The sequence below is a fragment of the Elephas maximus genome, chromosome 20, assembly GCF_024166365.1.
Source record: "Elephas maximus indicus isolate mEleMax1 chromosome 20, mEleMax1 primary haplotype, whole genome shotgun sequence".
In the NCBI taxonomy this organism is placed as follows: Eukaryota; Metazoa; Chordata; class Mammalia; order Proboscidea; family Elephantidae; genus Elephas; species Elephas maximus.
Genome location: NC_064838.1, coordinates 29,396,550 through 29,460,256, shown reverse-complemented (window position 1 = coordinate 29,460,256; position 63,707 = coordinate 29,396,550). Strand labels below are relative to the sequence as shown.

Below are 63,707 nucleotides of genomic sequence, written 5' to 3'. Positions count from 1 at the left end.
GCAAGGCAGGAGGAAACAGAAGAGCTGGTAATAGGGAACCTAGGGTTGAGAAGGAAGAGTGTTGACATGTCATGGGGTTGTTAACCAATGTCATACAACAATGTGTACTAACTGATGAGAAACCAGTTTGTTCTGTAAACCTTCATCTGAAGTTAAATTAAAAAAAAATTCCCTTCCCATCCGTTCAAACTACTAAGCCACTAAACCAAACGTAGTAATTATCCACCAAAAGCTGATGCTTGCTATTCATGTTCCATGCCCCAACCCTTAGGTTACTAACTTGATGCTTCCAGACACAGTAGGAATTTTATAAATTCTTAAACCTTCTTCGAATGATGAGAACTAGTGTTTTCATAGTTAGTGGTGTGCCAAATAATTGTTTTTGCTTAGAAAATGATACAGATAGGAAAAAAAAAAAGTTACGTAACTCACATACCAGATGACAGCTGATAAAAATGACGGGCTCCCTTAAAATGTAGAAAGAAGCTAGCACATTGCGTGAGACAGGTTGTACGATACTGAGGACAGGCCAAAATTGTAGATTTTCAAAGAGTTGCCTGAGGGAGGTGCTATAATTAAAACCAAACCAGTTGATTCCAATGCATGGTAACCCCATGTGTGTCAGAGGAGACCTGTGCTCCATAGGGTTTGCTTTTTTTTTTTTAAGCATGGTTTATTATTTGCTTTTTGTTTCATCCTCAACAAACAGCTGAGACCCTAATATACAGTGAAAGCATTTATTGAATAAATGAGCAAATTAAAAAATGCAGACAAAAGCAAATTAGCTGTTCTTTGTATTAAAGCAACTTTTTATTTTTCAGTAAATGTACCAGAAATGAACCATGTAAACTGAGTGTTGCCCTTTAAAGGCATCACCTTAGAGTGGGGGTGGGCAGTAAGCAAAAAACATTTGACAAAGCTACTGTTGTTCTAAGCATTTTTCATGCACCTTTCAGAGCCATTCACACAACCCCTTAATTGTGCTGCTGTTGGGTGCCACTGAGTCAATTCTGACTCACAGGGAACCTACAGGGCAGAGCAGAACTGCCCCATATAGTTTCCAAGGCTGTAATCTTTATGGAGCAGATAAAGCAGGTCTCTTCTCCTGTGATGTGCTCTGGTGGCTACGAACTGCTGACCTTTTGGTTAACAGCCAAGCACTTAACCACTGCACCACCAGGGCTCCCACATATACCCTAGTGATCTTAATCCTTTTGGTAAGGATGTAATTTTTTTTTCCAAAATTGATACGTATTTTAATTTTTATTTTTTGTTGAGGATATGCACAGCAGAATCCCCAGGATCTTGACCGACTGGTTTGTTGGAAGTAGATCACCAGGCCTTTCCTCCCGGCTGTCCCTGGGTGAACTCACCTCCAACAAGTCAGTTAGCAACAGAAAACATTCACTGTCTGTACCACCCAGAGACACCATACTGTAATTAATACTATAATTAGCAACCCATTAATGTTCTACTTCCCATGTCCAAAAGAGAACATATCAGTTTTGTTTCTTCCTCTCCTTATTTTGAAAGGAAGTATTTTCTAACCATTGCAGGTTCCTGCAAAGCTCTAACATTCCAGCAGAACCCAGCAACACAGTAGTCACAAAGTGTTAAACGTTAAGTTCTGAGCTATTCACCCCAAATTTGGTAGTAGGTGCATATTTGTCCACAGTGCATACCAGAGAGACATTTTTCTGCACTCTGGGAGAAATGCTTTACAATTTTTTAATGCCTTTCAAAATGTAAACCCATTATGTTTACAGATTTTCCTTCAAACAAAAATTTAAGTTATTGTATCATTCTGTAAAACTGTGATCTCCAGACCTTAATTATGTCAAAATTTAAAGGTATAAAATGTTAGTAGTTTTGTATTATTTTCAAGTGGAAGGAACATCCAACTTACATACACTAGGGCTAGTGGGCGTTTTCATAGCTCTGCTTTGTGCTTCACTCACCCTCCAAATCTCTAGGCTGCTGGAATGATAGCCTGCTAGTAGGAAAATTGTGTTAGAAACCCTCTACTTTTCATTTTACAGACAGGAAAACTAAGGAGCCAGGGGAGGTTCAGCAACTCACCAAAGTCATACAAACAATCAGCTACTGGCGAAGACAAGAACCCATTCTCCCAAATGCCAACTAACCCACCAGTCTTTTCACTGAACCAAGCTGCACTGGCATCTTTAGCCCACAATTATTTTCCTCTTACAACCCTTCCTTTCACCATGCAAGATCTGCAAGCCCCGCCAAAATGAGGCTAAGGTACCTTTCACCCTCCTGATTCCTGCTGTGAAATCTGGGTTACCTAAATCACCAGCTGCCTTGGGATTTTGAAATGGGATTATTTTACCAGAGAGGGCTTGTTAATGAAATGGAATAATGAATAACTCCTGATTCTGCCTAGATTAAGAAACTTCCTATTGTAGACCCTCTAGCACGTCAATGACCTGTTCATTTGCCTAAGAGCACCGAAGAGGTAGCAATGACAAAAGTATCCATTTTATTAATAGCTGAATTTGACACAGAAATTGTGTGATTTTTACGAATCAGCAGGAAATATCTGCAGTGGGCTGCGCTTATATAGAACTGCAAACTTCAGGGAAGTCTGTGAGGCTGGTGTTGGCTTCACTAGCTTTCAAGTCTCTTCCTTGGCATGCTGTTGAGGACAGGACCTTCAAAGTTTGTAACAAGATGCTGAAGTCCAGCAGTTACAAACTTTGGTCTGGCTACACTAAGTTTAAGCTTCCACTCCAGTTCTCACCCCTTGCCAAACCCTTTGAGGGGTTGGAATTTACCAAATTTATGGAATTTCCGTGTAACTCGATTGTACATGGGCAGAATAGACAATAGACAACAGAATTAGTTGCTCAGTTAAAAAACAAGAACACTAAGCAGCCATGGCCCAATGCCTCCAATTTACCTGACAGAATCAATCAAGGGTAAAGTAAGCTAAATTTATACTGCCACCCCCCTCTCTTTCAAAAATCTCTTCGGGAGGAGGGTGGGACCAAATTGGTTGCTTGACTAAACTGTCTCCACTAATTCAGTAAACAAGTTTAAGCTTGGTATCCTAGGGGCAGAATGCTAATTCACACATCTCATTAGCTAACAAGGGCCGGCTATGCAGGATGACAGTTCTGTACAGAGGGAATGCCAAGTTGAACTATTCTGAGTAAAAATACACAAAATCATGTCTCCAATAGCTTTGATGAAATAAATGTTCACTTTTATAGTGCAGAAGATAGCACACTAGCAAAACAGGCCAAATGCTTTACTCTAGAAACCTGCCATTGTCAGAAAACCAACTGAAGTCTTAGGCATGTCTTAAAATTCAGTTTATTAGTAGGGTTTTGATTTTTAAAACAGCTGGATTATAAAATGCTTTAGTAGCTCTTCCCACTTAAAGTCATAAATTTGGTGTATCATGACAGTTTATAGCAGTAGCACCCCCCCCCAAAAAAAAACACAGTATTTATTTTGTGGATATTTTTAAAAGTTTATTTCTATTTTAATTAGCCCACAGACCCCAATCTTAAGAGGGCTGAGCTGATGTCTTTCTAGCACATGGTCTACGGACCCTCCTCATGGTAACTTTGTCTTTCCATCCCCTTCCAATAAAGACAGCGCCTTCCATCATGATGCACATTTTAAGTTAAAATTGCCAGTACAACCCTCAAAATGCAAGTTTATTGAATAAAGCTGAGAAGAGCAGTAAACAGACAAAAAATGCATCCACCAAAAAAAAAAAAAAAAAAAACCCACGTATTTACAAAGTTCAGTAACTGTTAAGTTTTCACATGCAGAGGTTAACACACAGGAAAATGTTGGTAATAGTGTTTGGATATCTTGAAATGCTGAAAGCAATGAAAAGACACACAAACACTCTAAGGTTTGGCTATAGGTCAATCAGCAAACCTATGCGGTCCCCACAGAGTCACACATTCTAATTCCGAATTCTCCTTGTAGCACGAGCAAGTCGCCACATTCTTTGTAATGGTTCACAGTGACCACTGATGGTGTTGACCTACAGTACCAAGTTTAAATAACCCTTCATTTACAGAACTATTCATCCCACCAGGGAAGTAAGCAACATGCTTCAAAGAGTAAGAACAGAATTTTAAAAGCCCAGATTCTCCTCCTGAAAATGTGACTGGAGAAAAACAAGTAGTGTCTGTGCAACACAGTGCGGTATTTTGTACAGAATATTTTTAAGGCCATGGCAGTCTATAAATTAAAACTGGTATTACCTGGGGGGGCGGGGGGGGGGACTTACTGTTGACTACACTTTGAGTGCTCAACACGTTTGCAAATGAATGCATCGTCTACATATAAGTGCTGCTTAGCAAAAGAAACAAAAATCACACACAGTGTGAGGCAACGCGTAAGGTTTGTCAACTACAGTGGTCTAGGTGGATAACAATGTACAAGTGAACCAGTATTCATTTGTCCCTTTATGTATATGGAGATCACTAAGCTACGAAACATGTTCGTTTTAAGTTTTTATACATCTCCGTATCACAGAAGCAAACAAACAGCATCAGTTCCTCAATTCTCTGTGTGGCTGATTATTAAACAACCTGTAGACATTGCGCGTGATTACATTAAATAAAGCAGGCAGGTCTAGAGTTGTCACAATAACCAAGATGGCACCCAACAAAACAGTGCCAAACCTTGCATCAGTAAGAGAGAAAAATACGAATTTGTGTTTGTTTATAAGTGTCATTTGTGCTCAAAGTCAACTTCGTGACTGGATATAAAAAGTCAGGAGCGAGAGTGCCATGTAGCAGCACTGACTGAATGACTAGAGACAGAAACAACGAATAGGTGTTTGAACAAAGTTTGACAGTCTCAACAGGTTTTATTACATTGGCTGGAATGCTCTAAATTCATGAAAGCTTCTGAGAAAATCTTCAATTCCCAACCCCTTATAAAAGTGTGTTGAACCAGGAAAAAAAAACAGAAGTAATGATCTAGACAGATTCAGAAGAGCATGCCTCAGCCCCTCCCCACCCCAACTGCTCTCTGGTGATGAAGAACTCTCAGAAAGCACAATGTTTTTAACAATCACCAGGTTAAGACCTCACCAGTGTTTTAAGAACCAATAACAACGTCGATATGATGCCTCCGCTCCCTCTTTGCAGACCAGTTTTTAATTTCTACAGTGTAATTAACATGTCACATGCATTTGTGAGATAAGATAGACGTTATGTTTATATCCCACACGAATCAGGCTGAAAGGTTTTCTAAATACTGTGTGTGGCACTAGAAACTTCATGCTGTCTCAAGTCAGTATTAAGCTATCTGACTCTACAATTAAATATCACAGACAGACTTTTACTGAAAATCAATATAAAAATCTGGCCCAGAAAGACCAGAACAGAAATATGCAATTTTCTTGATTTAAGATGGTCAAAAGTGTGTTTTAAAAAAGCTCTACACACCACTGAAAACAATTATGTGTAGGAAGCCTTTTTGTGTGTGTGCTGACTTATCATGACAACTCTAGCTGATTCTTTATGAAGGGTTAGGGATACACATCTTCAGCAGTGCACATGAGAAATAAACTCTGAAAAAGGCAATTTCTTGGGTTTAGGAAGGACCGTATTCTGGGAAGTACTTCAGAGGAACGGACAATAATTCTAGGATTATAGCCAAGATGGACTGGAAGACTTCAGAAGGTGCTTCAGCTTCTTCTAGATTTTGAATGTTGAATAAGCCACTGAAGTGTGATATCTAAAGATAGGGGAAGAGGGGGGAAAAAAGTCAAAGCGTTAAGAAACCACGGTTAAGAAACTAAACATCAAACAATGTTAGAAAATGCAGCTCATGTCCAGGTGCATGCTGCCGCCAGCGAGGGGCCTGCCGTCCATCCTCTGCCCACCTGCTTCTGCACTGCTGTGCAACACCACTCAAGCTTCAGAGGATGGTCAGAAGACCTTTAAGAGACTGAGGGTCTCCTGATTTAAAAGTTAAAAGGTGTACAGGATATTTTGTATCATCTTTTATTCATTCAGAAGCATTCTGACTGCCTATAAGATCAGGTTTTATACCTGAGGTACGAGGGATGCAAAGATATGAGAGAACCCCCCTCAACACTTGAGAACTTTTAGTCTGGTAGACAGAAGCAGCCCCACAGAATTCCAGGTAAAAGAAACAGCAAAAGCAAAGAACACAGAAAGGCATCGAACAATGTGGAACTTGGGATGAACTGTAAGAGAAACGATGGGGCTAAAGCACAAGGATGAGGAAGGGGCTGTCATGAATTGCTAAGTCAAAACAAGGCTTCTCAACCTTGCTCTACTGACGTTTGGGGCTGGGTAATTCTTTACATGGAGGACTGTCCCAGGTACTGTAAGATGTTCAGCAGCATCAACAGCCTTTACCACCAGATGCCAAAGGGGCCTTCCACTCCCACCCCATTTGTGACCTGATTACCTAAGAAGTCTAATCCACTTGGCAGTTAGTTTGTATTTCTTGCTCCAAATAAATTGGGCATTCTGATTTATAATCTACTTGTTTTCAATCTAGTCAGTGTGGATCAGTTTCCGTGGCCTTGATAACACTTTAAGTGAACCAGGAGTTCTAAACTACAGAACTGGGGCTGGATGGATCCTGGTGACTAGTGAGGTCTAACAAAAGCAGTTCTCACCAGCTCAACTGCATCTTCTTCATAAATTAGCTCACGAGATTTTTTTCAGTAAGTATCGGTTAGTTTTGTTAAGATGCTAAAATTACCGAGGACTCTTTCTCCCCTCAAAACTTTGATTTTTCCTTCTATTTTAGAAAATACTAGAGAAAATACAAGGGGGTAATGGATTAGCCGAATACCACAATGTACTAAAAATTATGGTTGGCATAGAACAGGGTTTCTAAGTCTTGGTGCTACTGACATTTTGGGCTGCATAGTCTCTGCTATGGGGGCTGTGGGAGGTTTGGCAGCATCTCTGACCTCTGCCCATAGATATCAGCATTGCTCCCCTCATTAGGGCACCCGAAAATGTCTCCAAACATCTAAAAATGTCCCTGAGGAAAAAAGATCTCCTACCAAGAACCACTGTTCAAGTAAATAAATGTTCTCTTGGAGGCAAATTTTAACATTTACCAAGAGTTTCCCCTAAACGTAAAAAAAAAAAAAAAAATTTTTTTTTTTTTTAAATAAAATCTAGGTAACCATAAGTGCTTTAACCCTCTGTTCTCAAATAAACTAAAAGGTACCAAGTCACTTATTCATTTACTAGATGAAAATTAGTGCCCATCAGCAACATACTAGCGCTTAGGTGACTTTGAGTGGTCTTTAAAGGTAGCCCAGGATCAGCCAAAACAACTATCAACACTCCAAACTCATTAAAGCATGTCTGGGGCAAGGCAGGGGAGGATACAGGCTGGAGTTGGCTCTAAGAAAAGCCAAGCATGTTAAGAACCAATGCATACTGGATGAAGCTTAAAGGAAAAGAACCAGGATACCTTTTTAAACATACTATTTTGACACTATTTATTGCACTTTATTCCAACACACTTTTGTTTATTAAATTATATTTAAGTAAGAGATTAAAGTTAAGACAAGCAGACTTATTTTTTAAGGACACTGAAGAGATAAAAGGTATTTGTAGCAATATCTCCAACAGAGTACTAACATATTACAGTAATATACTGGTTCAATAAATGAAAAATTGTTGTAGTGCCTGTAGACCAATTTTTGTAAAGTCCTATTTTAAAAATGTCATTTTGTTATAAACCACAGCTGGATACTAGCTCTGCAAAGATTAGTACAATAAATTGGTATCACATAATGCTTAACCTCATGGCTTTATTGCATTTACTTCTTTAAATAGCTTGGAGCAGATTCGTGATGCTGTATTTGTTGTTAGAAGTATAATGTTTACTCTTTTTCCTTAGGCAAAAGCAACAGTACCCTATAAAGGAAGTCACTTAAACAGAAATGGGAATAAACAATAAGAAGCATTAGACGTCCCTTCCAATGACATCCATTTCTTCCAAAAACTCCAGTCATTACTTACCTATATTATCCTTTTCTTTGCAAGAAATTGAATAGCAGCAAATTTCTCTATCCTGAATAGCAGACAGATTCCTATAAGAAGCAGAAGAAAATAAGCCTATGTTTAAAACAGTTGTCCTATTGATCACTCTGCTCAATTTTACTTAAGTTATTGTTACTAATAAACTGAAGAAATTATTTCACTCTACTAAAATTCTAAGGATTCACTTCTCAGATAGGCCAACATTATCTACCTAAAAGCATGACTGTAATTATTCCTGAATAATGTAATGATGTTGAACAATTAAAATAACAAAACAGTATTATTCAGAACCAACTTTTAAAAATGCCATCATTCATTCTTAAGACGTACATTTTTTCAATTAGCTGTTTCTCATCCAAGGCATTAGGAAGATCTCTTTTGTTTCCAAGTACTAGCACCTTTAAAAACAAACAAACAAACAAAAGACACCAGAAATGTCAATCAATTCTACACAGCCCAGACTCTTATTTTGCACCAAAGACAGAGATAAAGGGCACAGGCACGGACAGCCAGGGATGCTGGGGGCTCTCAGAGGACGTTAAATAAAACTAGAGAGTTGGTGTGCCAAGAGCTGAATCTCAGTACCTTTGGTCAGCTTGCCTTCCCTTCCCTGACTCTTACTCCTCTCCACACTCTTGTTTAAGTCGCTCCGTGTTCTCAAGCTCTAACTGGCTGAGTTTCTAATACTACATCATGGTCACTTGTGATCCGCTGTCGGCTTTGTGGTTGCTGGCATCTTAGTCCTCTTCCTATATTTAAGGAAATCTGAACCTTATAAACCTGCCTCCCAATAAAGTTACTTGCGTCTATAGAAAATTTCCTTCTCGGCTTTCCTTTTAGCTAGAGCATGGATACGTAATCTAGGATCAGTCAATCAGGTACAAACACCAATATTTTGAATAAACAGCCTGGTGATGCAAAAATGCAGAGAGGGGGATGAAAAAAGAAAGAAAACAGGGATAGAGAAGCCATTCTGAGAGTGGAGAGGACTCAGCTAGATCATCGCCAACCGGAGCAACTGTGTCTCGTGCTCAGCAACTGCATGTGGTCGCCAGATTTATCCTATGAGCTTGAATTTGGGTGTGATCCTGGCAGCTGTTTAGCTTCCCTTGGTCCAGTCTATTTTCTGAGTCTGAGCCTGGTTAAGCAGCCTTCTCGGAGATTCTGCAAGCTACCCAATAAATATTCTTTCAATGAATTCCTTTCTGCTTAAATCAGCTTCCTACTGTTTGCAACTAAGAACCTTGATGATCACCAAAATAAGACTGATTTTTATTTGTGGTATATGATGCTTGTTTTTAATATAAAAGAAAAAGAATATACCTATTCCTCACTTATTGACATAGTTAGGTTCCAAAGATCAGGTCATTATGTGAAAATTGGCATTATGGAAAAATGGAAGGTTTTCTTTTGTTTGTTTTCAGATCAATTTGTCCCGCTTTTTTAAATTTAGAAAATATGATCATATGATAATAAGAGCTCAGATTTACTGATGCGCTCAGCCCCGTACCAAGTCCAGCCATGGACTACTCCTCTGCAGACAAGGAGGCTGGGAGGAGACAAAGCTGGTAAAACTGAGCTATGTCACTGGAGGGTCCATGGCTTAACCACTTCACCTTCCTCCTGTGCTGGGTCAGAGCTTCCCTCCAATACCCACCTCCAGGGCTCCACTTCCACCCCTACAAACCCTGCATTCAGGATCCTGGAGCCTGCTCTGCCCTCCAGGCCTGGCTCAGGGCTTCCTGCGAGAGTGCAGGGGAGCCTGGTCAGGCACCCAGCTCCACCCAGGCGGAAGCTTCAGGGCCAGTTCAGCTCACTTTGGGATGTCATTAAACTTGCAGACATTTCTTCCAAACGCCCTCTCTGATGCCTCTTTTTCTTCTCCCTTATCACTCCACAGCAATTTTGAGTTGTGTGGCCTCAGGCCACATAGGAGCTGAGACTCCAGAACCGGTGTCCACTAGTTTGGTGCTGCCTGCGCTTCCACTCAGCAGCTGGACACAGCACCCCACTGGCAGGAGGGAGTGGAGAGCGGCAGGCAGCACGGCCCAGCTTCCCACAGGCTGCCTGGAGATCCCCTCCTCTAGGAAGGGAACGCTCCGCAGCAGTTGCCATCATGTCCACCGCCTTGTTATGTGCACAATAGTTGGATAATAGATTTTTTACTATTGTGGTAAATGAGAAATGTTTGATAAGGAGATAGTTGATAAGTGAGGAGCAGGTATAGTCTTGGAAGTCAGACATATTCAAAACCTGGCTGTGCAACTTACTAATGACCATGTGACCTGAGCAAATAACTACTGGGGGGAGGATAACACCACCAAGTTCAAAATGTTGTGAGGGTCAACTGAGATAATATACTTCAAGTATCTGACACTCAACAGCTTATCTTGAGGCTAAAACCTGGTCTTTTTCTAGCCTTTCTCAGCTCAACAAACAGCATCATCCCTCCATCTAACTGCATAAGTGAGGAACTACAAATTATTCTTTATTTATCTCCCCTCCTCTAATCTATTGCCAAGTCTGGCTGACTATGCTCCTAAATAGTTCCACAATCTGTTTCCTTCCCCTCATTTTGTCTACCTACCACCCTAATCCAAGGTTCTGTATTTTTCTAGGACTACTACAGCAGGTTCCTAAACTGTCCTCCCCACAGTCCTTCTTGACCACTTTAATTCAATCTTAAACAGTAATCAGTGATCTAGTCAAATCACAAACTAACCATTTAAAACACTTCCAGGACTTCCCACAAAGTCCTGTGCAGGGTGGCCTCCTCCAGCACCCCAGCGGCACAGCACTCCACACTCTACTCACTCTGCTACGCTGGAGTGAGATCAACCTCCTCCTCTCAGTGCCTTGCTGCCTCACAACAAAGAGCCTTTGCCTGAACTCTCTTCCCTGCCAACCATCACCCATTTAATCACTACACATTCTTCAGATCTCAGCTCAAGTATCACTTCCTCTGGGAATCCTTCCTTCTTCCCCCTCAACTAGATCAAATCTCCCCCTAACACAACTCTCAGAGTCCCGTGGCTCTTTTCTTTTTAGCACTTACCAGAGCTGGGTTATTCAAGTGATGCCATTGTACCTGCCTTTCTCGTTAAACTGTAAACTCCATGACGGCAGGAAATATGTTTCTCTTCGCTTCTTTTCAGGATTGTACCCCCGTGATTGAATTTAATAGATAGTTGGTAAAAAAAAATTAATAAAAAACACAATGCCTAGTATTATGAAAGATACTCAGTAAATATAAGCCTTCTAAATTTTTAAACAGAAGACATTTTACTGATTTCAAACATAATTCGTATATTCACAAATGTAAAAAAAAACAAAAACAAGTATTCCATACTTACTGGAATTCCTTGTAACTGTGGTTTATCTAGAAGATTATGTAGCTCATTTCGAGAGGCTTCTATCTTTTCACGATCTGCAGCATCTATCATGTAACTTTAAAAAAAAAAAATTAAGTGATCTAAATATGCCTTCTCCATATGCCTTGATAATCACAACTAAGATTATAAGTTTTTTAATTTTCTTAAGATTTACATTATTAGACTTGTTAATCAAAATAAATAAAGTCCTGGATAAAGAAAAGTTCAATACCCATAAATACTTTTAACTAGACTGCTCTTAGGGGCTAATACATGATAGATAGTAAAACATCTACATCCCTTAACTCTTAGCTGCATAAACAAAAATAAAGCTCTCACTCTATGATTACAAAAGTTTAAATCCCAAGTTATGGCATTACACTAAGAAAGTATCTAAGAAAGATTTTTATAGCCTGGGAGAAAAACTGCATTTGGAAGTATTAAAAATACCTTTTTCTTTGAAGCCCTAAACTGACTTTAAAAAGATACTTACACAATGGCGTTGACTCCCCTGCAGTACCGTTCCCACATGCTCCGGAATCGAGGTTGCCCGCCTATGTCCCAGATCTTTAAACCAAGACAAGAGAATTCTTAACAAAGAATATTTGAAACCATACAATGAAAGAGGAAGTAGCAGGACAAAGATCAGGCAGATATGCCCATTTCTACAACGCTATAGGCAAAGAGCTCCTGACAGACTTGAGCTGCAAACGAGCCTCTCTTAATCTGGGAGTTCTTAGAATCACTTCTAAAATTGAAGTCTGTATGTAATATATTTGTCCTAGATCTAAAATTCTGCTTGAGCAGGGATATGGCTTTTGTGCAGTATTTTCTTTGCCTGTTAACCTATCCATTTCTAATACTGAAAATATTTATCTTCAAGATAACCCTTTTAAAATCCACAAAACCATTTATCATCCAAAATTGAATGCCAAGACAGGAAACAATAGTTCATTTCCCATCTTTTAAAGTTTGATGGGCTATATATTAATACCCAATCTTTTATGTGTAGTCTTGTAAATAAATAGCCAACATTCCTAGCTAGGTGTATTTCTTGTATAAAATTATTTTATCCATATGGAAATGATTGCCCATAATATTATTATTATTATGCCTACTCGGTAGGTCTCTATGCTGGACACTGGGCTACATAAAAACTCTTGAGTCATGGTATTTACCTTCCAGAGGCTTCCAGATTAGCCATACACACAAGTAACATGCATAAAGAGACATATACATGGATAAACTAGGAGCTTCATCATACCAGCTACTGAAAGCGCTTAGTGAATAGCTTCTGTGAGACAAGAGAACTATGCAGATGGCCATAAAGTCTCAAGACACAGTAGTAAACCCCCAATACCTACTGAACCAAAAAAAAAAAAAAAACTAAAATATGGCTCCGAATAAATAGTCCATATTTAAACTTCGCAGCCCTGGTGGCTTAGTGGTTAAGAGATCAGCTGTTAACCAAAAGGTCAGTGGTTCAAATCCACCAGCTGCTCTCCGGAAACCCTATGGGGCAGTTCTACTCTGTCCTATAGGGTCGCTATGAGTCGGAATCAACTCAACGGCAACAGGTTTGATTTTATTTAAACTTTAAATCTATCAAGCTCATTCTAAAAGGAAATTGTGTTTTAACAACTAGTTAATTTTTTCCTATATTATAGTGTTAATTTTACAGCTTAGTACTAAAGAAGGGGAAAAGCGGGTTATAGCATTTGCTGTCAGAAATTTAATAAATACTGAATTGCCAATACTATAAATAATAAATTACCATTTACTATAAAATATTACTCACGAAATAATATAATACCACACTTCCAAATACCCTGAAGTTGGGATTTTTATTTCTTAGAAACACCTAAACCCAAAACATTACTTCTGCCAACCTTTATCTTAAGTTTTTTATGGGCCACTTACATTTCAACCCTTATACATTTTGATCTATCAGACAACATATCCATTCATTAGTTGAGAACTGCAAATACTCAAGTTAAAAACAAAACCAAAAAAAAAAAAACCAGATAAACTCTTAGCTGTCTATGCTAATCAATTTAAATGGCAAGTAGCTAACGTACCTTTATTGTGACGTTACCTTTAGTTACTTTCCTCATGTTGAAGCCCACTGTGGGTATCATATCTTCACTGAACTGACCTGACTGAACAAAACAAAACATCTGAATTAGACTAATCAATATTTATAAAGGGATGTAACTTTGCATAACCTTCTAGCATCAAATTCCATTTGAACCCGCCTCAGTAAGTAATTTTTTGAGTGGTGGGAACAATCTGCATTAAGAAAATACTCCTTACAGCCATAATTCTTGAAGAGGGTATTATTTTGTTTATACAAAGACATATTCTTTCATTGTAAAATGCTGTTTTTGAAAATAAGGCAATTTTTCCACATATTTCCTTAAGTGAAAAAAAAAGAAACTTGGTTTATTACAAATACATATGAAAGTTTATAAATTCTCCCACCTAAACATACATTTTCAAACATAAAGCAGAAGAAAATCGGAAGTAAAACTTTGGAAAACGGAAAAAAAGGTTTTCCCTTTTTTAAGATTTAAATTATTCTGACAATAAACATTAAAATTCACTAACTTTTCCCAGCTTATCTTTTAACAAGGCTTATAAAAGTTGTTCCTTTTACGTAATGAACTGTTCTCTTGTTCATTTCTCACCATGATGTCATACAACTAAAATTAAATATTTTCCATACTTTCTGCTTAATTTTTCTTTAAATCTAAAACCGCTCTAAAAAGTAAAATCTATTAAATTAAAAAAAAATGAGAAAATGTTTAAAAACAGAGGTAATAAAATACTACCTTATTCTACATTATATCAAAGACATTTGGAATTGGAAGATAAATTAGCTGTGCCATTGACCCTACTACCAAGTGCGATAACATTAAAAACCATGAATACACTCATCAACCATAAGGAATTCTGGCAATTAAAAACAAGTAGGTGAGTCACAGCTATGTTGTTCTCTCCTTCAATATTCTAAAAGAACTCAAACTTACATAGAAAAAAAAAAAAACCATGTTTTATAGTTGTAGTGTAAGAAAAAGCTTCTTGGTTAACTCTTTAAAATTGGCACAATAATTTGGTTTCCTCTTGAAGTTTACAATCTACTTCAATTTTTAATATTTACTGCTAAGATGTAAAAATGAATTAAATACAGTGTGTTCTTCCAAGTCTAAGTTTCTCTTAGTTTTTGAAGAAACTATACCACTTCAACATATTTTCTTCTTTTCTTTCTAAGTACTTAATCCTTAATTCTTTCACTACTTAAGACATCACTATCTTTTTTAAGGAGCTAGAAAATACATATTCATAACCTTTCACTACAGTAAAATTTCAAGGGTCATATAATAATCATTTTCTCCCAATTTCTGAACACTGTGGGCAGTCCTTCCGTAACGCTTTCATGGATAAATTATTATTATTTGGGGGAGGGAATTTTTTGGTGATGCCATGTTTTCCACTAATGGAATGGATGCTGAATCGCTTAGAAGTATCTTATTATTTGAAAAAACCGCGTACCAAATGCAAGTGGGACATGTCGGTCCTATGTTCCATGAAACACATCACACACATGGGACGTATCGGTCCCATGGCATATCACACTTCCTGGTTACACCTGAGCCATAAAATATCTTATTCAACCTTCCAAAAATACACATAAATACTAAATAAACATTGCACTTGCTGCATATCATTGTTATCAGTTTGATTTAGTTGGCCATATTGGTACCACCGTCCATGAAGTACATCGCACATGCGGGACATATTGGTTGTGTGGCCCAGGGAGTGATTCACAAACTGCTTTTACCCCAAAAATAACTCATTCACATGAATATTTCCAACTGCCGGTAAAACTACCTTCCCAGCAACACAAAAGAAATAGTAAATATACTTGTGAGTCTTATAAAAGCCAAAAGATAGAAAAGTTTCACACAATCACTTGTCGGGGAAGCATCCCCTCATTAGAATGGCTTTCAACCCTCAAATGTGGCACAAACCAACTTCCTTGTTTTTTAGGCAGTTGCACCAGTATCTGTCTGTCCCCCCTGCCCATGAATCTGTCAGTGTGTCATACCATGGGTGTGTGCATGTTGCTGTGATGCTGGAAGGTATGCCACTGGTATTCAGATACCCGAAGGGTCACCCATGGTGGATGGACTTCAGCTGAGCTTCCAGACTAAGACAGACTAGGAAGAAGGACATGTTGGTCTACTTCTGAAAAGAATTAGCCAGTGAACACCTTATAAATAGCAGCAGAACACTGTCTGATACTGTTGGAACCTACTTGATGGCACCTAACAACAATGTTCCAAATACTAGTCTAGGTGCTAGCCATACAGTAATTAATAAGACCGTCAAGTTTACTGCTCTCATGGAGAGGACATTCTAGTGTGCTGGGGTAAGGATGGGGCGTAGAAAGGAAAAGGAGAAAAACTAGGAAACAAACATGAAAATATCACATGATAAATATATACTGTTTAAAACAGGAGATAATAGTGCAGATGATATAATACTATATACCCAAAACCCAAAAGACGCCACGAGAAAACTACTGGAACTAATAGAAAAATTCAGCAGAGTAGCAAGATACAAGATTAAAAAAAACCAAAACCGTTGCCACTGAGTCGATTTCGACTCATAGTGACCCTAAAGGACATAGGAGAATTGCCCCACAGGGTTTCCAAGGAACGCATGATGGATTCGAACTGCCGACCTTTTGGGTAGCAACTATAGCTCTTAACCACTACGCCACCAGGGTTTCCAGATACAAGATAAACACACAAAAATCAGTTGGATTCCTATACGCCAATAAAGGACAAAAAGAAAATCAGAAAAACAATAACATTATAAAAAATAGTAGCCCCTAAAAAAATAAAGTACTTCGGAATAAATCTAACCAGGGATGTAAAAGACCTATCCAAAGAAAACAACAAAACACTACTGCAAGAAATCAAAACAGATCTACATAAATGGAAAAACATACCATGCTCATGGATAGGGAGACTCAAAATTGTGAAAATGACAATTCTACCCAAAGCAATCTACAAATACAACGCAATCCCAATCCAAATACCAACAACATTCTTTAAGGAGATGGAAAAATTAATCATTCACTTTACATGGAAAGAGAAGAGGCCCCAAATAAGTAAAGCACTATTGAAGAAGAAAGTAGAAGGACTCACACACACTACCTGACCTCAGAACCTCTACTGTTCAGTTATGGTAGTCAAAAACAGCCTGGTACTGGTACAACGACAGATATGCTGACCAACGGAAGAGAACTGAGAACCCAGATGTAAATCTACCCACCTAGGGTCACCTGATCTTTGACAACAGCCCAAAGTCCATCAAATGGAAAAAAGACAGTCTTTTTAACAAATGGTGCTGGCAAAACTGGATGTCCATCTGCCAAAAAATGAAACAGGACCCATACCTCACACCATACACAAAAACTAATTCAAAATGGATCAAAGACCTAAATACAAAACCAAAAACTATAAAGATCATATAAGAAAAAACAGGATCTATGCTAGAGGCCCTAATACATGGCATTAACAGGCTACAAACCATAACAACACAAACTCCTGAAGATAAGCTAGATAACTGAGATCTTCTAAAAACTAAACACTTATGCTCAGCAAAAGACTTAATCAAAAGAGTAAAAAGAGAACTTAACTCACGAAAAAAGACCAGACTTATCGGCCTAACAGAGACTAGAGAAACCCTGACAGTGGGGTCCCCAGTCACCCTTTTAGCTTAGGAATGAAGTGACTCCTGAGGATCACCCTTCAGCCAGAGATTAGACAGGCCCATAAAACAAAACGAGACTAAAGGGACATACCAGCCCAGGGGCAAGGGCTAGAAGGCAGGAGGGGACAGGCAAGCTGGTAATAGGGAACCCAAGGTTGAGAAGGCAGTGTTGACATGTTGTGGAGTTGGTAACCAATGTTACAAAACAACTTGTGTACTAACTGTTAAATGAGAAGCTAGTTTGTGCTGTAAAACTTCATCCAAATTACAATAATCAAAAAATAAATAAAACAGGAGGTAATAAAGGGTAACTGGGTGTCCAGGAAGGCCTCTCTTTAGTGGTGACATTTAAGCCCCTAAAGACAATTTTAAAATCTACACAGGAAACAGGACAGCTTCTGCAGATCACCTAACTACTGTGTTACCTGAAAATGAGTCAGGAAATCTAAATTTCAGTCCCAGCTACGTCACATTCAATTATATATACAAGTACAGAGAACTCTAACAACCCTCCTACTCAGCCTGCAAAGGTCTCCTATCTCCTCATAGCTGGCTTCTCCTAAATTCCTATAGCTACTCACTTCCTCCATCACCTTAAGTGTTTACTGCTCCCTTCCCTCTGCTTTTCTTCTTTCCTCAGTCAGTCTCAAAAGCCACCATAGACCGTTTTTGCCCCCAACTGTTGTCCTTTGATAAATACTGTATTCCTTTCATCTGTAAGGCAAACAGACCCATTCAAGCCCACAAAATGTAATATTTAACTCTTAATTGCTGCACTGTTCCTCACAAACCACTCAAGCATTGCCTCTGTTGTCAGGGGTGCTCCTGATACGCTTCTGGGCTGAGAACCACTTCTGAAACCTAAGGGTCCGGCAAGGCAAGTCTCCAAGTTTTAGTGTTTAAATTGCCAGAGGTTTTTGGTTTAGGGAAAAGAAAAAAAGGTCTATCGTATTTTAAGTAAGCAATCAGGTTGAAGCGGGGGGTGGGTGAGTGGGGAATGAGAGAGACTTGGACAGTTTTTTAAGTAACTTTTGGTAGGTTTTATTTACAGTACCTTACACAGCAGAAGGAGCCCTGGTGGTGCAGTGGTTAAGCATTCAGCTGCTAACCAAAAAGTTGGCAGTTCAAATCCACCAGCTGCTCCTTGGAAACCCTATGAGGCAGTTCTACTCTGTCCTATAGGGTCACTGTGAGTCGGAATTGACTCGATGGCAATGGGGTTAAACAGTAGTAAATTTTTTAATTGTTCCTTTTGGATGGAAATACTAAAACAGTGAAATACTCATTGAATCTTCTCTGACATTAGGCTATGAAAACTGAATACAACAGATGAAAATTCTCTAGATAAAAATTTTTATAAAGCATTAATGGTATACGAAACTTTCCATCTACGAATTAAGTGCCTAATGGTCATTCCAATTCAACTCGATTGAAACAACTAATTAATACTTACTGCCTGCTAATGCCAATATAGCTACTTTGCAGCAACCTCCTTTACAAAGACAACTCTTGAGGATTAAAATATTCTCCAACTCACTAATTTCAATTAGAAGCCTGAAAACTCTCATTCCTACTAACCTTTATTCCTGGAGAAAATTCATTCAAAAGGTCCCTACTATTTCCTACTCGCACTATACCTTTTGTTAACAGCACTCTAATAATGGTTTTAACTAAATCCAAATCCAAAGAACTGCCTGAATTCAAATTAAATCCAAGTAACTGCTGTAAGAAAAAAAAAATTCAGATTACTTGCCTGTAAATTGAGTTGCTAGTAAGCATGCCTAGTCAACCACCCAGCAACCACATATCAGTGCAGCTTTATTTTTTACTTACCTAGATATTTAGAAACTCTGGTGAGGCAGTAAGAATGTAAAAATGGGCCCCAAAAGAGCTCTTAGCACTGGAGACTCTAGCAAATACAGTATTTGCTAACTTGTGAAGCCACAAAAGTGTCTGAATGTACATACTTCTCGTGAACATCAAGGGCCCATCACTTGTGGTATTTTTGTTATAGCAGCACTAAATGACTAAGACAAGCACTACAGAGGTTATGAAAACTGAAACGACATTAGAACCACAGCCCACAGAGGGCAGGTTGGATCTTGTGGTCTGAATCGAATTGGTCAATTGCCGTCTAAAGCAAGACAAAAATAAAAATCAATATTCTACATAGGTTTAAACAAAACCTAGTATTTTGTAATGTCCGAAGTGCCCCAGATAAATCAGTATATAAGGAACAAAGAAAATCTCAACAACTAGCAAGGGAAACACAATCAATAACTGCCAACATCAAGATGGCACAGATGTTAGAATTATCCAAGACTAGCTATTATAACCATCCTCCAGGAAGTAAGGGCGAACACCCTTGAAATGAATGGAATGGAAAGTCTCAGCGAATAAATAAAATCCACAAAATAGAACCAAATTGAAATTTTAGAACTGAAAAACCCAATATAGAAATAAACAAACTTCACTGGATGGGCTCAAAAGCCAAATGGAGAACACAGAGGAAAGAACCAATGAATTTTGAAAAGTATCAATAGAAATTATCTAAGTTCAACAACAGACAAGGAATAAAACATTTTTGAAAGCAAAAATGAACAGAACCTCAAGGATCTGTGGACAATATAGAACAGGTCTAACCTTCATGCCATAGAAGTTCCAGAAGAAAAAGAAAAGGAGTGGTGCAGAAAAAATTCTTGAAGAACTTAATGACCGAAAACTTTCAAAGTCTGGCAAAAGATAAACATTCAAAAAGCACAACAAACCCTAAGCAGGATACACTCAAATAATTCACACCCAAATACATCATAATTAAACTGCTGAAACTAAAAGACAAAGAAAAATTGTGGAAAAAAGACAGGAGAGAAATTATTTTAATGACTGAATTTCCCATCAGAAACAAAACTCCATTTCTAAAGTGCTGAAAGAAAAGAACTGTCAACCTAGAATTCTAAATCCAGCAAAAATATCCTTTAGGAATGAAGGTGATAAAGACATTCTCAGACAAAGGAAACTGAAAGAATTTTTAGCCAGCACACCTGCTGTAAAAGAAATACTAAAAGAGTTCTTCAGGCATAAGAGAAATAATACCAGACGGAAACACAGAACTTTAGGAATTAAGGGAAAGCAACACAAATGGTAAATATCTGGGTAAACGTAGCAAAAGTCTTCTCCTCTTGAATACTTTAAAATATGTGTGATGGTTTGAAGCAAAAATTATAACTGTCTGATGTGGTTTTCACTTTACAGAGAGATGAGAACTACCACATAGATGGGAGAAAGTAAAGGAACCTGTATGGTGATGAAGTTTTTATATTCTATATAAAGTGATAGAGTAGAAAAGAATAAAATATTAATTCTAAGAAGACTGGGAAAAGTTGAATATATATATATAATCCCTAGATCACTAAAGAAATCACAGAAAGAAAATAGTCACAACCCCAAATAGATACATTTAAAAGGAATATTAAAAACAGTCCAAGAACAGAAAAGAAAGCAGGAAAAAGGAAAGAGAGGAACAACAACAAAAAAACCAAAAGGGATGAACAGGAAACAAACAAATGATGAACTAAATTCAAACATATCAATACTTATACTGATTGTTAATTACATATATTTTACGTAATTATCATTGTAATTAATAATAATTACATTGATTATTGAGTGCACATGGTATAACCATACCAATTAAAGGCAGAGATTGTCAGAATGAATCTTATAAGGAAAAAAAGACCAAACTATATGCTGTCTGCAAGAAATCCACTTTAAATATAATGATGGAGGTAGGTTAAAAATAAAAGGATGGAAAGAAATATATCATACAAACACTAATCAAAAGAAAGCTGGAGTAGCTATATTAATACATCAAACAAAGTTGACTTAAGACCAAGGGAAATTACCAGATAAAAAGGGACATTAAAGAATGATAAATGAGTCAATTCATCAAGATGACATAACATAAATGTGCATGCACCTAGCAAGGAAGCTTTAAAATACACAAATCAGAAATTGATGTAACTGAAAAGTGAAATAAATTCACAACTACAGAGACTTTCAACATTTCTCTCATGTTAACTGATATAACAAGCAGTCAGACTAAGCAAGGTTGCAGAGCTGAATGACACCAAGAACCAACTGATCTAATCGACCTTATTGAACACTTCACTCAAAAAGAAGAGAATATGTTCTTTTCAAGTACACATGAAATATTCCAAATATTATGGTTTATATCCATGTAAACAATATCCTGAGCCACAAAACGAAACTTAACAAATTAAAAAATTTTTTAAACAAATTCCAGTCATACAAAGCTATGTTCTCTGACCATGACAGAATTAAATTAGAAATAATTAACAAAGATATCTGGAAATAACCAAATATTTGGTTATAAATAATCCACAGGTCAAAAAGGAATTCTTGAAGGAAATCAGAAAATACTTTGAGCTAAGCAAAAATAAAAAGAAAACATGATCAAAACCTGTGGGTTACAACTAAAGCAGTGTTTAGAAGAAATTTTACAAAATCAAATGTTTATACTGGAAAAAAAAAGCATCTCAAATTAACCACTTAAATTTGCACCTTAAGAAATCAGACAATAACCAAAACAAACAAGCAAAATAGCAAGAATAATCAATAAAATTTAAAATGGAAAAAACGGTAGAAATAAATCAATGATATCAAGAGGTGGTTCTCTGAAAAGATAAATAAAATTGATAAGCTGACAAGGGAAAAAAGAAAAGACAAAAATCACCAATACCAAGAATGAAAGAAAGTATCATTACAGATTCCACCAACATTAAAAAGGGAATAAGGGACTACTATGAATTCTACACACACAAATTCAACAACTCAGATGAAATGGGTCAATTCCTTGAAAGTTAAACACTATCAAAACTCATTCAAAAAGAAATAATAACTTGAAGAGTCCTGTATCTATTAAACAAATGGAATTACTAATGAAAACCTTCTTAACATCTCCAGACCCATACGGTTTCACTGGTGAATTGTAACATTTAAAAAAGAAGTAACACTAATTCTACATAATCTCTTCTAAGAAACAGAAGAGAACACTCTCCAACCCATTATGAGTCCAGCATTACCTTAATACCAAAAGCTAGTTCACATATTCAGAAAAGTTGATACCCTGCCCTTGAACAAGTGTAGTGATTTAAGATGGTAACATGAAGCAACAGGGATAAACCACTGTGACTGGAATATTCATGACAATCTACAACAAAATTCTATAAACTAAATGGATTTGTGTGATGGGGGACAGTGTAAGGGATAGATATCATTTGCTGACGTCTAGACTGTCAGCTGTGTTCAACCAAATGTTTGTGGATGGGAGATGGGAGAGTGGGAGTGTACCAATCTCTCCACTAGGTGGTAACGCATCAGTGTTTCCTTGTACCCCAGGAACCATTATTCTAGCATAGAATTTTCAGAATACAACACATCAGATCTCTACATGTACAGCTATTTCCCTCAGGTGTCTTCTCCCATCTGATCGTATCCCCAGCTCAGTTTTAAGTAGTCTGGAAATTCTATGCAACATTCACTAAATAGAGAATCAAAGACAAGATTAATCTGTGTTGGAATTTAGCCAAGGTTAGCTCCTGATACGTCATCATTATTTTAAAATTGCCACAAAGAATCTCCAAAGCAGGAAACACAAGCTAATCACATCTTGTATAAAGAGGAGTGACCATGATGACCGTTGTACCTCTGAATAATCATGACCAGGAAGGCCACTGGGAGCCCTGCATCGCATACTGCCCCAATTTCTTTGCAGAGAAGGCACTCCGCAGGAATTGAACTGACTCATTTGGAATTCCAAGGTCCAACAACATCCATTAACTACTTTCCATTCCGTTCCCTGGCAACACTATGGGGCAGTTCTTTTCTGTCCTACAGGGTCGCTATGAATCAAAATTGACTCGACAGCATTTTTCTTCTAAATACGCGTCTGTTTCTGGGCCATGAAGAAATCCAGCTGGTGACTAACGTTTTATACAATATTCTGAGTCTGCCACATTCTATTCTAGGGAAAGAAACTTCACCACTCACTGCAACTCTAAGGTCTATTAGTGGTTCTTTAGATTTGAAATTACACAAATGTCAGAGTCATGACTGAGAAGTCACCCAGAAACTGTCTCCTACTCCTACTGCTATTCAGAACCCTTAAATGTTAGAATGAAAAATCTTCTAAAGGCGACACCAAGAACGAAAGCAAATCACGCCAGATGACAACATCTGCATGACCTGTTACCAGCGCTCCTTCCTATCTGGAAGGTAAGTAAAGCTATTAAAACCCTGCCCCACAGCTATATCATAAAACAAACAAGCAGTCTCAACTCGTTTGTCTTTAAAGACCAGCCCAGGCATTCCTGACAGCAGTAGTAGAGCAAGAAAAGGTTTAGGAACACTACTTTGCCTGTCAGAGGAAGCAAACTGTGGCACCTTCATTAATTAATAAATAAATAAATAAAATTTTTTTTTTTTTCATTAATTAGGATACATTAAATCTTGGAGTTCCATCTATTAGTCTTAACATTTTTCCACCTCATGGATTTTCACTCTTACCTCTTCCATGGATTGTTTTGTGTTTTCCCCCATTGGAAAATGTTTGTTACTGTTTACATTTTAATATATTAAAGTTATTAGTTCCTAAAATAACATTTTAAACTAAAGTACATGGAATCTTTTAGACATCTCTGCTTCGCACCAGGTTCCTGAGCAGTACAGTCATGCACAGCATAACATCCCTTCAGGCAACATCAGCCTGCATATACGTCTGTGGTTTTTAATACAATAGGCTTTACGGGGTTGGCTCCTAACTACAGGTTGTACATAAAGTCAGACATTCGTAACCTGGAGATTACCTGTATACATATGGTGCTCGCACAACATTCAAATCACATAACATCCTATTCTGACAGAACTTATCTTGGACATTAAGCAACACATGGCTACACAGTGATGTGGCTGCATAAAATGCCAAGGTCTGAATACATTCTCTTTCAACAGCCATTTGGCACTCTCTGGCACTCTGTGGTACCCTTAAAGAAACAAACACTGTAAAACTACTCCATTAGCCCAGTCAGTATCATCAGCATTGTTTCACACCGAAACTTAGCCCATAAATGACGGAGAGTCATGAAGTACTGAGTCACTGTACATTGCTCAAGTCCCAAATTGCATTGCCTTCTAGATACTAACCTGTGATTATTTATTCAGGAGCTGTCCACAATCCCACTTACTACTACCATCAGGTTAGGGAGTTTGGCAAAGAATTAAAAGCGCAGGAAGAGAGGCTGGGGTGACAAGTTACATGATAAAGCATGAAAAAGAAAAAGCATACACCATTGTTATTAGATGGGATACGTGTTGTTGTCTTACACTCTTAATAACAATGATTTAGCATCGTAACACTATTCACTTTACTGGCCTCATTTTACGGGAAAAAAGAAACTTGAGGCCAAGGTCACAAGGTCACAGAGCTAAAAAGTAGCAAAACTGGGATTTGAACTCAGGTCTGAGATTCAAAATCCTAAAGTTACTCTCCCCATAATTATAATGCATTAGGCATCTGAGGGTTGTTTGCTGGCAGATAAGCAAGGGCCACTGTTTGTATTGAAGTTTGAACCCAATATATTACGTTGCTGAACAACAACAAACTACAAACTCAATGGTCAACTGAGAGGTTATAAATGGAAACTATGCCAGTCTTCTACTCTTAAGTAGGAGAAAAATACCAACTTGGAACAATCATGATCTCTTCCACCAAGCCAAAACTAGTTGTTGTTTGCTGCCATTGAGTCGGCCCCCAACTCATGATGACCCCATGCACAGGAACAAAAGGCTGTCTGGTGCTGTGGCATCCCATGATTGGTTACAGATCCAACCACTGTGATCCACAGAGTTTTCACCGGCTAACTGGCTGGAAGTGAACCTGGATCTTCTGCATAGAAGGCGAGAATTTTACCACTGGACCACCTAACTACACCAAATTTACCAACAGGAAGACAAACCAAATAGGCTACCTAATTTGTCAGCAGGTTACCCCAAACATATATGCTCATCTGTGGTGGGTTATTACAAAGGACTGTCTGTATTTTAGTTTCTCTCAGAATGACAAAAACCATCAAGAATCAGAAACTAGGCCCTTATGCTCAGTACACCTCCATCCTGCAACTCAGGAACCTTTCAACCCTCTCTAAAATTGAATCTCTTAGTCAGTGCTCACATCACGAGTGAGGGGTTCTGTTTTATTTCCCATCTTACTGGAATACATACATGCTCCTGCCTTAATCCCCAAGTATTATACCAAGCACAATGGTAATTACCTACTCTATGCCAGGTACTGGGTTGTTCTGTCTCACCATGGAGCCACTATTCTCATTCCAACATCAACCATGAAGAAAGTAAGAGCCCTGGGAGAAACAGAATTTATACCTAAGGCCTGTCTGACTCAACACACTTAAACATTATACTGCTACAGTCTATTAAGTCAATAATCACAGAGCACCTACTATGAATCAGACCCAGTGAGGGATTTAGGGGGCATAAGTACTAATAAAGGAGTTCTGGAAGTAGAGACAAATGAGCAGTTAATTAGCATAAATAAATACGCTTTTGAACAAAGTGCTATGAAAACAAATCTAGACGCAGTAACTTGGCCTAAGAGAAAAGTTGGGGTAAGGCTTTGCAGATCTGGGTCCTAAACAACGAGTAAGACAGTGCCTTCTAAGCTAAGAGAAAAGCAGTACCAGGGGACCAAAAAAAAAATGGCTTGGCATCTTGGACATTTCATTCTCCATCAAACATAGTCAAATATTTATTTCAAAGGCCTACTTCCCCCATCCCTCTCCACCTTGCTAATTTTCACTGGCAAACTTAAGCTCCTTTCAGACTGGGGACCATAGTTTCAGGGGACATCAAGGTCAACTGGCATAACAAAGTTTATTAAGAAATTGTTCTACATCCCACTTCGGTAAGTGGCATCTAAGATACATCAATTGGTCCCATCCCACTTGGAGCAAAAGAGAATGAAGAAAACCAAATATACAAGGAAAATATTAGCCCAAAGGTCTAAGGGACCACAAGAATCAGAGACTCCACCAGCCTGAGACCAGCTACTACCAATGACCACCCTGACAGGGAACACAACAGAGTCCCGGGCAGAGCAGGAGAAAAATGCAGAACTCAAATTCATGTAAAAAGATCAGCTTCAATGATCTGACAGAGACTGGAGGAACCTCCAAAACTATGGCACCCAGACACACTGTTAACCCAGAAGTGAAACCATTCGCAAAGCCCATTCTTCAAAGATTAGACAGGACTATAAAATAAAAATAATACACATGAGGAATGTGCTTCTTAGTTCAATCAGATATGAGACCAAATGGGCAGCTCCTGTCCAAAAGCAGGATGCAAAGGGAGGAAGGGACAGGAGCTGGCTGAATGGACACAGGGAACCCAGGGTAGAAAGAGGGAGTGCGCTGTCACATTGTGGGGACTGCGGCTAATGTCACAAAACAGTAGGAGAAAAAATTTTGTATGAGAACTTAAGCTGTAAACTTTCACCTAAAGCACAATTAAAAGAAAAAAAAATTTTAAGCCTTTCTCCAAAACATACCATAGCAAATACTGCAACTTACCAATGTTCCTAGAAACGATAATATAGGGAAGTACTAAAATAGCCAATAAAGTAGACTTGAAGCATCTGGCAACAAAGAGCCAAAGGAAGCTAAAAATGCATATGGAACGTGACGGGTGGTCACATTCAATTCCTGAAGTAGTTTCAATCACTGGACTTGGAAGGGTTGTACTTACCAAGTGGCAAACCTAGACCCTAAAGGAAAATACTTCTGTAAAGAACCCAGACTCATCATAACTCATCTTTTCTATGGAGCAGAGAGAGCATTCAGGCTGGGAGTTGGAACTGAATTCCAGGCCTATGTGACCACTGGGTCACTTAACCTTTCTTCATCTTAATAAAAGCCAGTAAGAGGCCAAAAGAATCAAACAATGCATTGTGTATAAAAGCACTTTACAAAATAGTCAAATGCTCCATAAATTAAATAAATGAAAGGGTTTTTATTGAATACCCCTGAGTGTTGGGGATAAAGGAGAAGGATGATTAAGCAATAATAGGATGTCTAGGAACAGTCTTTGCCTTAGCTGTCCTCAAGAACTACAAAAGTGAAGGTGGAACAGCCATTTCCTAACTTGTTTTACGGCAGTGCCCACATGGTCCAAAATGAGCTGGTACCTCTGCGCACTATAAATGAATCCACAGTAGACTGCTGCGCTAAGTGAGTTTCTAAACAGACATCAAACAGCCTAAGTAAGAACTGGGAGAAGACTGAGGATCATACTTTGTCTTTTCAACCACACTGTAAAACGATGAGTACTGTAATCTGAGAAGAAAAATGATATTCTGAGTCTAACACTATCTGCATGTTTACCCAGCACCTAAGAAAATCCCAATTTAAATTCCAAGAGATCAGATATCCTTTAAGTTTAAAGCATACAAGTTACACAGACCTCTCTTCAGCAGAAAGACATTATACAAAACTAAAACAGGTAGTCCACAGGGATGAAAACATTCCCGTTCAAACAAGAGAGCAAAGTTTTTCAAGCCTACAAAAACAACTGAGCCACTTCAAATACAGAGCCTCTATCCCAGCTGCCTAAAGGGCCTGTGGTTCAGATGAGGACCTCTTCTGGGCAGCCCGCACTTTGGCAACAGATTAATGTGCATAAATAAGCACCACAAATAAATCAAGGTACCCAACTGCGATTCTGGGAGGAGTGGAGAACATTCCGCTTAGTCCTAGCATACAAAACATTGGCAAAACAAGTCATCAGCAGAGAAGGATAACCTACAGGAATCACTAGGAAAAAAATTACTCCACAACTCACTCTTTTGAACGGAAACCAGGATTGGATCCTCAACTAAAGTTTGTTACTACTCCTGATGACAAAGCTATAAATTATATGAAATTTTACTTCTCAGTTTTACTCCCACTATACTTAAATACAGCAGTAATGTCCTTTCATCCCAAACAGCATTCCTTTTACGTAATTAATTATGTAATATATTTCATACTTAACTCATCCCTTTCTCTTCTAAGCCTATTCCCCCTCCTCCACTTGAACCAGTTATCTGTTATATGGCACAACGACAGTCCCCATCATTCACTCAAATTCTTGAAAGAATCTTTGACTGCAATTCTCCTTTGTCCTGTACATCTGACTCAACTGCTAAATTGTACTCATTCTGCTTCCATAATAGTGCTTATCTTTCCCTTCCTCCCCACTGTCTCCTTCATTCTCTCACAACTAGACCTTTATATTAACTTTGCAACCAATTCCCTTGCCAATAATCTCTATAAACAAACACACACCTATATTAGTCTCTGTAACTGCTACTAAATTAATCCTTTAGAAACAGAAGTCTTATCATCTTGTCCCCCTGACTACAGATTCAAACTCAGTCAAAGCCTTGTGGGAGATGACTCAGTCTACTTTTCCAGGCTTTTTTTTCCCCCTTCATGCAGCCTACACCCAATCCAACAAAACTTCTTGCTCTGGACTGTGCCTTTGCTGTTCCTTCTCAGAATATCTTTTCTCCTCCCCATGATGCTGGACTCTCCATGAAAGCAGGAACCATGTCTGCTTTGCTCCCCATTGTGTCCACGCTGTCTAGGACAGTGCTTGATGTCAATACCTGAATGAATGAAATCTAGCCTGCTCTCAAAACCTGGGTCAAGGGCCATTCCTGCCACTGCAGGATTGGGGTGGGGAGAGAAGTCCCACAGCATCTGTACCAATCCTAAGGCACTTAATAATTCTATACACGGCTACATATTCTACCATAAGTGACCCTGTCTGGTACATTTATGAATTATCTCCTATCACAATGCCTAGACAGGAGGCACTGTGTCTATCTAAAGTATATTCATTCTATTTATACTTAAAATCACATAGTTTAAATATACATAGAAGGGATAAACTTTGTTGTTACAACCATTCATTTATTTAGCTTATTATATGCCAGACACTTTCTTAGCAGTGGGGACACAGCAATGAAAGGACAAAGCCCTGCCCCATGGAACTTATATCCAGAAAGAGGACAGAAACAATAAACAAAGGAACGAGATAATTTCTGATGATGATAAGTGTGGTAAAATAATGATGGAGATGATGTGATGGAGACTGACTTAGGATGATACCTAGTATATCTAAGGTGATAGGGAAACCCAAAGGCTAAAACTTGTCAAACCTTTTGGCCCAGTAATTTCATTTCTGGGACTTGTGAAGAAAAATTATAAAAAAAACAAAACTTTAGGCACATGCATTTCAATAACTCAACAGAGAAAAATATTGGTTGTAACCAATACACACGTAAGGGTTAATTAAAGCCTGTGATGTCCATTTAATATTTTTAAGAAATGGGTCAATACTGAGCCCTTGGAATGGGGGAGAAGGGGATCAAAAGTTCCACCTTGAACTGACTGAATGTGAGTTGCCTATTAGTCATCCAAGCGGACACCATCAAGGAAACGACATGAAATCACACTCTAGTATGTACGGTAGGCTCCTCTCACTATTACCAAGAATGCATATATTTGTATATAAAGAGGCACAGACATATGGAAGGACATACAGCCTAATATTGACAGTGATTATTTCTTAATAATAGTAAAGATTTTTCTTGTTTATCTGTACTATTTTTTTTAATTTGAATATGGATTATATATTTTCTTTTTAAGAATCACAAAATTTTTTAACTCACTGAATGAATTTAAAAAAAAAAAAGGAAGGCCAAAAAGCTAAAGAAATAAAGCAGCTACATTATGGAAAAATTTAAAAAATGGTTTCTTCCTGTTCCTAGATTTTCCTCTGGTAAGAACTATTGAGAAATGATGAAGTCTATGTATTTGCATTAAAACTTTCTACAGGCAAAATGAGCTTTCAAGAAAAATGTGAAGGAAAGGTAGGCCTAGTAATCAGTGTCTGAGCCCGCTCTTAAGCCGGCACATGGAAGAGGGAGCTGCCAAAACTTCTGGCCAGGTCTACAGAGCCCATTTCTTGCCTCAAAAAAATGGGCTAACTGAGACACAGCAGATTGCCTATACAGAGACCCCATATAACAGAGTAAAAGTGCCATAAGATTTTCTTGGCCGTTATCTTTACAGGAGAAGATTGCCAGGTCTTTTCTTCAGTGGAGCCACCAGTGGGTTTGAACCACTGACCTTTCGGTTAGCGGCTAAGCACTTAACCACTGCACCACCAGGGCTCCTTAGAGTACCTGTAGGGGACTGCAAATTTATAGCTGTCAACACTGAGTGGTCCAAACAGTTAGCTGAAAGGCTGGCAGTTCAAATCTACCCAGAGGCACCTCGGACTAAAGGCCCGCAGATCCACTTGTGAAAGATCACAGCCGTTGAAAATGCCACGGAGCACAGTTTTCCTGACACACACAGGGTCACCATGAATCAGTATGAACTCTACAGCAACTGGTCTGGTTTTTGGTTTTAATCTTAAATTCTGTTTAAAACATTACAATATACAGACACACAGACATCAATATTACAGTCTTATCCAAATTTAAAAAGTATTATCTAACCACAGCCTCTTCTATTGCAAGACCAGAAGACTAGATGGTGCCCAGCTACCACCACCAACCATTCTTACCAGGGACATAATAGATGGTCTTGAACCGAAGAGGGCAAAAACGTAAAACAAAACTCATATTCCTAAAAAAGGCCAGACTTACTGAACCAGTAGAGACCAGAGGAACCCCCGAAACTATGGCCCTGAGATATCCTGTAAGCTTGAAAATGAAGCCACTCCCGGAGGTCACCTTTCAACCAAATAACAGTGCAGAGTGGTTCATAAAATAAACTGTATCACCCATGAGTACTGTGTTCTTTTAAATAATCACATATATGAGATCAAACAGTCAATATTTACCATAAAGCAAAGATTTGGGGTGGGGAGGGGGGAAGGAAGCTAGATTAATGGAAACAATAATCAGAATGGAAATAATGAGAATGCTGACACATTGTAAAAAATGTAATCAATCTCACTGAATAGTAAGTATAGAAATTGTTAAATGAGAACCTAATTTGCTGTGTAAATTTTCACCAAAAACACATTTTAAAAAATTAATTTTTTCTTAAAAAGGGCTATCTAGGCATATACCTGTAGAAGCCAAAAAAACCAAACCAGTTGCCATTGAGTCAATTCTGACTCAAAAGGACCCTATAGGACAGAGCAGAACTGCCCCACAGGGTTTCCAAGGAGTGGCTGGTGGATATGAACTGCCAACCTTTTGGTTAGCAGTCGAACTCTTAACCACTGCGCCACCAGGGCTCCATATTAAAAAAAAAAAAAAAAAAAATTTTTTTTTTTTTTAAAATTCTAGGGGACAGCTATTCCCTTCCTTCACTTCTTACCATAAAGTTGCAAACCACCTCAGCTTTTCTTTCTGAAAGGGACTGATAATTTACAACCAGCATCCTATTGGGGCCTTCATACGTTTAATTCTCTGATCCATACCTAGAACTTCTAATTCCAGGTACAAGAAAGCATCGTTCACTCTCAAGCATCAAGGTTCAAGGTTCTCATGATCATTCACTCTTCACAAACATCAAAAATGAAGAACAAAGAAGTTAAATGACTTGTCCACAGTTCTGCCATTAGTCAATGGTGAGGTGAGAAAAAGGACAACTCATATTTCCAACTCCCTGTTCAGAAATGTTTCCACAATAAATCACTGTAATCACTGACCAAGGAGAAGTATAACCCACTGCTGTCGAGTCCATTCTGACTCATAGCGACCCTACAGGACAGAGCAGAACGGCCCTGTAGCGTTTCCAAAGAGCACCTGGCGGATTTGAACTGCTGACCTTCTGGTGAGCAGCCGCGGCACTTCACTACTATGCTACCAGGGTTTCCAGGGGAAGTATATCAGGTCTAATTTATTCTTCTAAAAGAAAGAACTCTAGATTCAACAAAAATTACTAGCCTATTCTAGAGGCTGAGACACTCTTCCCACCAGTCCATCTGTTATAAATTAAATTCACCATGAGAAATTATAATGTGCCCAAAACTATTCCAAGAATTAAAACAAACAAAAAGGCTTACTTCCTAAACGAAAGCTATTAATATTTAAAATATTACTGTGGTGTAATGGATTGCTTTTGGGTGGCCTTTCTCACCATGGTCTTATAACTGTCACCCAGGTGATTGGGCCAGGCTGTGCAGATAGGGTAACTGTAGCCCAGCACAGGGACGGGTCGGTTTTGCCATCACACTGGATTGAAACAAGCCAGCCCAGAGATGGGGAAAAGACAACCCTACCATCACTAAGAATAAACAGCCAGGAGCCAGCTTTTGTATCCAGAATCCCTCTGCACAGGAGCTCCTGGAAGCAGGAGACCTAGAGAGCAGGAGCTGTAATCCTGAAGAGGGTGAGAAGTGGAGGCAGAGACCCGGAAGCAGGAGCTGACGTCCTGGGCTTCCTGGCCCATGGAGAGGTGTTCCAATGGGCACAGCTCTGAAAAGGCTGTCCTGAAGGAAGAACTGTATCCTTCAGTGTTTCTGGCCTGAACCGTAACCTGTTAACTTCCCTAATTAACCCCATAATCCTAAGTATGGTCTGTGAGCTGTGCATGGCTACTGCAATAAATAGTTGGGCCCAGCAGAGAAGTAGAGAGTGCTGTGGGAGGGACAGTTGGTGTTAGAATTGTTAAGATGGTGGAGAGAGAAGGTACATATGACCTTCACCTCATAGTAATCAGCCTTGAGCTGCTGATCTTGATTTTCCCTCCCCCTTGTGGAGAGAGAGAGGGGTCTCCATGCTGTTTTTACAACAACCAAGAGAAATCTAAATGGAAACTGAACTTAAGAGTTAATAATTCCATCTACTCCTGCTCCTGGTAAGTAACAGTCACCATTTATTGGGTGCTTTTTTTAGATGTGTCAGGCACTGTGCGAAGTGTTTTGCATCCATTCACTTATTTAACTCTCACAAGTACTCAGTAAGGTAGGTTCTATGATCACCTCCATTTCCCAGAGGAGGAAAATGCAAGCCACAGAGCCATTTACACAACTGGTACATGCCAGTGTCAATATTCAAATCCAAAACTGCTGGACTCCACATGGATATCATAAAAACATAATTTTTGTTTAATTTTATATTTCAAATACTATTTTTCCATCAAAAATACATCTGAGCACCTAGTATGTGCCAGGCACTTATAATGCATTAATGAACAAAAGAGACAGAAATCCCTGCCCTTAAGATCCCATTACCGTAACCTAAAACCAAAAACCAAACCTATTGCCATTGAGTTGACTCCAACTCAGCAACCCTACTGGACAGAGAAGAGCTGCCTCGCAGAGTTCCCAAGGAGGGCCTGGTGGATTCAAACTGCTGACCTTTTGGTCAGCAGCTGTAGCACTTAACCGCTATGGCATCAGGGTTTCCTACAGTAATCTAGCAGCTAACATTTATGAAGCACTACCTACATGCTTTGCACTGTAAAGTGTTTTACATGCATTAAATCATAACACTCTGAGGTAGAAACGTATTATTATTCTTTTACAAATACGGAAACAGGCATCGAGGGGTTCAATAACTTGCCAAAAATAATACAAGTATGTAGAGGAGTGAGGACCTGCACCCAAGCAGCTTTTCACCACTGTACCATTCTAACTCATATACCATTTAATTTAAATGTATTCCCAATAAACCACACTACCTTCCATGCCAGCAAATTTAAGCTCAAAATACACTCTTTTGTTTTCTAGTTTTGTTGCTGTCAGGCGCCATCAAGTCAATTCCGACCCACAGCAATTCCACGTGACGGAGCGACACTCTCCCACGGGGTTTCTAGGCTCCAAGCTTCATGAGAACAGATCACCAGGTGTTTTTCCGGAGGAACCACTGAGTGGGATTTGAACCGCCAACTTTTTGGTCAGCAGCTGAGCACTTAAGTGAAGTATAGCTGGCTGACAATAAACAGCATATATTTAAATCACACAATTCTATGAGTTTGGACATGAATGTATTCATGAAATCATCACCACAATCAAGAAAATAAAAATAAGCCATAACCTTTACCCTTGAAAGTTTCCTTCTGCCCCTTTATAATATGTCCCCCCCTTCCATCCCTGGGCAACGTCTGATCTGCTTTGTCGCTACAGAGTAATATGCACTTTCTAGAATTTTAGAAAAATGGGCTCATACAACATATATTCTTTTTTTTGAGGGGGGTCTGGCTTCTTACACTCAGCACAATTATTTTGATATTCATCCATGTTGTAGTCTGTATCAATTATTTCTTTGATGGCACTGGGTCCGGGTTTATTGCTGGGTAATATTCTATTGTATGTATATACCACACTTTCTTTATCCATTCACCTGTTGATGAATATTTGAGTTGTTTTAAACAAATAATGCTATTCTGAACACATACGTACAAGTATTTGAATGGACATTTCTCTTAGGTAAATGTTTAGGAGTGGAATGGCTAAGTCAAAATGTATTCTTAGGGTAAACTACCTCAGTAGACAATAAAGGAACTCCTACTAAGTAAATTGGTATAAAAGATATTTTTAATATCATTTTGTCAATCATCTGTGATACATGGTATAAGTTTTCTTTTTACAACAGATAACTTTTCTGACTCCTCAGTTTAGGAGTAAAGGCCTCCAATTTTCGAGCAGAAATCTACTTCAAATCTATCTATCACTACGTACATATCTGAAACCTAAAATCCTTTGTATTATAATTAAAAAACGAAATGCAGTATTCTTAGAGCAGATGATTTTTAAGTAAACTCTAAAGCTTTGTTGATCTGCAAATTAAAAAATGTTCCTCTGAGGATATAAAATAAGAATGTTATTTTGGTGTATAAGACAGGGCAAACTATGAAATCAGATCCAAATGCAAGATCCAGTATCCAATTTAAGAAACAGTGTAAGCTTAAAAAAAAAAGCACAATAGAACTTAAGGCTTATGGCTTTGATTTTGAAGAAACTAATTCAAATTATTCCATTAAAGATTTAAATTTTGGTATGTTACATCTTAGAAAAACTAAATAACTTAAATAACTTAATTTTTAATACTCAGCAAACAGGCTGATACTTTTGTCCTTGTTTTTCTCAAATATGAGCTCAAAGAACACGAAACACTGTTATAATAGACACTCAAGTTATGAATTCAAGGAAATTCATATGCTATAATCTCTAAAAGTGGCCTACTTGGCAAACTTTCTTAAGACTCTGGTTTAGAAAAGATGATTTCTAAGCAAAAAATAAAAATAAAAAGAATAGCACCCCACTTCAGTAAGGCAAGGTTAGATGAGGATGCATGGAAACGTCAGAATTCTGGGATATGAACTACTACTAACAGAATCCAACAATAAGTTTAAAACAAATTAGCATGACAGCTAAAGGAACTGTATTTATGTGGCCTGCCTACAAAGTTTGATAAAAGAAAATGGAAAAAAGAATTATGTTCTCTTTCTTTACAGCATCAGACTTAGCAATTGCTGAAAGATAAAACTCATTAAACACAGAAACAGAACAATATCTAACAAAATAGTTTAAAATAACTGCTGGTTTACTTTATCTTATCAACAAAACTATGTTTTTGCCCTAAAAATACCAAAGAACAAAAGCACTTAAGTGGAGTCTGAATTTACATATGAAATTCATTGAGAAGACCTCAGTGGAAATGTACACTTTCTGGGAAGCAATTTAGCCATGTGATCTAAAATACGGTCATATCTTTTGATCCTGTAATGCCAACTCAAGAACCCAACCAAAATATGTACAAGAGGAAAAACCTGGAAATCACCCAACTGTCCAATAATGTGAGAATGACCAAATATACTGTCTGCAAAAAGGAATAAATTAGGAAGGTATTAGAAATGGTTTTAGACATAAATTGCCAGCCCCATGATTAAAAGAAAACAAACCAAGATACAAAACATAAATAGTGTCATCTCAAAAACTTTTTAAAAGGTGGTTGGATATGCTCATTTTAAAAAAGACAAAAAAGACATAGTACTTTGAAATGTTGACAGTAGCTAACTTTCTGTGGTAGAGATACTTTATACTGGTGTCTTCTTTTTAAATTTCTACCAATGAGACTATATTATTTTCATAATCACAAAAAAAAAATCATCTCCTAAAAGTTAACATTCAAGAAACTATTTTTACAGGTGCAACGCATTTTTATATCTATGCTCAGTGACTAATATATTTTGAGAAACATGAAAAGTGTTTTAGCTTGTGAAATATTCTCTAAGACAGTCATTTTCAGGGCATCACTGCCCTTGCACAACTTCTTAATAAGAAAATTTGGCTTTTGATATTCTGGGCCTGCATGGAAAAATAAATGGGCTAGAGAATGGAGGGTAAAGAACTTTGAAGGGATGCTCCTGGGCAGGACATCTCATGGTCCACAATTCTTAATCTGTACTTGAAGGCAATCTCCTTGGAAAGACTAACTTTCAGATTTGTTAAACACCTAGACTTAAGCCACAGTTTACTGGCTTTAAAAACTAGTTTTGCCATAGACACTCTGATCAAACATAGATTTCTGCTTTTTAAAGGTAGCTCAATAACTTGTTGGTTATTTAAATTCCCAAGCATAATATTCCACTACTCCTACTTCCTGCAGATTATCTTTCCCTTCCCTAATTCATCTCATCGTCCTCAAATGTTAACCAACATATTGACAATGTCTGGATTTCAAATGTTATCCAGCCTCAAAAGAGGAACATATTAATATATATGTATAAATATATATATATATATATTTTTTTAAAGCATTAAGAATCTCCCAATCCACAGCTCTTAGGGCTTTAAGTTCAGCTGAACCTACAGCAGCAGGTGGGGAAAGTAGAAAGTGCACTGGCCCAGGGTTCTAATCCTCCTATCCCTGTTACCAATCAGCTCTGTAGCCTTAGGAAATTCACTTCATCTCGCTGGATCTCCTAGCCACAACTGTAAAATAAGGACCTGAGAGCACTAATTTAAGGTTTCTAACCCACTGCTGTCAAGTCGATTCTAAATCATAGTGACCCTACAGGACAGAGGAGAACTGCACCATAGTGTTTCCAAAGCTGTAACCTTTTTTTTTTTTTAATTGTACTTTAGATGAAGGTTTACAGAACTAACTTCTCATTAAGTAAGCAGTACACACGCTGTTTTGTAACACTGGTTACCAATCCCACGACACGTCAACACTCTCCCCTTTTCAACCTTGGGTTCCCTATTACCACCTTTCCTGTCCCCTCCTGCCTTCTAGTCCTTGCCCCTGGGCTAGTGTGCCCCTTTAGACTCATTTCATTTTATGGGCCTGTCTAATCTTTGGCTGAAAGGTGAACCTCAGGAGTGGCTTCATTCCTGAGCTAAAAGGAAGGCCGGGGGCCATACTCTTGGGGTTTCTCCAGTCTCTGTAAGGCCAGTAACTCTGGTCTTTTTTGTGTGTGTATGAGTTTGAATTTGGTTCTACATTCTTCTCCAGCTCTGTCTGGGACCTCTATTGTGATTCCTGGCAGAGCAGTCAGTGATGGTAGCCTCCCAGGCTGTAATCTTTATAGAAGCAGACCACCACATCTTTCTCCTGCAGGGCAGCTGGCTGGTGGGTTCAAACCCCTAACCTTGAGAGTTAGCAACCATGCGCTTAACCAATGTGCCACCAGAGCACCTCAATGAAGGTTTCTACCAACCCTTAAAAATGATTCTAGGTTCAGATTTCTACAATCTTCCCAAATATCTTCTTTTCCTGAATTTTCAGCAGTAACAACGTTTCCCTCACAAAAGTGTAGACAGATTTTTGTAATACTATCCATTTCAAGGAGTCCCTGGGTGGTGCAGACAGTTAACTTGCTCAGCTGCTAACAGAAATGTTAGAAGTTTCAGTCTACCCAGAGGTGCCCTGGAAGAAAGGCCTGCCGGTCTACTTCCAACGAATCACTGAAAACCAGCCATTAAAATTTTTTGGAGCACAGTTCTACTCTGACACACATGGGGTCTCCATGAGTAGGGACCAGCTCAGCAACTAGTTAACCATTTCAAAATTATACAATTTCTATAAAATTTACCTCATAATGTTTTGCCAAATCCTTTTAAATATTTCTTAAAACCAGCTACACTATAATCCATCTAACAGTCCCAGTTGAAAAGAAAGATTACCCAACATACATTACACATACAGGGGAGAAGACTTCTTACACAACAACTGTCACAATGCTTAGCAATAGTGACCAGGAATATTTCTTTTGTAAAATGTCCTAAAGAAAACACTACATATAGCGATTGTCTCTATATAAAATATTAGCTAAGATACGGTGTCATTTCAATTTTAAAACTACAACAATATACATTTTCTTAAGATTGAACCTCTCTGTAATGAAGCTGCCTAATCTTTTAAAATTGGTCCAAATTCTGCATATAAGTATTTCAGTCTCACAAACATTTTGAGTAAGGTAAATGACATCTATTAAATTTTTCTTAACTTTGAAGGAAGATCTAGCAACATTTTAATTTTTACAAAAACACAAATGGCTTCACCTGAAGCCTTTCATGCCTCCAAAGTTACTTGCTGAATTTGAATAAATGGCCAACTTCAGAAAATGACTTAGTGCTCAACAGAACTGCATTTCTCTGAGTCAACAGACCGAACACTTTATACAAACACGAAGAATAGTCAGGTTGTTTTGTTTTTTAAGGTAAGGCTAAATCTACTGTTCAGGACACACTGTGTCTGTCTAAAAGTCTATAAAATCATCTTTAATCACTAACCTTTTCCCCACTCTCAATATATTCTGAAAGAATCACAGATTAGATTAGAGTCAGAGGTTGAAAAGGAAAAAAAAGGTATGAAATTTACTGAGGTCTCCTTTTTTTTCCAGCATCTGAAAGGTCCCAGCTAGCTGCAGTCCAGATTTTTTTTAAGAGAACCTAACAAACTACTACAATTCAAACAGAATACAGCTTAATGTTAAAATACTGCGTAAGATTCGATGTGACTGCTTGCCATAATACACAAATCCACTACGGCAGCCCATGTTTGGATACTACGTAGATTCAAAGAAGGAAATAATCCCAGCTGAGACTCTCCTCAATAAATTTCAAACACTGTTTCTGCATTAAAGGACTGTACCCATTACAAATAATAACAGTTTCCATTTACCTAACCCCTTCTATGGGCAGGCATTGTGCTAGGAACTTGTATCTGTCATTCCATTTAATTCCCGGAGAAACACTGTAGGGAACATACTATTATCCCCATTTAACAGACAGGAGAGCACAGATTCAAAGGATATAAGGTTGCCAAGTGGCAGAGCCAGATTTCAAACCCGGAGTTGCCTAACTTCAAAGTTCACGCTCATTATGCACTATGTACTGAAAACATAGCATGGAAATCAACCAGAAGTTTCTCAAAGATTTACTCTTTTATGTTTCCCAATCATAACTATTTCTCTACCACAAATATAACCATTGTAGTAATACACCTATCTACAATACAAATTAATTCAATCTTACCAAAGGGACAGGATTTACAAAGTGACTCCAATTCTTATCTCAAGGGAATATCAGAAAATTTACGCTTAACTGAGCTCACTTCACTCAAGCTAAATAAAGCCTCATCTTTTCCACGTCATATAACAGTTCTAATATGGATACGTAGCCTAAAGTTTGCTTTCCCTCATTAATTTCAGTGGCATTAGATACACATTTCACACTCTTTTATACTTACTGAAAAGACACTCATTCAAACGGGGATGGGGGGAGGCGAGGGGAAAATAATATTACAATAAGACTCAACAAACATTTTCTCTATACTTATAGACTACATTCTGCAAAGGAAGTTTGCATTTCTGTTCATCTCTTTTTCTCCAATTCTTCTTACTCACTGCTTTTGCTCTATTACTGCAAAATTTAAGCTCACAAGTTACCTATTTTCTCCAACAAGAGAGCCATGTTTGAATCATTCCTGTAACCAAACCAGTCGGACAGCTAGTCTCCTGTTAAATAAGGATTACACAGTCATCTACAAAGTGGCAGAAGAATGCTGCCATCTCTCTTTAAAACTGTTCTAAAGCTCATCCCTGGCATGTAGAAGCCCCAATCAGCTAAGGTTGAGTCACACCAACTCCTGCGCTCTAAATAAAGCCTATTTCCCTCCCCCCCCCCCCCACCAAACAAATAAAACTTAAACTCATTCTTCCACTCAGTCATTTTTTAGTAAACACCACATTACAAACTCCCAGGGTCATCTCCCTCCTGGACACCCACTCCCTGAACCTGGAATAAGCTATGTTCCTGCCATTCCTTCTCTTTAAAAGTGAAACACCCTCAAAAGATAGCTCTTCTTTTTGCTGGCTTTATGCTGACTGCAAATCGACTTTATCTCCTTGCTCCTGAAAAGCAGGGGCCGCTAACTCCTTAGCTTAATAAACACTGTGGACCACTGTGGACACGCGGGCGCTGTCCCTCCCCGGAAAGGACCAGTGAGCGCTGCCAGCAGCTAGATCTCGGCCCCCGGGGGGCAGAGGGTGGGAGGGGAACTAGGAAAAAGAAGTGATGAAGAGGGCGATTTAGAGAACTAGAAGGAAACGGCCGCCCACAGAATTCAAGAAGCCCACACCGGTCTCCTGCCATCCTCCTAAAGGGACTCTTCGTCCCAAGTGGCAACTTAAAGTTCAAATCTCAGCTCTCTCACAGAGCTAAGAGACTCGCCAAATCCCACCTTTCGGGGACAGTGGCAGGCTGGCGTGAACCCTTCGGCTGCCCCTACAAACCTAACCCAAGAGAAGCCCCAACCCCAAACACTTTAAAAAGCTAACACGCCCAATTTAACCCTTTCCAAGCCGCAACCGCGTGGAGGGCACAGCCCTTCGAGCACGACAGCTAAATCCAATTAACCCTCCAGCCGCCGAGCTGGGCGCTCCGGCTCTGCCGCCACAACGCGGGACGCTCCGCACGCTCACCCCTGGGGAGGTGACAGGTCGGGCTCGGCACCCCCGCCCCCACATGCCCCACGGCGCGGAGGGGAGCCCCACGGCGGGGAGGGGGGCCCCACCGCGCGGAGGGGGGCTCCACCGCGCGGAGGGGGGCCCCAACTCGCGGCCTTCGACGAGGCGCTGGGCTGGGCTCACGGGCGGCGGCGTCCCAGGCGGACACAGCGGCGGGCGCTCACCGCGATGACATTGACGAAGGTGGTCTTCCCCGAGTACTGCAGCCCCACGAGCGTCAGCTCCATCTCCTCCTTCCAGAAGAGCGAGCGGAACCAGTCCAGCAGGCGGGAGATGAGCGCCAGCATGATGGCGGCCGGGAGGGAAGACGGACGGGTGGGCAGGTGGGCGGCGGCGGCGGCGGCTGCGGCGGCTTCCACACGAGAGGGCCACGGCCCGGACCCCCCAACGGCTCCTCGGGGCCCCGGCACGACGCGGGCGGACACGGGCGGGCGGCGGCGGCCGGAGCCAGGAAGCCGAGAGAGTCATATGACTCGTCCTCCCCCACGGCCGTCCCCGCGCCGCCGCCGGCGTTCACGGCAAGAGCGGCGTGGCCCGCCGGCCCGGGACGCCCGCCGCCTGCACCGCCACCTGGTGGACCATTTCTGCAGCACACCACGCCGACGGGGCGCGTTGCAGCTCCCTTTCTACCGTCGCTCGTTTGCTGGTTCATCGTTGGATCATTCAACCTTCGTTCACACATTCATTCATTCATTCTACAATTGTTCATTGAGCCTCTACGCTGTGCAGGAAGACTTCAAGATTTTGGGGGATTTAGCACAAAGTAAAAATCCTTGTCATATGCAACTAGTGGTCTCTTCCTGCCAAGAGTAAAGGAGAGTGAAGAAAACCAAAGACTCAAGAGAGAAATCAGTACAAAGGACTAACAGACCCTATGCACTACAGCTTACACAACACCACTCCGAGACTAGAAGAACTAGATGGTGCCCAGCTACCACTACCAACCACTCTGATGGGGATCACAATACAGGGTTCAGGACAGAGTGGGAGAAAAATGTAGAACAAAAAATAGAATTCATGAAAAAGGCCAGCCTTGCTGGCCTGATAGAGACTGGAGGAACTCCCGAGACCATGGCCCTAAATTAACCTTCTGACTTGAACCTGTAGCCATTCCTGGAAACCACCTTCCAGCCAAGCAATAGGCCCATAAAATAAACAGTAACACCTGAAAAGAACCTGCCCATAGATCAATTATAGGAGACCAAAAGGGCAACATTTGACCAAAAGTAAAGATGACAAGGCAGGAAGGGGTAGGAAAAGCAAGTAAAAGGAAATGGGGAACCCAGGGCAGAAAAGGGGAGAGTGTTGACAAAGTGTGAGGATTGCAACCAATGTCATGGGACACTTCCTGTACAATTTGTTGAATGGGAAACAAATTTGCTCTGTAAACTTTCACCTAAAACACACAAACACACACACATATGAGAGAGAGATCACTATATGGTCTATAAAACATTATTAAAATCGGAATTACTTACAAACTGTAAAATAAAAATGACAAAAAAAAAAAAAAAACTTGTCCTGAATTGTTGGTAGTAGCAAAAGATGGGAAACCGCAAGTGTTTATCAGTCAAGAGCAGATTAAATAAACTATGGTATATCCCCAAAATGGAATATTATGTAGCTGTAAAAAAAAAAAAAAGAGAGAGAGAGAAAGTTTTCTGTGGATTTATATGGAATAATTTCCAGGAAATATTTTCAAGAGACAAAAAAGCAAGATGCTAACTATGTACATAGTATACTTTTGGCATAACATAGAAAGTGAGAATATATATATATATTCAAGGAGCCCTGATGGTTAAGCACTCAGCTGCTAACCCAAAGGTTGTCAGTTCCAACCCACCCAGCAGCTTCACAGGAGAAAGATTTGACAATTTCCTTGCATAAAGATTACAGCCAAGAAAACTCTATGGGACAGTTCTACGCCGTTACATGGAGTCTCTATGAGTCAAAATTGACTCAACAGCACCTAACAAAACATATATATGTTCTTTTACGTATATAAACATAAATATATTCATATATATGTGTTTATATTTGCATAAATAAGTACTAGAAGGATAAACAAAAGACTAACGAAAATAGTTTCCTATGTGGATGGGGGAATCAGATGGGCAAGGGGCAGGAATAGGAATGAGACTTCTCTGAACAATGTTTTATACCATTTTGATTTTTTAACCATGTAAATCAGCTGCTTGTTCAAAAATTTAATTTAATTAAAAAGTAAATAAAAATATCTTCAAGATTTTCAAATTAAAATCCCTGCTCTTGTGAAGCTTACATTGTAGCAGGGAAGACATACAATACAATAAATAAATAAATATAAGCTCTAACACAGGTAATAATGAGTACTCTAAAGGAAACGGAACAGGAGAAGGAGACAAAGAGGAAAGGAGTGGACCCTGTTCCACTTAGGGTCAGAGTAAACCCCTCAGAGAAGGTGGCCCTGGACGTGGAGACCTAGATGAGCTGAGGAAGAGAGATAGGCAGGCATGTGGTGGAAGGGTAAAGACCTGAAGGCAGAAGAAGCGTGGAATATTCTAGAAACAGAAAGACAGTATGGCTGGCACAGATTAGTAAGGCAGGGAGTGGGAAGAGATGAGGATGGAGAAAGAGGAAGGAACCAGATGAAGTAGAGCATGGTGTGATGGGAAGCCAGGAGAGTGATCTAATTTATGTTTGGAGAAGTTCCCTTTGGAGGCTCTGCGGTAAATTGACTGTGGGAGGACAAGAGCAGAAGCAGTGAAATGGCTCAGGAAACTACTGGTTTAAGGGAGTGATGGCAGCTCCTGGGACCACCTCTAGGAGGCACTTAGATGTCTGCTGTCTCAGAGGGACAAGTAAACAGATGAACAAGTGAAGAAATAAGTTCGTTTCAAAATAAGGAATTGGACATTCCTCAGCCTTCACAATCATTGTAGTTAACGTCACTTCTAAAATGCCTAGTTAATGGAAAAGCCATCCTCCCCTCCTAATTCTAGTTTCTCACTTAAAAAAAAAAGAACAAAAGAATTCATAAATTCATTTTTATCACAAAAGCACAATATATTGTTTATTAAAAAAAACAAACAATCCAGAGGTGTAATAAGGAAAGGGTAATAGTCTGTCTCCTTGTGTGCTCAGTCCCCCAGCTCTGAGGAAATGAATTTTAACAGCTTTTGTCAATCAACTGAACACTTATACATGTATATGGGGCAGGGAAGTTTCTCCTATATACAAAAGTAGGAACATTTTGTAGACATTTCTCTGTAGCTTCCTTTGTTCACTGAACTTACGGTTATTTATAGAAAAGAAAGGCGATTAATATTCAAAATTCTTCACTTTCTAATTATTTTGTTATTATCTATGCCCTTAAAGCTGTTTACAGGTGTCGTATCTGTAAGGTTGTCGTGGATTGAATTGTGTGTCCCCATAAAATACGCGTTGAATTCCAGGCCCCCGTACCTATGAATGGGACTCTGTTTGGAATTAAGGTTTTTCTTTTGTTATGTTAATCAGATCATGCCAGACACTTCTAATCTGTGTCTTATAAAAAGGGCAGAATAGACACAAAGACACACATATGCACAGGACAGACAGCAGGTAAAGATTATCCACAAGCAAAGGAACACCAACGATTGCCAGCAGACACCGGAGACTAGAAGACAGGCTCACAGACGGAGTCGACACTGCTGAGACCCGCATTTGGACTTTAAGCCTCCAGAACTGTGAGATTAATTCCTGTCCTTTAAAGCCACCCACTTGTGATATATTTTGTTTAGGGCAGCACTGGGTAACTAAGACAGTGGTGTAAATACTATATAAAGGAGAGTTATTAAGTATCTCCCCAATTCTGTATTCAGGGATGTCATGTTGTAGCTTGAAATTGGTCATGGTGTGAGTATTTACACTACAGAAATTGGCAAACACTAAATCAGGGCTCCCCAGAGAACAGGCTGTTAGACATTTAACAGCACACCGTTGATAATATCTAATTCATTGCGTTAAAATGAGGATTAAATAAAATAAAGTTAACTTAGATTAATGAAAGTGATGAAAAGCAGAAAGGTATATTTACTGAATACAGGCTACATAGGTAGATTGACTGTTTCTCCACCTATCAGCTATGTGAACTGTTTAACTTGCTTAACCTCTCTGTGCTTCCATTTCCTGAAGAGGGGGATAACATTGTTATCTGCCTCAAAGGGTTATTGTGAGGAGTAAATGAACGAGTCCACATACAGCTCTTATATTCTTGTCTGGCACAGTATTAACACATGGAGCCCTGGTGGCACAGTGCTTAAGAGCTCAGTTGCTGACCAAAAGGTTGGCAATTTGAATTACCAGCTGCTCCTTGGAAACCTGATAGGGCAGTTCTACTCTGTCCTATCGACTTGATGGCTCGGGTTTTTTAAATGTTAGTTGCTGTTTCTGGAGCAAAATGACTCTAGACAATTGGATAACAATTCAGATGCTTGGTTTCTCATTTGTAAAATACGAGTGAGGAGATCAGCTTTATTTGATATTTTCACTGATAAGGCATTTTCCACTGAAGTCAGTTCAATAGTGTACAAAGTCCTGTGGGTGCACTGTTCCCTTTGAACTTTGTCAAGAATTAGTCAAAAGGCTAGGAATCCAGGATCACACGCTCAAACACATGGACCCATTCACACGTCCTGTGTAAAAGTTAGGGCTCTGGGAAGGTAGATGGCGAAGACAGGGGCAAGAGATAAGACTGACCCACGTATTTGCTGTGTGGCTGTTTATATAAGAAAGGTAATGTTCTGTGCCATTGGAGCTGGACAAATCTTTGAAGAACATTCTAGTTTCACCTATGGGAAAATTGATTCACAGAGGGAGAGAGTATTACCGGGACAGGATTTAAAACTGTAATCTCCTTAGGAACAGGAACCATTTCTACTTAACTCAATAAAGTCGTTTTCAGTAAATGAGTCATTCAGCTTGGGGACCTGGAAATCTGGTCTCTCGGGCATCTCTTTGGTTACCTTTACACTTGTCGAAGGTGATAATAAAAAAAACCCAAACCTGTTGCCGTCGAGTCAATTCTGACTCACAGAGACCCTATACGACCGAGTAGAACTGCCCCATAGAGTTTCCAAGGAGCGCCTGATGGATTCAAACTGTAGACCTTTTGATTAGCAGCCGTAGCTCTCAACCACTATGCCACCAGCGTTTCCAAGGTGATGATAGTTTGGACGAAAGAGTAAAATGGGTGTGACACATTCCATATGGTCCCACTGGCCTGATTATCAGCCTAATAGCATCTTAAAATGACAACACATGGGCCTTATCCACAGGACATTACTGTACTCAGCCAAGTCAGGCAAGGAGCCAGAATTTCTCATTGGCCATGAATATCACTGCAGGTCACATAGACAGCCCTCCAAAATCTGCAAAAGGCAGAAGGACAATTCTGTCTTTTAAAGGGAGAGTGTAGACCTTCAGGAAAAGAGAAGCAAGAACCAGTCAGAGAGGTTTTCTCTTTAGAACGAACATTCCCCATTATTTTAAAACTGAACTAATCAACCCATTTTAAGGAAAGTCAATCATATGAGAAATCTAAAGGTAGAAGATAGATACTTAGTGCAATGGAGGGTGGTGTAAAAAGCACTCCCTCAGTAATTAAAAAAAAAAACAAAACACTCATCTAGGAATGAAAAGTTCTTATCTTGGCTTTTTAAACTAAATAGCTGTATGATCTTGGGCAAGTCACTTCCCCTCTCTGGACTTCAGTTTTCTTACAAAAAAAGTGAAAATTTGGATAAGATGAAATTTAAGAAACTCTTATCTCTAAAACCTCATGATTTCTAAAGTCTGACTGAAATGTTCAGGAGAAGATTCTTACATGACAACAAACAAACATCAAATGGCACAAAAGACTAAGACAATGGGTATCAGTGGAACTAATAAACACCCACATGACCATTTGGCAGAGGAGAAATGTGTCCACGAAACTTTCCTTTGTTTATTGAGCGACCTGATTCAGCCAGTCCTGAAGTTGTTACGCAAGTTTTCAGTTCCATGAGACAATCCATCTCTCTTTTCTTAAGTCATTTGGAACTGGGTTTCTATCAAGTGCTCTGGTAAGAATCCTGTCTAAAACAGATTTGGGAAATCAAAACAAAAGCAAAGTCTATGTATGAAAGGAAGAAAGATAGATAGGAAAATGAAAGAAAATGCAATAAAAGAGAAGGAATGATAGAACAGGAAAAGCACACATAGATAATGGATAAAAGCCAACTTTTTCTCAAATGGGCCTCAACTTCAGCAAGATAGTTATTGATTCCTGTTGGTGTAGCTTCTTGTGGTGGTATAGCTTGACGCGTGAAGCATTTTAGAGTCAGACAGGTGTGGATTTGAGTCCCAGTGTTGCCACTTCTGACCTTTGGCAAATTGCTTAAAATGAGAATAACAATACATACCTCTCAGGATTTTCACCAGGATCAAACACAACACTCTAACCAAATCTCTGATCAGTGATTCATCTACAGAAAGCGCTCAGTAAATGAACTGTTATGTCTCACATCAGATATTCCAATGCTTAATGTGTAAATCCTCCTTGTCCGTGTTCCTGTGACAGGCATGCTATCCAGAAAATGACCAAAACAATGTCCTCCATCTAAGAATTCACAGTCTGTGAGGACATCTCTGGGAGTCCACCCTGGGCTATCTTCACGTGCAGTTTAGGAGCGCGGTGGTGTGCATTCAGAGGAGTCCCTGGGTGGCTCAAACAGTTAAGCACCCGAGTACTAACTGAAAGGTTGGCGGTTCAAACCCACCCAGAAGCACCTCAGAAGACAGACCTGGCGATCTACTTCTGAAAACTCACAACCTTGAAAACGCTATGAAGCGGCTCTACTCTACACACATGGGGTTGCCATGAGTTGAAGCTGACTCAACAACAATGGTGTACCTTCTGTGATTGAAATATCTAGGCCAGAGTTTTTCAACCTGGACACTACTGGCATCTGGGGCCGGATAATTTCTGTGTTGTGGGGGGCTGTCCTGTGCATTGTAGGATGTTTAGCATCATCCCTGGCCTCTATCTACTAGGTGTCGGTAGCAATTCCCAACCCCTGCCCAGTTGTGACAACCAAAAATGTTTCCAGACATTGCCAGATGTCGCGGGGTTGTGGGGGGGGGGTTATCTCCAGTTGAAAATCACTGGATAAGACAATAGCTTTTTTTTTTGTCCCCTGTCTCCAGCTGTGTGGGCAGGTGTATTAAGAAGTGGGGAGTCCAAATTCTCATAAAAAGACCAGACTTAATGATCTGACAGAGACTAGAGGAATCCTGGTGGTCATGGTCCCCAAACCTTCTGTTGGCCCAGGACAGGAACCATTCCCAAAGACAACTCAGCAGACATGGAAGGGACTGGACAGTGGGTTGGAGAGAGATGCTGACGAAGAGTGAGCTACTTGTATCAGGTGGACACTTGAGACTGTGTTGGCATCTCCTGTCTGGAGGGGAGATAGGAGGGTAGAGAGGGTTAGAAACTGGCAAAATTGTCACGAAAGGAGAGACTGGAAGGGCTGACTCATTAGGGGGAGAGTAAGTGGGAGTATGGAGAAAGGTGTATATAAGCTTATATGTGACAGACTGACTTGATTTGTAAACGTTCACTTAAAGCTCAACAAAAATTATTAAAAAAAAAAAAAAGAAGTGGAGAGTGATGCGAGTGGTTCCCCCAGGCAGGGAGGAGTGTTTTGTCGCTGCGGTTGTTCAGAACTGCCAGCACAGTGATAATAAACGCAGATGGATTGTCAGTTGGTTTATTATTGTTCTTAACTTCTCTACAGACCATAACCTGTTGCCGTGGAGTCGTAGTGACCCTATAGACAATTAAAACAAACAAACAAACAAAAAAAACCCGGTGCAGTCGAGTTGATTCCGACTCATAGCGGCCTATAGACAATAAAAAAATAAAATAGACAATACACAGCTTTATTTCTCACCCACTGCCCCTCCCCCTGACACATGTCTTCGTCTCCTAGGGCTGCTTAACAAAACTCCACGGGTGGATGGCTTTAAAGAACAGAAGTTTATTTTCTGACAGTTCAGGAGGCTGGAAGTTTGAATCCAGGGCATGGCTCTAGGGGAAGGTCTTTCTTTGTCTCTTTCAGCTTGTAGTTGTTGTTAGGTGCTGTGGAGTTGATTCCAACTCATAGCGACCCCTGGTGGCATAGTGGTTAAGTACTATGGCTGCTAACCATGAGGTTGGCGGTTTGAATCCGCCAGCTGCTGCTTGGACACTCTATGGGGCGGTTCTACTCTGTCCTGGAGGGTTGCTGTGAGTCGGAATTGACTCGACCGCAATGGGTTTGGTTTTCAGGTTTTTTCATAGCGACTCCAGGTGACAGAGTAGAACTGCCCCAGTGGGTTTTCTTGGCTGTAATCTTCACAGTAGATCACCAGGTCATTCTCCCATGGAGCCACCGGGTGGGTTCGAAATGCCAACTTTTTTCAGGTAGCAGCTGAGTGCTTATAGTTGAACCACCAGGTCTCCTTCAGCTTCTAGTAGCTGCCAGCAATCCTTGGCATATCTGGCTGTGTTGTCACATGTTTTCTCCACCCTATGTGTCTCTCTGTTTTCTGTTTTTATAAGAGACCATTAAGAAGGGATTAGGTTTAGGGCCCACCCAACTCTGGTATGACCTCATTAACATAAAAAAAGAAAAACCTATTCTCCAAGCAGGGTCATAGTCACAGGTCCAGAGGGTAGGCCTGCAACATCTTTTGCAGGGACACAGTTCAATCTCTAACAGACTGCCACTGCTCTGTGGGCTGGCTCTTCCCCTGCCTTGGTCACTCTTAGGTAACAAAGACATCCTGTTGTCACTTTAAATCACTATAGATGCTTCAGGGTCAGTAACAAGTATGTTTAGTCTTAAGAAATTGAAAAAATAAAACACTTATTCCAGGTAAAAAATTTCTCTTGACCACCAATTAAGCCAGCTGCAGATTGGACGTTTGCAAAAGGAAAGAGGGCAAGACTGGCTGCCTAACGTGGATCCCCTGCCTACCTGGCTAGTCCAGTACCTCCACCAATAGGATGAATGTATAATTCATCACTCAAAATGAGACCGTCTTGAGAGTGAAAGGGCTACTATTACTGCATTTTATGCAAATAACATGTCCCTTCAACGTTTCTTTTGCCAACCGCACCTTCCTACCTTGAGGTATTTTTATAACTGCCGCTATGTGAATTTTTTCACACGTTGCTGAAAAAAAAAATTATAGTGTGCTTATGAAAATACCTCAACTGGGGGGTGTGGAGGGCATGGTTGGCAAACAAACTTAGAAGGCACGAGTTATTTGCGTAAAAGTATGGCAGTAATTATGTCTCGAGCGCAGACGTAAACCAGAACAGTCGTAGGCAAACTTCAGCATAGGGTTGCTCTGCCCAGGAAGTACTGGGGGCAGTGGCGGTTCAGTGGTAGAATTCTCACCTTGCATATGGTGGGCCTGGTTTGATTCCCAGCCAATGGACCTGATGCTCAGCCACCACGTATCTGTCTGTTAGTGGAGGTTTGGATGTTATTGTGATGCTGCACAGACTTCAGTGGAGCTTCCAGACTAAGAGAGATGAGGAATAAAGGTCTGGCAATCAACTTTTGCAAAAATAAGCTAGCGAAAACCCTGTGGATCACAGCAGTTTGATCTGCAAATCATGGGGATGGCACAGGACTGGGTAGCATTTTGTTCTGTTGTGCATGGGGTTGCCATAAGTTGGGGGCTGACTCACTAGCAGTTAACAACAACAACCCATGAAGTGTCAGAACCCAGCGAAGCTGGGAGTGGAGATGGAGGGAAATTTAAGGGGGCTAGGTGCTAATTTAAGCAATATTGTCGTGACAGATGTTGGCAGGGTGACTATTTTCTCATAGGGCACAGCAAATCTTTCACCTCCAACTGGCTGGATTCAGAATGCATCTCTATTCTAGCTGCTTGCTTGAGGATTCTTTCCTTTAGAGCCCTGGGCATCCAGGAGATTAGCTCTATCTTCTGTCTGCTGAGGTCCCCTCACCCAACCAGAAAGGCTGCATGGACAAGACCTCAGACAACCCCACCGTTCCCTCTGGCAGGCATCTATATCTGGTCCCCTGGAGACTCGCCCTACTCTATCCAACAAGTCTTGAGAGCAAGGCTGCCCCCATGTGGACACATCTCTTGGTTCCTCAATCAGAACAGCCAGTCCACCCGGTACCACACCTTTAGATTACTCAGATGGGAGTTCACTGTGTCTTACAGCCTCTCTAAGTGGTCCCTTCAAAGCCCCTTTCCCTAAATTATATATGAGAGGCAGTCACTCTCACCTCTGTCTCTGGGGATTAGGGCAGGAGGAGGAATCAGCTCCTCAATAGCTCTCTCCAGATATTTTCGTTTAACTTCCCTCTCTTGGTCCCTTTTGGAGCCCTGGTGGCACAGTGGTTAAGGGTTCTGCTGCTAACCAAAAGGTAGGCAGTTCGAATCCACCAGCTACTCCTTAGAAACCTTGTGGGGCAGTTCTACTCTGTTCTGTAGGGTCACTATGAGTCAGAATCAACTCGACAGCAACAGGTGGGCTTTTTCTTTTTTTGGTTTTGGTCCCTTTTATATCCTCGGTGTAGGTGAGAGGTTAAAACACACACACAAACCCACTGCAGTCTAGTCGATTCTGACTTTATGGAAGCAGTTCACAAGGCCTTTCTTCCGAAGCACTGTTGGGTGGTTTCAAACCACCAACCTTAGGATAGTAGCCTAAAGCAAACCGTTTGTGCGACCACTCCACCGGTGACCTTAGGTGAAGGGTTAAGCACTTGAAAACCATCCATTTTTCAAGCCCTGCATGGAGATCTCACTTCGACAGGTAGAATGTATTATCTTGGCACCTCAGCCAAAGCCCAGTCCCCATTGCCATCGTGTTGATTCCAACCCATAGTGACCTACAGAACACAGTAGAACTGCCCCATGGAGTTTCCAAGGAACGGCTGGCAGATTCAAACCACAGCCAAAAGCAAGAAAAACCGTTTCTTTTAGCCCCCATCGATGCCATCATTAACTAGAGTGAGACTCTCTTAAGGCAGGGATTTTCTTATGGAACTTGGCCTCAGCATCTGGGTAGGGTCTCACATCCAGCAGGCAATCTGCTGAAGTTTCCAAATGAATGAAGTAATATTCACCATCCAAACAGAACTGACAACGCTTCCGTTTGAGTTTAATAAATCCCTAAGGCAACCTTTGCTAGAGGAATAAAAAGACAGGCCTAGAAAAGTGAGATGTAAGGTAACTTTTGTCCAGCTTCTGAAAGGAAGACTCGTTACCCATCAGGACGCTGGTGATGCCAGAGAGTGGGCGGAGGACGCGCGCTGGAGAGCAGAGGCTTCCAGCCGACGTCCAGGCTATTTGCTTACATTTTAGCTCCAGCTGGTGGCTGAAGGGCTGACTGCAGGGCCTTCTCCCAGCGGGAAGAGTCGGAACCGTGTTCTGATACGCAGCGGGGTCGTCTGGGGATGCTCACAAAGGTTTTCATCAGCTGCCAAGCGAGTTCAAAGCCGGGCTGGAAACTTTTAGGATAGACACGTCCGTCCAAAATATACCTTCGGCGTTGACAAAGCCAGCAGGTGGTCTGCTCAGCCACGGTCTGGGAAAGACTGATTCAGGCCGTGCAAAGAAAAGAGCTGTTAATCAGATCCGGCTCTGCGCGCTGCTCCCGGGCCAAAAATATGCTATGGAATGAAGCCACTTGAATAGACTGTTCAGATTCTTTTTTTTTTTTTTTTATAACAGTTCCGTATTATTATTTTAATGATTGCAGGAGAAGGTAAAGGTATGTATAAGAAATAAATGTTGGTAGGAAAGGTACTTTTTAGAAAATATATAATGTACCAAAATTCAAACCAAACCTCTTGCTGTGGAGTTGATTCTAACTCACTGCAACCTCATGTGTTCCATAGGGCTTTCTTGGCTGTAACCTTACAGGAGCAGATGGCCAGGCCTTTCTTCTGCGGAGCAACTGCTGGGCACGTTCGAACCACCCACCTTTACATTAGCAGCCAAGTGCAAACAGCTTAGGCCACCCAGGGACCTTACACATGATATAAATATAACCAAAACCAAACCAGTGCTGTCCAGTGGACCCGACTCATAGCAACCCTACAGGACAGAGTAGAACTGCACCACAGGGTTTCCAAGGAGCAGCTGGTTGGATTTGAACTGCCGACCTTTCAGTAATGCAAATCAAAACAGAACGAGATACCACTTCACACCCACTAGGATGGTTATTATGAGGAAAAACAGAAAATAATAAGTGTTGGCAAGGATGTGGAGTAATTGGAAACCTCGTGCAGTTACTGGTGGGATCAAAAAATGGTGCAGCTGCTGTGGAAAACAGTTTGGTGGTTCCTTAAAAAGCTAAACACAGAACTACCATATGACCCAGCAATTCCACTTCTTGGTATATACTCGGAAAGTTTGAAAGGGGGGATTCAAGCACAGACTTGTATACCAGTGTTCACTGTTTATAGTAACCAAGAGGTGGAAACAACGTAAGTGCCCATCAACAGATGAATGTGGTCTACCCATACGATGGAATAGCACTCAGCCATAAAGAGGAATGAAGTTCTGATACATGCTACGACATGCATGAACCTTGAAAACATTATACTGAGTGAAATAAGGCAGACATAAAAGGACAAATATTGTATGATCCTACGTATACGAAATATCTAGAATAGACAAATGCAGAGACAAAAGTTTATTAGTGTTTACCAGGGACTGGAGGGAGGAAGAAACGGGAGCTATTGCTGAAGGGGCACTGAGTTTCTGTTTGGGGTGATGTAAAATTTTTGGAAATGGAGAGTGGCGAGGTAGCACCACATGGTGAATGCAATTACTGCCACTGAATTGCATGCTTAAAAATGGCTAAAATGGCAAATCTTTTGTTATATATGCTTTATCACCATAAAGTTTAAAAAAAAAATGGATCTAGGGCTCATTTTTGTGTCGGGCACTGTGATAAACACTTTATACAGACCATTTCATTTGTTCTTCGTATCCTTCCTATGTGATGGGTACTTTAAATACTCCTACTTTGTTGTGGTTGTTGCTAGTTGCCATCTAGTCGATTCCGATGCGTGGCGACCCCACATGTGCAGAGTGGAACTGCTCCATAGGGTTTTCAAGGTTGTGAGCTTTCAGGAGCAGATCACCAGGCCTTTTTTCCACGGCGCCTCCGGGTGGGTTCAAACAGCCAGCCTTTCAGCTAGTAGTCCAGTTCTTGACCATTTGCGCCACCCAGGAACTCCAACCTTACAGACACGAAAACTAAGGCTTAGAGATGGTGGGTAACTTGCCCAAGGTTGCACAGATCTCCACACATTTTTCTTATACATTTACAAACATGTGTAAGTGCATATGTATATATATAGAAAAAAAAATTTTATACATATACGTTTTTATTAAAATGAGATTAAGTAAAACATGCTGTTGTGAAACTTGCCTTTTTCCACTGAATATATTGTAGGCATCTTTCTACATCAGGATTTATCATTTTGCTCTCTTCCGCTGAGCACGACAATCTCTCTTAACCTGTTTCCCTCTTATTACCGACATGAACGTTAACCTACGTATGTAAAGTACTTGGCTGGCTCCATGGTAGATGCTCCAGAAATTACTACTATTAATATCAAGGTCGAAGAGCTCTGGTGGTACAACAATTAAGCACTCAGCTGCTTACTGAAAGATTGATGGTTCAAAGCTACCCAGAGGCTCCATGAGAGAAGGACCTGGTAATCTGCTTCTATAGAGATTACAGCCTAGAAAACCCCATGGAATAGTTCTACTCTCTAACACTTAGGGTCGTCATGAGTCGGACTCTACTCAATGAGTACCCAACAACAACAATATCATGATTAGCTACTACTAGTTAATGTTCAGGTAAACCATCATTAAAGGAGGTTTGTTTGTTTGTTTTAATTTAATGTGATCTTCTTAATGCAACTAAAACCCACTGTATTTAAATGGCCTGCCAGCTCTGTCTGAGTGTTTTGCTTTGAGGGTTGGCTGTTGAGGGCACAGAGAAAAGGTTAAGCATAGCCAGCTGGGAATGAATGTTTAAAAAAAATTAAGGCAGTGTCTAATGAGGCTCAGGGAAGCAAAGAGAAAATGCAAAACAAGTGAAATCCCAAGAAGAGATCTGACAACAGGAGCTGGGGACCAAAGGATTTTACTGCACCAATAAATCACTTTGGCCCCTAAGAGCAGCAGTAAGTCTGGATGAGCTTATAATGAGAACCTCACTCAGAGAGCTAAATTACCAACCAGGAATACTGTGGAGATGCTAATTTTTTTTGGTTAACTCTATAGGGTGCCACGGCTTAATAAATGAGCTTGCCTCAAGAGCAGAGGTTGCAAATTGAAACCACTGACTTTTAAGTCTCAGCTGAGGATCCCACGGTTCAAAAGGGCAGAGATTCTGAATGAATAAATACATAAATATCTCCTGTTAATTTCTTCTGGCCTCTGCTGACACAAAAATACAAAACTTAGAAACTCTTGAAATTGTGGCTTCATTCCACAAACACTTATTGAGCACCTACTATGTGCCAAAAAGTCCCTGGGTGGTGCAAATAGTTAACATGCTTGGCTGTTAACCAAAAGGTTGGAGGTTTGAGTCCACCCAGAGGCACCACAGAAAAAAGGCCTGGTGATCTACCTATAAAAAATCAGCCATTGAAAATCCCACGGAGCACAATTCCACTCTGAGCCACATGGGTCAACTATTTTTATTATTATTTTTAACCATGTTCTAGGTACTGTCCTAGGTACTTGGGATATCAGTGAAAAAAACAGAAAAAAAAAAAAAAAAAAAAAAAACCCTTTTGGAATGTTCCTTCTAGTGGTCTGAACTTCAAGGGGGCCAGGAAAACCATGGTTTCCTGACAATTTATTTTCAGTAACACAACCTTTCTGTGACATACAGAGTAATTTAATTTAAAATAGTAATAATAATTCCTTCTGCTTTCTAACCAGTATGAATTGCCTTATGATCCCTGGGATAGCAGCAGTGTCGTATGTCTTTATTTCTGAAATCAAATTAGGACCGGCTCCCAGCCCTACATACCAAGACTGGCAGGAAGTCTGGTATCTGTCTCTTGGGGCTCTCTCTCTCCCTTGGCATGTCCTGAAGGGACCTTGGAATCCAGAAATGAGGTCTGCTAGACTCGCAACAGGAAGAGTCCTGGTTTCTCAATCCAGAAATTACAGGGGTGTAGTAAAAAAAAAAAAAAAAAAAAATTTTTTTTTTTTTAGTTGTTCCAGGCTACTACTTGATGTCGCTGTCAGAAATGAGCCACCCACTACAGGTATGATCCAAAATACTTAACCATCAGGATAACATGGGCATCAACTAATCAGAAAACAAGGCAGCCATTGTGCCATTGCAGGGTCCTGGGACCCTTGCCATGCCTGGCATTAAGGATATTGGGGGGGAGGTTGAGCTGAGTGGTCAGGGTATAGGAGGGACTGAGACAATGGCTATCGATCAGCCAGCACAAAAATATTTTCATATGTTGGCAACCCATATAGCCACACCTGCCTGCACAGGTCAATATCAGCCCTGCCTGGGGCCTGTGTGTCAAGTGTGGCTGCTGCCAGTGGAAGTGGGTTCTTGCTTGCCCAATTCCCTACCCCAGACATATGGGCCCTTTGAAGAAAAGTCACTCCTGTCTGTTCCTTTGATGCCAGCCTTGACCCACGGAGCCCTTCATTATACTCTGAAGTCTTTGAACTCAGCCCTTGTAGGCACTCTTGTGTACATCCTCTCCTGAGGTCCTCCCTCCTCAAAGGGAATTTTCTGTGTGGGCTCAGCAGGAATTGGTCCCTGATGGAACTGACGACACATTTCCTCTCCCATTCCTGGGGGAATGCCTCAGAGCATCCTTTCAGCTCTTGAATATATAAGGCTGATCCTACCCTCCTCTCTAGGCAATGGATAGACCCCTCCTCTTTTAAAAAAAATACCCCAAAACCCATGTTGTTGTTGCTGCTGTTAGGAGTCGTCGAGTCGATTCTGACTCATAATGACCCCATGTGACAGAGTGTAACTGCCCTATAGGGTTTTCTTGGCCGTAATCTTTAAGGGAGCAGATAACCAGGTCTTTCTCCCATGGAGCCACTGGGTGAGTTCCAACCACCAACCTTTCTTTTGGTTAGCAGCTGAGCACTTCATTGTTTGTGCCACCAGAGCTCCTTCCAAAACCCAAAGGGTTTTGCATAGGCACTTCACACACACACACACACACACACAAAACCTTTGAAGAAAGCTACCTGTATTACAGCAGTTCTCAAGCTTCAATTGAGTAAGGGCCACCTGAGAAGCCTGTCAAAATGCAGATTTCCAGGGCCTCACCCCCAGAGATTTTGGTTAATTACGTATCCAGTGGAACACAGAAGCCTGAATTTTTAACAAGATACCCTCAACAGGTGGATCTAATGCAGACATCAGAGGGAAACAAATACCAGTTGATCGTTAGCAAGGACACTGATAAATAACTCTGTGTTTTGCAAAGCAAGGAGAGATGTATTGCCATCTTTGAAAACCTAATACTAAACAGAAGTGAATTATAAACTATAACTTTGGTCATTATATCTCACTCCACTGATCTGTTTCCTTTAAGTTGTCTGTAGCAGATGCACCCAGAGATTCATTTTGGAATTGGAAGTTTAATGCCAAGATAAAAGGGAATAAGAGGTAGCACAGTACATTTCCCCAGTGCTACAGTCTCTCTGTACCCTGGTGCTTCTGTGATGAATGATCATGAAGAGTTGAGGTTCAGGAGATAACCTGAGTCATTTAGAATATGCACTTCCCACAAAGGGGCATGAGATTGAGCCAGCTCTCCACCACGCAATGTGGAGCGTCCCTGATAAACAGAGATTTATGCCCCACACAGTCTCAGAGATTTGGAGCTGCTTATGTCTGGACATAGTTTGGGCACCATCTATGATCCAACAAAACATGGCCAGAGAGTGAGTTGATTTTTCCAACTATGACTTTTGGCACTAAAAGTTCTCTACAACAAACATGGATTCTAGAAGTCAATGATGTAATGCTTTCTAAAACAGTAGTTTTATTCATAATAGCCAAAAGTAGGGACAATCCAAATGTCCATCTGCAGAAGAATAGAGAAACAAATTTCTGTATATTTATAAAATGAAACACATCAATGGAAAAGAACACTACTGATACCCACAACAGCATGGATAAATCTGAAAAACATTATGTTGAGTAGAAGAAGCCAGGCACAAGAGAGTACATAGGTCTGAATCTATTTAAATAAAGTTTTGAAACATGCCCATACGCCAAACACCGCAACAGTAATAGAAATCAGAACAGCGATTACCTTGGGGTAGGGTGTTAACTGGAAAGGAGCATCAGGAAACTTTCTAGGGTGATAGACATGTTCTATATCTGGATCTGGGTGGTATATGTATATGTAAAATATTGTCAAGCTGTACATTTAAGATTCGTGCATTTTCCTGTAAGTTAATTATACCTCCATAAAGTACTGTTTAAAAAAAAAACAACAAATTAGGAGATGAAAACTTTCAGTTGTAACAATTGGGTGTGAAGGTGGAGAGAGATGGGCGAACTCAGGTTGACATACAAGGATAAATCTCAGGAATATTTGGTGCTGAGACAGAGAATAAGAGGCCATGAGCAAGGATCTCAATGCTGGAGTTTCTCAGCCCAGTGGCACAGGATGGCAGGGTGAGCTTCGTTGCAAGTAATTCCTGGTCTCCAATGGTTACTAAAGTTTATTGTTTTAGTTTCCCATGGCTACCATAACAAAGTACCACAAATTGGGAGGATGAAAACAACTGAAATGTATTGTCTTGCAGTACTGGAGTCATGGTGTCCGCAGGGTCATGGTCTCTCTGAAGACTTTAGAAGAAGGTTCTTCCTTGCCTCTTCCCAGCTTCTGGTGGTTCCCTGAAATCCTTGGCATTCCTTTGCTTGTAGATAAATCACTCCAATCTCTGACTCCGTCTTCACTTGGCCATCTTCCCTCTCTCTGTCTCTTCTCTTTTGTAAGGACACCAGTCATATTGGATTAGGGCCCATCCTACTCCAGTGTGACCTCAAGTTAACTGGTAACATCTTCTAAGACTATTTCAAACAGATGTCCCTGGGCGATGCAAATAGTTAACGCACTTGGCTGCTAACTGAAAGGTTGGAGGTTTGAGTCTACCCAGAGGCACCTCAGAAGAAAGGCCTGGCTATGCATTTTCAGAAGAGCCCTGGTGGTTCAGTGGTTAAAGTGCTTAGCTGCTAACCAAAAGGTTGTCAGTATGAACCTACCAGGCACTCCTTGGGAGAAAGATGTGGCTGTTAGCATCTGTAAAGATTTACAATCTTGGAAACCCTATGGGGCAGTTCTACTCTGTCCTATGACTTGGAGTTGACTAAAAGGTAATGGATTTGGTGTTTTGTTTTGTTTTGTTTTTTTGGTAAGTATTTCCCAAAAAAGATCTCTTGTAGCTGATTTGCCCAATGCAATGTGTCTTTTGATTTCTTGACTGCTGCTTCCATGGCTGTTGATTATGGATCCAAGTAAAATGAAGTCCTTTTCCATGGCTCAATCTTTTCTCCGTTTATCATGATGTTGCTAACTGGTCCAATTGTGAGGATTTTTATTTTCTTTACATTGAGGTGCAATCCATACTGAAGGCTGTGGTCTTTGATCTTCATTAGTAAGTGCTTCAAGTCCTCTTCACTTTCAGCAAGCAAGGTTGTGTCATCTACATAACAAAGGTTGTTAATGTGTCTTCCTCCAATCCTGATGCCCCGTTCTTCTTCATATAGTCCATCTTCTCAGATTATTTGCTCAGCATACAGACTGAATAGGTATGGTGAAAGGATACAACCCTATGACTGCCTCTTGATCCATGTACAGATTCCTCATGAGCACAATTAAATGTTCCAGAATTCTCATTCTCCACATTGTTATCCACAATTTGTTATGCTCTACACAGTTGAATGCCTTAGCGTAGTCAATAGAACATGGGTAAACATATTTCTGGTATTCTCTGCTTTCAGCCAGGATCCATCTGACATTAGCAATGGAATCCCTGGTTCCACATCTTCTTCTAAATATGTCTTGAGTTTCTGGGAGTTCCCTGTTGATATACTGCTACAGCCACTTTTGAATGATCTTCAGCAAAATTTTGCTTACATGTGATATTAATGATACTGTTCAATAATTTCCGTGTTTGGTTGGATCACATTCCTTGGGAATAAGCATAAATATGGATCTCTTCCAGTTGGTTGGCTAGGTAGCTGTCTTCCAAATTTCTTGGGATAGACAAGTGAGCACTTCCAGTGCTACATCCCTTTGCTGAAACATCTCAATTGGTATTCTGTCAATTCCCGGAGCCTTGTTTTTCACCAATGCCTTCAGTGCAGCTTGCACTTCTTCCTTCAGTACCATCGGTTCCTGATCACGTGTTAACTCCTGAAATGTTTGAATGTTGACCAATTATTTTTGGTGTAGTAACTCTGTGGATCTCTCCCATCTTTTTTTGATGCTTCCTGCGTCGTTTAATATTTTCCCCGTAGAATCCTTCAGTATTGAAACTTGAAGCTTGAATTTTTTCTTCAGTTCTTTCAGCTTGAGAAATGTTGAGTGTGCTCCTCCCTCTAAAGTGTTAAAAGGCAAAGATGTCACCCTTGAGGACTAAGGTGTACCTGACCCAAGCCATGGTGTTTTCAATTGCTGCATATGCATGTGAAAGCTGGACAATCAATAAGGAAGACTGAAGAAGAATTGATGCCTTAGAATTGTGGTGTTGGCAAAGAATATTGAATATACCACGGACTTCCGAAAGAACAAACAAATCTGTCTTGGAAGACATACAACCAGAATGCTCCTTGGAAGCAAGGATGGCGAGACTGTGTCTCACATACTTTGGAAATGTTATCAGGAGGAATCAGTCCCTGGAGTAGGACATCACACTTGGTAAGATAGAAGGTCAGCAAAAAAGAAGAGGACCATCAACGAGAAGGATTGATACAGTGGCTGCAACAATGGGCTCAAGCATAGCAAAAATTGTGAGGATGGCACAGGATAAGGCAGTATTTCGTTCTGTTGTGCATAGAGCCACTATGAGTCAGAACTGACTCAAAGGCACCTAACAACAACAACAATTTCCAAAAAATTATTTATTGAAAACTCTGTGGGGTCGCCATGAGTTGGAGTTGACTCGTTGGCAACTTGCTTCTTCTTTTTTTTTTTTTTTTAATTTCTAAACAAGTTCACATTAACCTGTATTAGGGGTTAGGACTTCAACATAACTTTTGTGGGGGACACGGTTCAACCCATAATATATGTGAATGGTTTGCTTTAATGTTTTTAAGCCAACAAGTATGAATTTTAGATTACCCCTGTAATGAGAGCGTGCTACTGTCCGATGGAAAATCAAGGCAAGAAGTATGGCCAGCAGAAGAGGGCTGTGCAACACTTGAATCTTATCTTTATCCTGGAAAGGATAAAGATCTCACATGCTTATTGAATGCTTTTACGGTTACTGTGGAATAAAATACAGAACCTTAAAGTAACTAAAAAGGGAGACATTCAAGCAAAATGAAAACAAAATTCAAGAAAGAAGATAACAGAGAAGAAGCAACAGTGGTCAGACATGACCTAGAAGAAGATGCTCGAAGCCTCCCTGCCCAGTGGTTGAAGTTTAAGGACTCAAGGTTACATTTCTTCTCTATGGGTCCAATCATCTAATTGGTTAATGAAAGTAGTAATTGCATAATCATAATATTATAATTATGGCTTTTATTAAGTATAAAATTTTAGACTCTCTCTTTAGATAAGTAAGAATAGAATTATAATTATAAATCTTGCCAGCTATTGTCTCATGTATATGACAAATGTTCAAATTCTACACTGCCAATACCCCATCATCCATGCTAATAAAGTAATGAAGGTTATAAACCATTCGAAACCTTGAACATTTTTACTAAAGAACGCTGGAAAATCTAAATTCTTTTTGGGTTACGCTGCTAGTTTTTTTTCAACAGTAGCAATTTCCTTCCTATTGGTAGTCTAAATCTACCATCTTCAAAGTGTGAACTCATCCCATGGGGTATGGAAGAATTTCCACTGCAGTGCGGTAATGAATTATGACTTCTTTTTATGTTTATTTTTAGCAAAAAAAGAAATAAAGAGAAGAAAGGTAGGAAAGAAAGAACAAAGAAGAGGAAAAGGAAAGAAAAGAAGGAAGAGAGGGAGATAGTAAGGAAAAGGAAGTAAATCAACAAACCTTTCTCCTTGCTCAAGTGTCCAAATGACCATATGGCACGTATGTTATAGAAGGCACTCTGAAAGAGTTCTACAATCCTTGTTGTTGCTGCTGCTGTGTGCCATCAAGTTGATTCTGACTCATAGCAACCCTATAGGGCGTAGTAGAACTGCCCCAAAGGGTTTCCTAGGTTGATATCTTTATGGGAGCAGATCACCAGGTCTTTTAGCCTACAGAGACACGGTATCGCTGGTTTTGAATTATCTCTGCCTTTTCTTTTGTCCAGTGTCCTGGATCATTGGGAGTTGTTAATCCATGGAAACTGTATTAGCCTGGGCTAGATCTGAGCTAAAGAATTAGGTATGAAGGAATCCATGCCTAGATCATAATCATTGCCACAATTAATAAAAGAGCCATTTCAGTTACCAATAAAAAAATCAATTGTTGTATAGGCTCATGTCTTAATTAGGTAGTACTGCTATAACAGAAATACCATAAGTGGATGGCCTTAACAAAGAGAAATTTATTCTCTCACAGTCTAAGAGGCTAAAAGTCCAAACTCAGGGCCAGCTCTAGGGGAAGGCCTTCTCTCTCTGTTGGCTCTGGGGGAGGGTCCCTGTCATCAATCCTCCCCAGTAGAGGAGCTTCTCAGCACAGAGACCCTGGCTCCAAAGGATGTGCTGTTCTCTGGGCTCTGGTTTCTTGGTGGTATGAGGTATCCATGTCTTTCTGCTTACCTTTCTCCCCCACATCCCAAAAGAGATTGAGCCAAGATGCATCCCAATCCCACCCCATCAATATCACAGAGGTAGGATCCACAACAGATGGGAAAATCACATCAGATGACAAAATGGTGGACAATCATACAACACTGAGAATCATGGACCAGCCAAGCCGACACACTTTTTTTTAGGGGGACACATTTCAATTCACCACCACAAGTCATCAAAAGCTAAGGCTTCTTGCCACACAACTTCATCATCTCCATGATTTTTGCCTTTCTTTCTAAGGAATGCTGGTGGTGCATTGGTTAAGCACTGAGCTGCTAACCAAAAAGTCAACTGTTCAAACACACCAGTGGTTCCACGGGAGAAATACCTGGCTCCAGTAAAGATTACGGCCTACAAAACCCTATGAGGCAGTTC

The 63,707-nt window shown here is 40.1% G+C and overlaps 1 protein-coding gene across 1 annotated transcript; it reads right to left on the bottom strand.

The window, feature by feature from the left end:
- Positions 1 to 3,272: 3,272 nt before the first annotated feature.
- Positions 3,273 to 41,771, bottom strand: ARL8B (ADP ribosylation factor like GTPase 8B). Its single transcript, XM_049861692.1, has 7 exons — positions 41,436 to 41,771; positions 13,489 to 13,569; positions 11,904 to 11,977; positions 11,393 to 11,486; positions 8,370 to 8,437; positions 8,019 to 8,089; positions 3,273 to 5,733 (listed from the first exon to the last, which is right to left on the bottom strand). The coding sequence occupies exons 1-7, from the start codon at positions 41,556 to 41,558 to the stop codon at positions 5,684 to 5,686; spliced, it is 561 nt and encodes a 186-aa protein (XP_049717649.1). The 5' UTR covers positions 41,559 to 41,771; the 3' UTR covers positions 3,273 to 5,683.
- Between the last annotated feature and the right edge of the window lie 21,936 nt (positions 41,772 to 63,707).

Excerpts from the sequence above, each read along its gene's own strand:
- ARL8B (XM_049861692.1), bottom strand. The coding sequence starts at position 41,558 with ATGCTGGCGCTCATCTCCCGCCTGCTGGACTGGTTCCGCTCGCTCTTC. Across the intron at positions 11,487-11,903 it reads AGGGGAGTCAACGCCATTGT|TTACATGATAGATGCTGCAG; the intron begins GTAAGTATCTTT and ends TTTTTTTTAAAG. Across the intron at positions 5,734-8,018 it reads CAAAGAAAAGGATAATATAG|ATATCACACTTCAGTGGCTT; the intron begins GTAAGTAATGAC and ends CCCTATCTTTAG.